The sequence below is a fragment of the Phasianus colchicus genome, chromosome 3 (assembly GCF_987193195.1).
Source record: "Phasianus colchicus chromosome 3, bPhaCol1.hap1.1, whole genome shotgun sequence".
Taxonomy (NCBI): Eukaryota; Metazoa; Chordata; class Aves; order Galliformes; family Phasianidae; genus Phasianus; species Phasianus colchicus.
This window is the reverse complement of record NC_143438.1, coordinates 78,064,141-78,136,229: the sequence shown is the minus strand read 5'-3', so window position 1 is coordinate 78,136,229 and position 72,089 is coordinate 78,064,141. Positions and strand designations below refer to the sequence as shown.

At 37.2% G+C, this 72,089-nt stretch overlaps 3 long non-coding RNA genes across 5 annotated transcripts in view; 1 reads left to right on the top strand and 2 right to left on the bottom strand.

Annotated features, from left to right (window-relative positions):
- The window catches only part of LOC149918692 (uncharacterized), a 9,373-nt gene extending 7,785 nt beyond the window's left edge, over window positions 1–1,588 (bottom strand). The window contains exon 1 of the long non-coding RNA XR_016465645.1: window positions 1,457–1,588. This is a non-coding gene — a long non-coding RNA (uncharacterized LOC149918692). The remainder of the gene's footprint in view (window positions 1–1,456) is intronic.
- Window positions 1,589–22,863: 21,275 nt separating this feature from the next.
- Window positions 22,864–41,114, bottom strand: LOC149918691 (uncharacterized). Of its 2 annotated transcripts, XR_016465644.1 has the most exons (5): window positions 41,015–41,114; window positions 26,226–26,471; window positions 24,725–24,829; window positions 23,028–23,249; window positions 22,864–22,886 (listed from the first exon to the last, which is right to left on the bottom strand). It is a non-coding gene; the product is annotated as an uncharacterized LOC149918691 (long non-coding RNA). The 2 variants fall into 2 exon arrangements; XR_016465643.1 differs by having other exon boundaries at window positions 22,870–23,249.
- Window positions 41,115–41,183: 69 nt separating this feature from the next.
- On the top strand, window positions 41,184–64,029 carry LOC149918690 (uncharacterized). 2 transcript variants are annotated; one of them, XR_016465641.1, is made up of 3 exons: window positions 41,184–41,398; window positions 44,426–44,473; window positions 63,756–64,029. It is a non-coding gene; the product is annotated as an uncharacterized LOC149918690 (long non-coding RNA). The 2 variants fall into 2 exon arrangements; XR_016465642.1 differs by lacking the exon at window positions 63,756–64,029 and adding an exon at window positions 56,362–56,585.
- Window positions 64,030–72,089: the final 8,060 nt, after the last annotated feature.

Sequence of the window (72,089 nt, the reverse complement as noted above, 5' to 3'; positions counted from 1 at the left end):
CCTTTAGTAACTATACCTACTTCTCTAATGACTGCGGATGGGCAGCCAAGCAGGGAGCAGATGTATCAGCATGTACAGATGAAGCATGTGAAATCACTCACAGGGTTGATTAGAGCATTTCCAACAATCATCTCAGTGGCAGAAAAAGAAGAAAAAATAAAAAAGGTTACACTTTTTTGTTCCAACTTTCCAAGGCCAAAAAAGTTAGCAACATATTCTTTATTTGCCCCTCTCTGCTCTCTGAACTTGTTGCTTGAAAGATTATTTCATTGCCTGGTATGCACTGGGCCAATCTCACAAGCAGAGAAGAGATACTGATTTATTTCAAAATTGCACAGATTTGGACACTAGGCGGTCTCCTGCAAAGGAGCGCACACAGGGATTTTCCACAATATTTTTAAGCATATTCTTATCACTTGACCACTACCCAGACACAGCCTCCAGCTCCATGATTTGTTACCTAATTTGCATATTATTACACAGCACTTCTTGAAATTGCACATGCTCAGGGGAAAGACCTCCAAAACAGCCCAAGTCTTCAAGCCAGTAGGTGAGATTTTTATTATTGTAATAAGGATAGTTCAATTAAGGACAAGATTAATCTTCCTTTCTGCTGACTACTCTAGTCATACTAATGAAATACATGTTTAATTTACATACTTCCAGGATGTTTCTGTCTTTAAGGGCAAGCTTACGATCCAAATTGTAATTAAGATTTCCTCCACATAAACGTTATAGACAGTTTCAATGATGACCCTAATCCAGGATCTTCAAATTGCACCCAGTAGTAGAAATTCAGGGCTAAGGAGAAAATTCTGTAGCATTATAATTTAAATTCCATGTATCTAAAAGCTGTTGTATTAAACACTTAACTATGGAAAAACAGTAGAAAATACAGACAGAAGTGTATAATATAAACGTAAGAAAAAGAAATACTAGGGAATCTCTGGAGAAAAATACAATTTTACTTTGAATTTTAACTAATTAGACACATGAGTTCTATGAAAAGGATAGCCTGTTAGTGAAGAAGAGAAAAGGCTAGTCTGAAAGGTCAAATAGAAACAGGAAATTAAGAAAGCCAAAGAAGAAATAGATGAACACCTTGAAACAGATACTGATTTGAGTAATAAGTTCTTTAAATATCTCAAAAACAAAAAGCTTGTTATAGACAATGCCCAACCTTTTAAAGGCTTGTTCAAGAGCAAAAAGGCTTTAGGATTTTTTTTTAGGCTTAAGGGCTTCTTTTTGCAAGTTTTTAACTAATGCTGGACAGGTTTCCATATGCAGAGAACTTTTTATTTTATTTTGGTAGCAGACAGGTTAGAGGGACTAAACTTCAAGAAGTTACATATGAATTCTAAAACAAAATACAAGGTCATAAATCATCGTAAGTACTTAAGAACTAAGGGACTCAAATATGAAATTGTAAATCTGATTGCAGAAGTGTGTAACCTACCATTACAGACTGATACTATGCCAGATTACTGTGAGATTCCTGTGCAATCTCATCTACGCTTGGGGCTGAAGGAGGGAAGGAGGGGCCTTGGGAACTTCAGCACAGTAAGTCTGGATTTCATCCCTGAGAAGAGAGCAGCAAAACATAGAGTTATCAAGGAAGGTACTGAGAACAAAAAAGACAAGATGTTTTCCCACTATGTAAAACCACATCTTTACTATTGCATATATACTCTGCCCTTCAAAAAACAAAAATAAAAATGGTAGTGATGTTAGAAGAGAACCAAAAAAAAAAAAAAAAGAGAGAGAGAGAGTAAAAGTGATTAAAAATTTAGAGCAGCCACTTGCAGGGAAAAACCAGAAAGGGCTGAGACAACTCATTTTGGAGAGGAAACAGCTATGGAGACAAATAGTTACTTCTTACAGTAGGCAAAAAATAAACTCAAGCAAAAAATGTATCAACCTCCACAGTATGGGAACTCGTTTAAGTTTAAATAAGAAGTTTAAATTGGTAAACAAAACACTTCTAAGTTAAGGTGAAAGCATGGACTATCACTAAGCAGGTGGGAATGTCTGGATCAGAGGTGTACTGACCAGCAACCCAGCTCCAGCACTGCTGGTAGCAGGGGGGCAGGAATGGCCAGACTTTTGTGCTAGTCCCAACCAAGGTTTTCTGCCACTATCAGAGACAGAATTGGAGCTTTCACACTTCTGCCCCAAAACATTTCTTCAGTTCTTATGTAGAGTTGTAAAATTCTGACTGCACAAAGTTTGAACATTAAAAAATGATGACTAGAGGAAAATTTCAGGAGGAAAGATAAGATAGCATCATGAGAAAATTAAATGGAATTGCTATTGTATATTTTTACTTTAGTTTTATAAACTTCTGGAAAATGACTATTCCTTCTCACTAGATGGTAATTCATGAGTTAATAAGGTACAGTTAAAATTAGCATCAGTTCAGCTCTCTGAGATATTCTTAAATTCCACAATATTCCAAAATTATGTATTCTGACTCTTGGACATAAATATTCTCTCATTCACAATCTTTGATTGGAGAACATTTATAAAAGTTATTCAATTGCATATTCTACCAAAAGTAGTCTTATTGTTGCTCTTAGGCTATTAAAAATGAAACAGTAGTCTGAAACTTTTTGTTGATACCTCATTTTTTAATTAGAAATCTGTTCAGTTTTGTTTTTGAAATTAATTTGATCCCTCAGAAACAGAAGACCCATGTTCTATCATTGAGCAGTCCCATCATACTTTAGGAAAACAAGAGGTGAAATTGTAATAAAATAGAACTTGTAACTCCGTACAGGAATGATTCTAAAATCACTGCTGCTTTTCTTCCTGCAATATAAATGCCATCTATTTATTTCTATTATACTCTGAGAACTAAATTTCTGATACTTTAAGGAATGTATGAAGTAATAAGAAATTATAAATCTTTGCATACAATAAGCGAGTAAATAGTTATAATAGTTATACAGTAAATAATTATTTCATTCTTATTTAGATGAAGAATTATTAATCAAAGATGAGCTTTCCATTTTTTCTTTAAATTTTGTTTTCCTCTACATAGTGGAGCAAAGTAACTGCAAGGTGAACTTTCCTATATATTTGGAGAATTAGATACTAATGTGTCCTATACACAGGCTGAAAAAATATCCGTTAATACTGTTAAACAACTACATTTAACAGTATTAGTGCTGCGTTATTAGCTTTTCTGTACCTGGGAAGAACAATATTTTTATTTCAGTAACATAGCGTCTACAACTACAGGCTTTGTATGTCCAAGATTAGAATGTCTTTTAGTGTCAATCATAAAAGGATTCATAAAGAGAACATTTCTGTCACTCAATTTAACCCTGTCTAGTTGTGTTTGTCCACAAGAATGTAGCAATCCGCACTTTAGCTAGTCCTGAAAACTATTATTTGCTTGAGTAGTTTCCTTGGGAAATAAATTCCTGTAATCCTCAGTATCACTGTTCACATCAGCAAAGTTTGGAAGGGTCTTATCTCTAGATTAGTAAAAGTCTTGCTGTGTCACCTTACTACATACAATACTGCCTAAAGCTCCATTTAAAAGATGTAGAGAGTTAGTAAATTTTCTACAGTCAGTGTGCTGGAACAAGTTGCTGTCCTTGTAGAACTTACTTCGCTTATCCTATCTCTAAAAATATTACACATTCTTGAAAAGCTAGATCATTTATAGATGTCTCAAAGATGTTCTAATGGAGAAGTAAAAATCTGTATATCTTGAACAAAAAATAGAATACAAAAGAGTTTATTTTCAGGCATTGCACTGGGTGCAGAGTGGGGAATCAATCAGTTCTGAAACCAGAATGGAGGCTTTCAAGGCCTTGCAAAATACCTTACACACAGAAAGAGACAACGTATGATGTCCAGTGCAGAGATAAGGCTGTTTTTCATGTTAAAAAAAAAATAAAAATAAAAAAAGAAAAAGAAAGAAAAAGAAGAAGGAAAAAGAAGAAGGAAAAAAGAAAAAGAAAAAGAAAAAGAAAAAGAAAAAGAAAAAGAAAAAGAAAAAGAAAAAGAAAAAGAAAAAGAAAAAGAAGAAGGAAAAAGAAAAAGAAAAAGAAAAAGAAAAAGAAAAAGAAAAAGAAAAAGAAAAGAAAAAGAAAAAGAAAGAAAAAGAAAAAGAAAAAGAAAAAGAAAAAGAAAAAGAAAAAGAAAAAAGGTCTCCTTATTTTTTAGATAAAAATATTAGAAGTTATATTCATAAAAATCTTTTTTTTTTTTTTTTTTTCACTCCAGGGGTTGCAGAACTTTTGTCCTTACAGGATTGTAGATTTTCTTTTCTGTTTCTCCATATTTATTCATTTTAATCTTTTTTTGTAAAAATATATTTACTTGTCAGTTCTAGAAAATGAAGTACTCTCAGCCTATGAAGCAGGTTGGGTGGAAGCTGTAACAGCCCCTTTATTACCACTATTCAAAGGTCAATTCTACTGAAAACAATCGGGCTCAATCCCTTTAAGAGATTGCAAGCAGTGTGATTTGATTAAACTGTCCTACAAGAGCATACACATAAGGTGATCTAACAGGAGCCATCTAACTTGAGCCACATATTAGACTGGATACTTAAGGCATATAAGTAAATCAGTATAGACTATTCCCATCTAATTTACTGCAGATTCAATGAAATGAGTCAAATTAATACAACTAGTCTATCTTGACAACAGTGTCTGTACTCACTATCACCAGCATATTTCAAATTAATAGTTATGCTGGTAAAGTACACACAAGCAGTAAATGCACTCTTTTATTATTATTTTTTATACCATAAAATATGAAAAAAAAATTATTTTCATCATGAAAAAAAGAATCAGCACCAAAGGTAAATATTATTTTGCCATTTTTTCCAAATAATTACTTTAATAAGTGAGTTTAAAGAGCTTCCACAAGCTTCCTTGGATGGAGCCTAAAATTCCAATGAACTTACACAGCAGTCCCCATGTCTATTGCCTTTTCCACTCATTAGGCTTGTGATAGGTCCCAGAGGCTAAGACTCAAATGTATTTCTTCAGAAGCCCTTACACTGAGTAATGTGGCTGGTGACCCAAGTGATAAAACAAAAGTTCTTGGCCTTTTGCCTAACCATTAAGTAAAGGAGAGAGAATGAGATTTAAAGATAGAGATAGGTAGAGATATTTAAAGAAGTTTGAATTTGAGTGCCAGGAGGGGTTGATTGCTAGGCAGCTACAACTGAGAGGGAAACAATATGGAACTTCATGGACAGATGGAGGAAAGAAAGATGGAATAAAATTATTTCTCAGAAGTAAGTATAGGCAATGAACACCGTCGTGGGCATGGTGTAAGCTTTGGGGTATAAAGAGCATTAGATATAATTAAAAAAAAATCCAAAAGCAACCTATTAAGAGACTTGATCAGGGAGTAAATACCAAAATAGACAGTGATCTGGTAGAAAGTCTATTTTCTGAAAGCAATCAGAAGGTCTGAGCAGGGAAGAAGAATGATACAGAAATGTGTCTTTTATTCTCACTGTGTATTATAGAGCTTGCTTAACTCATTCGCTTAACTCAGGGGAGAGCTACAAATAATACAAATAATTGCAATTTTTTTCTTAAAATTTATGTGATTTTTGCCTAAAGAATTTGCAAAAAGAAGAAATCAAAAACATTTTGCAGAACCCATAAATTAAAACAAAAAATATATGTTCACAGTTGAATTGGTACAGCCTCCAAAATGTGTCCATTGCTCCAGAGGATTCCGGTAGATTTCTGCCTCAGTGAGAAAAGATAGCTTCAAGGATGTAATACATCAGAGTTAAGGACAAACAGGCTGTGATTGCAGAAGTGAAAGATATTAACAGATCTACAGAGCTTTTGGCCTGCGGACTAAGAGTGGTTGTAGACTAAAGAGTCCCAAAGATCTGTTTGTTTCCTCAAAGTCAGCCTGAGAGTGGAAAAGAAAGAGCCAAGAGAAAGAGATGAGCTTTACTTTACAAAAAATATATATAGCATATTAAATATATATCGCATATGTTATTTTAAATCTTTTGCAGCAGATGCCTTAGAGTAGACCTTTAACTTGAGGTGAGCATTTAGAATTTTTTGAAAACCTATTAAGGAGTAAGTAAGGAGAACAGGAAACAATCAAAAGACAATTCAAGTCTGTTGTGATGCTGAAAACCCACTGACTTTCCAGTTTGATATTGTCTACAAAGAGTCCTGTGCCTGTTAGATACTCAATTTAACCTTCTCATGCCAAGTTACAAAAGTTAGGTTGAAATCCTGGGATCAGTCTGAGTTTTATTTCTCAGAGATCAAAAAATACTAATTTCATCAGAGTAAATGTTTTCTATACATAAAAAAATATAGATCTTCCATTAATATAAAATCATGATGATGATGATTTAAAAATTATTTTCCTTGCATCCTGCTCCTAGCAATACTTTCAAAATAATGATAGTGAAACTTTGAATTCAAACTTCCACATCACTTTAAGTTCTTTGACTTGGCAGGTATGGCAGATGATGGCTTTTCCTGAAAATTTCATTGGTGCTGAGTAAGATACCATGGGTGTATTTTTGCTTCATTTCTGTGGAGAAATCAAACAAACAGAAAGAAGCAGACAGCTTGCATATGGGAAGTTGTACTGAATGATAGTTCAAGTAACTTGACCAAAGTCAGAGTGAAGTTACGTATCAGACCTGGGACACAAAGCCAAAATATTCCTATATTACTCCTAAACCCCACAAAGCTTTTTAAGTCATATTTCCGAAATGGTTCCAGAAATTAGGGAAAGGATGCGAAGGCTTTAATAAAAATATTAATTATGTAAGTTATTATTTTTCAAGTGTTATTCTGTGACAAGAATTACAAAGCATTCCCATGCCCTGTTTGCAGCCAGTATGTGTAAATCATGTACTAGGGAAGTTATGCAGCTGTTTCACATTCATACATTACGTGTGTATTTACAGGCTTAGGTTATAATGAATTAGGAACACTTTATCTCTTATTGATATTTACAGCTTCAGGGTCCAAAAGGTCCACCAGGCCATATTGTTCAGTCTCCAGTAAAACAGGACAGTACTTTCCAGGTAATTGACGGATCGTTACCATTCATCATACCTACCTTTGTAGCTACAGGGAGCAACTTAAATATGGTTCTAATGATAAACCTCAGGAGAAAATGACACAAGCATATATTCCATCCTTGCAGGTTTTTGCTATATTTTTAGATTTATTATCTCTAAACATGAGATTTTTGAGCAAGTTAAATGCTTACAAAATGAAGGAAGAGTCTGGGGAGTTTTCTTACTAGCATATACTTCAACTTTGATTTCCTGGATATTGAACAAAGATTGTCAAATATTTGTAAAAGTTAATTAAATTTGGATAGGCCAAACACAGCATAATAATCTAATCTGCCATCCCGACACTGTATTAATTAGATTTAGTAGAATAACTGCAAAATTTAAATGCTTGGCAAAAAATACATTCTAGGTGTCACCAGATTTGACACAGATTTCAATCCATGTCTGTTCACATAAATTGACAACTCTTTGGACATCACTGCTCTAAAATCTATTTGAGCTGATAAATAAAATTGCTATAAAGGACACACCTACCAGCTGAGCTTTGCCGAAGTGCAAACTCTACCATTAGCAAAGGCAGTAAAACAAAGAAGGACCTCAGGGTTAAAATCTAGCTGAAAGCGTTTGCATCATAAGTACTCATTCTATGTTTTCAGTAGTGTGTATATTTTATGTACTAAAATCACTACTAAGTATGTGTTATTACAGAGTACAGTTATTACATATTGTATCTACAATATATCTTACCCATAATTAATATGAAAACTTACCGTCTTTGATTCCTTATGACAGCTGATTACTCAATATTGTATTGGTAGTATATATAACATTTAAAGATTAAAAAATAGAATAGTATGCTGTGCTAAGAAGAAGAGAGTGTGAGGGGAATGTCTCAGTTTTATTTTTTTCCATTTAGTACTTAGTATAATAATAGATTTAATAGCTATCGTATCACAGATTTGCTCCAAGGATTCAAAACATTGACAGCAACACAATGGGAGTTTTTGATTTCTGGTTGATTTTTTTAGTGGGAGTTTTGTTGTTATTGTTTTGGTCAAATTACTGAAAAAACAGGGTTACATCATTGAACTTGCAGCATACAACACCTGTAGCACAGTTATACTGCATACAAGGCAAAATTGTGTGACTTGCTAACTGTCCTTATACATTTTTCATTGGGCAGATGAGATAAAATTCACAGTTCCTTAGCTCACACTCTCAATGCTCTCAGTTGACACCACTAGTCAATATTGCTAGTCTCTGCAAAAGATGTTTCCCACAATTTCTACATCGCCTCCTATAGATGAAGATTGTTCCTGTTGTCTCTTTCAGTAGATCCGACCCACAGGACTCCAACCATAGATGTTTGAGTGGTTACATCTCAGCACAACATATGACTGGTATTTACAGGTGATCCATATATTTGTGCAGTATTGAAAGGTCAAAGAATTTATGGATACACAACTTTTGCCACTAGGACTTTGAAAGCAAGGATCAGTTTAGGTGAGACTGCAATATGATTTTCTTACTTCTAGGAAACTTACTTATTAAAGTTAATATTGACTGTGCATGTGCATTCACAACCTCCAGCAATATCACCTGAAGAAGCTAAGTGATCAAAAATGTAGCCTGTGCCTGACAAAAGCAGCAAACATTGAGTATATGAAATAAAATACAGTTCTACAACAAGCTGAAAGTGCCTGTAGCTCATGTGAGAACATGAATCTCTGATTTTCACAATTTTAACCCTGTAATAAGTGTATAAGGCTATAGAGGATAAAAAGAGTTGTTTTTACACCTCACACAACTCTAGTAGTCCCGGTATATTTTTTTCTCCTTCAGTATGTGCATCAGATGCAATTCTTTGGTAATTTATATCTTTTGCTGACTTTCCTCACATGAAAGAAATGGTTAAATGTGTGATATTAATAGTCACTCAAGAGATTTTATTTATAATTACAATTGACATATCCTCTATTTTTTTTTTCAACACCATTAGCTTATGATTTCATCATTACTGATTTAATTCAGGAGGGAGGCAAGTGTGAAAGGAATTGGGAAACAAATTCTGTAGAGTTATGAACTGAGAAGCAAGTTCCCTCTCACCGAGGGGCAATAAGACACGCCAGGAAAACAATGAGTAGTTAGGAGTTCCAGCTCTCCCAGTCTGATGCCCTGCCATTCCTTGTGATCAATATTGCCATCCCAATCAACGGCTGAGACACAGTTTTCTTTTTCTTTAGTGATGATGAGCCAAGAGGCAATGTACAATGACATCGTAACTACTTATCTCCAACCATGCTCCTAGTGGTCTCCATTTGCTCTCCCCCTGTTTTTAGTTGTTTTTGGTTGGTTGGTTGATTGGTTGTTTCATTTTTTTGTTTTTGTTTTTTTAATACAGCCAGACAGCCTCTATTATGGACCTTACTAGCTTTCAGAAATTAAGCTGGCATAAGTCAAGTATTCACATCTTGCCTTTGGCCATCTTTCAGCATAGCCCTACAGCTAAGATGCTGTTTTCTCTGCGGATCATTTTCTCAACCACACATTGTGACCTTCACCCCTTCCTCCAATCAGTGTTCAGAATCTCTTTATTAGTAGAAATCTCCTTTCAACATTTACCTATCTTGTTAGAACTTGGGCTGATTTTTCAAATATTTTTCTTTGTTTCAACAGTTTCTTAATTTTAAGCTTCTCAGTTAAGAATACTCTAAGCCTGACCCTACAATAACTGCTACAGGATTTAAGAAATATTTCAACATTATCAGAAGGGAAATAGTTAAATAAATAAAGCTCCCTAAATCCATCTTCGTTTTTAGGAAAGAAAAACTACATGAAACTTCCATTATTCTGCAAAAATTTCAATCTGTATTTCTATTACAAGAAAATTCTTCCAAGAAGAACCTTTTCACCAATTCTATGTCACAGAAATTAAGTAAACTTAAAAACAAACAAACAAAAAAGTGACATGAAATTGCTATTCCTGATAAATTGCTTTTGCCTTTCTTTTGTTTCAATATGAAAAATCATTATCTTTTTAAAGGCAAAAACTGAAACAGTGTTTGTAACCATAGAAACTACCTTTACTCACATGTAAAACAAATTTAAAACTATACTGCAAAAAGTACAAAAATATCACAAGATATTAGTATGCAGATACGACAAACATAATTCTCTCTTTAAATAAACTGAGCTGATACTAGAAACATAATCCTTAGAAGATTTGCCTCATGAAGTGCAGATGTTTAATATTTCTTCAGCAACGAATACACCTGTCTTTTCCTTTGCACCCTTCTCCCTGCCACGACAGAAACAGGACATCCCTTTTTCATAACTTCTGGTATTTGATAGGAGGCATCCTTCAGGTCCATCCTTGATGCTCAGTGACATTTTAAATTTAATACTTGATTTTTCTTCTCCTTTAGATTGTAATGAACAGTATTTGGACACTAATGGCAGTACATGCAAGCATTCTCTTCTGGAAAATAAGTATATAACAGATTTTAATAATTATCTAAGTGTCATGGAGCCAAAGTCTCCATGGAGCCAACATCTCTCACAAGCACAAATAAATATTTCAAATATTTCCTTTCTTTTATTTACTCCTATGCTCCCAAATTTAATTCTATTCATAATGGTTTCCTCCTTTTAAATCTTGAATAACTTGCACATTTCTCACTTCAGTGGTGTTACGTTTTCCTGAAGTCATTGTGGTTTTCTATACATTTGTTTTGTATCTCCTTAGTTCATTTGGTTTAGCTAGTAAAAGAGATGGCAATAAGAAAGCTAGAAAGCTTGGGAGTGAGTTTGCTGAAAGGGGACATCAAAATGAGGGAAGTATGGCTTCATCTGAGTTACTTCTAAGCAGCAGAGCTATGCAAAGAGAGGCATTCTATATACCTGCAAAGAGTACATCATCTATTTTCCTCAGCCCACTCATCCAAATGTCTTTGTAGGCCACTAAGCTTCAGATCATGCTTCTGATGGAGCGCTGTGCACTGCCCACTGGCAATGTGCTACGATATTAAAATTGAGAGAGCAGGAGTTGTGCTGTAGGCAACAAAAGATACCAATTCCTTAGTGTATTAGCATTACACAGAAATAAAATGCTGTTTTCTTTTCTCCTTGTGTTTTTTTTTTCTTTTCAAGTTTTGAGTCTGGATGAGCACAGAACTGCTGTAGGTTATACAGTCCTGCTCCAACCTTTCTTTGTATTTAGCGAAAATAAAAACCTAAGTGTTGATTTGCTATTATACAACTTTGTATTATAACGTCTTTTTTTTTGTTGTTCCATTACCCACAGAGGCTAAAAAAAAAATTAATGATCTTAAAGTGGTCAGCCTCATCATTCAGTAGCATGCCTAAGCAAAAAGCCATGTTCAAACGGTGGACCCATCTATGATCCTTATGATAGTCTAATTCCTAGGACACACTGGATTTAGGAAATTGCACTTACTTCTGTAATTAAGTACATTGTTAGTGTTCAAGATGCTGTTTTTGTTTGGCTTTAATTGTTGCCTTTTTTCCCCTACAAAATTTTGTTTCATAAGTTTCTGTAGGATCAAAACTGCTTAGTTTAAAGACAAACATAGTAAAACTGAACAGTCTTCAGCATAAATACAAGTTTGGATTGTTTTCTCCAGTTTTTTCGTTTTCTCCATCTTAAAAAAGTAACCACTCATCTTCTTGATTTGCACTACTGTAATCAACCACTACTATCAATATTAAATCACTTGAAAAATCAGAAGGGGGAGAGTAAATGTGATTATAGTTCGTAGACATCAGCACTGGTGTTGTCTGAGATTCCCTAGATCCTCCAAAATATTTGTATCAGGTAAGCAAACACAAGATGTAAAGGTAGGTAATATGCCTTCTACTACAGCCATACTTCTAGGCCAGGTGTGTGATTTGAGGGAACCTTGAGCAGCCTTAATTTTTATGTTTTTATAGAAGTTATTTGTTTCCGAAGTATCTGTCATTTATTTACAGTTGATGGAGTTGGAAAACTTAGTTCTACAGTGAAAACAGGACTGTGGTTATAGCTTCAGTTTAACAAGACCTTCTAAGATGCCAATGGACTTTGGCAAGATTAAATACATGAGAAATGATACTGCAGTTATCTTTAGAGAGTTTGTTTCTTTGGTCAGGATGGAAACATTACACAGGAATGGAAAGGATAAGGGCATATCCATTCTCAAAGATTTTAAGGTCTAGAAGATGTTTGGAGATTCAAGTCAGAACGGGACATTGTTTTCTGGCTGCAAAGAACAGATGTGTATTCCTACTGCTGGTTCTGAAAGTTGCACCCTCACTCACATTTCTCAGTGACAAAAATAAAACAAAACAAACAAGATCTAAAAATAAATTAAGCAGTCTAATTTCCTTGTGAGAAAGGAAGAATTATGACACATCTTGTTAAGCAGTGGTCAAATATCTCTCTAACCAGAAGAAGACATGACTGAATCCTATTCACAAGTTGAAATACTTCCAGCTTTACTGGAAGGAAACTGTGAGCTGACAATACTGAAAGATTAGTTTATGGTTAATGATTTTTTTTTTTTTTAGTGAGGAATGGTAAGATTATTTTTTTCTCTTCATTTCATACACAAAAACCTGAGTTAATAAAATATATGTAAGTATATATTTTAGGGTTGATCTTCCTAACCATATATCATTCAGGATTAAAACAATGGAAAGGACAGACTGGCTCTTTTTTTGCCCTGTTTCAGCATCTTGATGAATGTATATTGCACACCAAGGATCTCTGTTTTCAGATCGAATTCTTCCTGCTTGTATGGAACACATTAGCTTCTTGCTTCTATTTACATCCTGGGAAAAAAAAAAAAAAAACCACAAAAATTCTCCCAATTCACTTTAGTGCTGATCTACAGGCTTTTCTGCAAGCTCTTTTCCTTCATCAGCGGAAAGCACTCACGTCCAGAGCAGACATAGAGGGAGCACACAAAGCACCAACACACATATAGAGACTCTCAAGTTTGCAGGTGTTTATATCTTCCTAGTATTGGAGACTCTGATTTTAATGTGTGATTATTTCAACTCCCAGTAATCCTCTCTATTCACATCTCTAAGCAATCGAGCCCTTTTGTAAATTTTGGGATGGCTCAGTTTGGATTACTGCAAATCTTCTGCCTGTTTTCAGATGAAATTTGAAGCATCTACCACTCAGATAGAATTAGAATATGTGCTATGGAAATGCCAAATTAATCAATTAAATGCCACACCAAAAGTGCAATGAAAGTTCTAAGTGCTGTATGTAAATAACTGTTCCTATGAATTTACAGCTGTTAAATTAGCCACAACCTTTCTCTGCATTATACAGCCCTGATCTTCAGTTTTTAATTAAGCTTTTTCTTGTGAAATAATTTTCAATATGTTTCTGTTGAATTTGAGAATCTGTTGAAATACTGTACAAAGGAAAGTTGTAATTTAAATTAGAAGGCTGAGGCTACATAACTCACACAAAGGCTATTCTCTGGATAGTACAGAGAGCAAGATCTCTCAGTAACATGTGCTCTTTCAAACAAAATGGTTTTTAAATGCAAATTCACATACTTAGGAAAAAGAAGCGCCTACAAAATTGGCAACAACATCCTGGAAGCAATGAATGCTCAGAGCAGTCAGTATCTAAGTGAAAAACCATAAAGATATGAACTTACGGGTTTCTGTTCTGAAAAAAAAATTGTTAATGCCAACTCAGTCCTGAGATTCACCCCTAGTAGCATTGGGCCCTTTGCTTGTTGTTGCCAATATGTGAGATTTGTCTCTGAGTCTTCATATAAGCCATGCCAGGAGATGGATGTCTACAGAAAGTGATGCAGATATTCAAGATGAGTTATCCACAGATACTCTTCAACTTTTCCTATTAATTACTAATCTCCCAGCTTTAGCATATCAATTAAGTTTCTTAAAACAAATCAAAAATATCTGGTCCCACGTCTTTAACAGTGAGGTTGACCATCAGCTGAGGTGTCTGCCATAGAAAATGATTTTTAATCTGGTATCTTCAGAATAAAGTGAGATGCTTTCAGATGCACCAAGAAATAAGTTAGACATTGGTCAAAGACAAGAACACCTGGAGATGTTGAAGGCTAGGCTGGATGGGACTCTGGGCAGCCTGATCTAGTGATTGATCTAGCAGTCAGCAACCCTGGGATTGGAACTAGATGGTATTTGAAGTCCCTTCCAACCCAAGCTATCTATGATTCTAAGACATTGAATTCACAGCAGAGCTGAGGGAAGTGGTATAGCCTGTGGCATACATCAGATAAATTCTTGATCTATGAAGCACTAGAGTACAATCAAATGGTGTAGCTTTGTCAAAACCTTCCTTTGCTTGTGCTGACCAGAACTTTAGGCACCAGTCCAGTGCTGATCCTATGTCCTGCCTTAGAGATGTCCTTTCTCCCACGCACCAGTCAAAGTCACATATCACTTCCGAGCAATATTCAAACCTAAAAAATACTCACTAAAAAGCTGATGGTTTTGCAGTTTTATGTTTCCTTGAAAACAGGAATTTGGGTTAGAAATCTTCTGCTTTAGTGTGACTGGCTTCAGCCAACTCTCTGCTGCTGTGTGCCATCTCTATCAAGATGCATTGGCTGTGTGACAGTGTCCCAAAAGACTGGGAAACAAGAACAAATCTGTTAGTAGCCTTTTTTTTTTTTTCATCTCCTTTGGAAATACTGTCCTATTAACACTAGCCTTAATGTAGTGCTAAGAAATTTGACAAAGCACTTAGCTAGCTTATTACATTGTCATATCTTAAATTCACATGTTCAAACTCCATTTATCTTGGGGTATTAGTCAGATTGATAACTATCTCTCTGTCTACTTTGTGGATGACATTATTTTTCTATTTCACCATCTTGCCATGCAAGAAATCAGTCACCCTAACCTCATCCCAACACTCAAGCATCTATTCATGGTCAGAAACTACTAATGAGATACATACAGTATGTCATATCACCATATTGAGGGTGGTTTTTTGTTTTTTTTTTTGTTTGTTTTTTTCCAGTATGCTTTTAACATTCGGATAGAAGAAACAAGGTTCACTGAAAGACTGTATGATGAATCATGACAAACAGCAACTAAAGCATCTAGCAAAGTAGATACTACCTTTTAAAGAAAATAATTGTTTACTAGTCAGTTACCTTGGTATAAGGCTCTTGGTCTAAAGCAAAGTGAGGTCTGATGGTCTTTCAGCTCAGGAGGGAATAAATGGCTTCTGAGGAGAAAGGCTGATGCGGATTCTAAATCTGTCTGATGGTGTGATTGCAGAGCTCTAATGGAAGTTCTTGTACACAGATGAACTTCCTGGTGAAAAATCTCTCTTCAGTCTTTAGATGCATCTTGAAATATATGGCAAGCACAAAGTCATAGCTCTTTGTCAGAAAAGAGGAAGACAGCAGAATGAGGGTGAGGAGATTTGTGATGTAGCCTTATTACAAATATTCCTCTATATTTTTATAACTGTCTTTAACTGCTTTGAATGCTTCAAATTAAGAATTATATTTAGATTTTACCTGACTGTTATCACAAATAAAAAAAAAAAAAAAAAAAAGCATAAATTGTGAATACTAACAGGCAACAGATAATTGGATGTACTTCTGTCTGCAGGTCAGGGCTTGAAAATGAACTATTACACTCCCAAGCAGAAGCTTGCTACCTACTAGATGCAGTAGCAATTGTCTAGTTGTAAATTTAGTAAATGCTTGGACAAAACATAAGTAGAACAAGCTGAATCTTCCTATTAACAGAGGCATGAGACAGAAAGACCAATTAGAAGGTTGATCGTGCATTAAGCTTACGCCTTTACACTATGTAGACTGGGAGAATCAGGGCTGGAAGGAGATTTCCTAAAAGAAGATACAGTCTCAAAAAGAATTTCTGTATGATCATGCTGATTAAAGGAAAGATCTTGTAAGTTCAGGAAGGTCCTAGAAAGAGCAGAGACAGACCAAGACAAAAAGGAAGGAGATGTCCCAGGACCTTTCACTGTAGCACCAGAGGACAGCAGAGACACAGCACAGTCCAACACAACTTTGTCCTCAGTCAGCAGTCACTGACACTTGGCTGAAGAGCAGCCAAGAAATACCGAACGTAACGCTGGGGGAAAATGAGTGAGTGTGTTGTGGTTTATTCAACCCAACAGTAGCTCAGTACTGCACAACCATTCTCACACTCCCCAACTTAAACAGGATGGGAAAGAGCATTGGAAACAAAATAGAACTCATGGGTTGAGATTAAAACTATTTATTAAGACAGAAAGTGAAAACAGAAAAAATGTGATTATAACAGTATGTGTACGTGTATATATATCCACAGTGCTATTAGTTATCACTCACCAATTGAAGCCCAGCTAACACAACTGCCCACTGACTGATGCCCTGTCAGCAATGCTTTGTCTCACTGCCAACCAATGCTCAGTCAATCCCTGAGCTGCAGCTGCCCCTCAGCCAACTCCCCACAGCTTTACTGCCTTTCTGCAGGATGTCACGGGCTTGAGAGTAATGCCTTTCCTAATTCAGGCCAGCTGTCCTGGCTTCTCCCTGCCCCCTGTTACTGTATGCCTTCATGGTGGGCTCTTCCTACCAGAGGCTGGGCCTGGCCCCAGCTGCCGTACCATCCCTCAGCAACAACCAGAACATTGGTGTGGTATTAATACTGTCTCAGCTGAATGCAGGAGAGAGTGAGAGCGAATCACACAGAGTACTTGGGTCCACTATACTGTCAATTGTTTCTCTGTCTTGCCTGTGAAGTCACCTCAGCTTGAGTTAAGTGTAACTTCAATAACAGAATAACAGCCAACTAAGTACTTGGCAGATCTATAACCCAGGGCCAGGACACATAAGACACGCCACAGCTCCTCAGTACCACTTCCACTATATTCAAAGAGTAACAGAACATGTCTCCATCTGAGATGGCCTGGCCAGGCTGCACAGCTGGGAGATGCAGAGACACCTGCTGTGCCTCTGAAGGTGTTAACAGAGCACGTCTCAGCTCTGAAAGTCACTGGAAGTTTCAGAGCAATATAAGGTGCAAACTGTTCCTTTAATGAATTACTAATAACAGTGTATCTTCCACACAGCCCTGCATTTATGGGAGTACAATATTGCTGTTTTAGTTCCAAAAATATAGCACTAAAGCACATTAAGGAAAACTTTTTTTTCTTTTCTTTTTCTTTTTTTTTTTTTTACTGCTTAATGGATCCATTAGGAATCCATTTTTGTACCAGAGGTGGATGACAGGACTGCTGGTTGATGTCATTGCAACTCCTAACTTTTGGTCACATTTTGCCACAACCCACTGGTCAGTGCAAGTTCTGTGCTCCCCTGCTGTGAGCAGACTGTAGCTGGGGGTGGGTGCTCACAGGCTGACACTCAGCAGAGTGAATCTCTAGTGAACCACGGTGCTGCAAGCAGCCCTTGGGAGACCATTTTGATAACATCCCAAAGCTTCAGCTGTCCAAGTCCAGCACAGCAGCATGTTTTATAGCCTTGAACTCCGCAGTCTGCTGGTTCTACAAGCTTTGATATGCAGTGAGGTCATAATGTGTGTTTATGACAACAGCATTCACTGAGCTGAAGACTCTGATATCAAAGCTGAAATATTTTTACTTCACTGTATGATTAAATATCTTCAGGAAAAAAAAAATAGAACAGTAATACAGAACTATCATGAACCTTTAAAGCATATTTCTCTCATAAAGATAAAGGTTACCTCTACAATGTTGCCTCTGGAAATGTTCTGCCAGGTTGCTATAGCAACCTCTGCTATGTAAATTAGCAAGAGCCTTATCACAAGATTTTTAGATTGTTGGATTTAAAAAAAAGGGGGGGGGGGGATAAGAGCTGAAGTGAAAAATAAGCTGGAGGAGCATCTAAAGGGACCAATTAGTAGTTACTTGTAGTCCATTGGCAACAAGATACTAAATGATTTTTTAAACTACTGCCTGAAAATGTCCATCGTGTCTGGAAAATGACAGTTTTCAACATTATTCCATTTTCCTCTTCTACAGTATATACTGAAGAAGGTGATAGTGCTTTGGATGAAGAAATTCCCTTTGAGGCTTAAAGCTAGTTTAGATAATTCACTTAAGCCACAGAGAAAAGCACAGTGTCTGCAAACTTAAGACACTTAAGAAATTAAGAGACCAGATGAAGAGACACAGAAGAGGAATACCTAATTCTAAGAGTACCCCTAAGTTGTTGAATCTCCTGAACTTGTGAAAATCACTGGAAGGTCATTGTTAGCGCTCTGTTCTGCTTATAGATGGCTGATTAAAATAGCAATCGGAGTGTCAGGGGATTCATTTCCCAACCAGCCTCTCCATTTCAAAACGGACCATGAATTTCTGAATTTTCAGTGTCTAATCCAAAGTCTACTGAAAGGCATCCACTGAACTTTGTTGATTTTGAATTAATCTCTAGAGTATTTGGGACTGATCAGCTAGTTTACAGATAGTGGCAAACTACCGGGTCAAAGATCCCAAGCATGTTAGTTGTTAATTGCAATTGACACTATGATATCACACAGCAGTAAATGGAAAAGAATATGATTTTGGCCCTCATAAATGAGCTTGCAGGTAATGCGGGCACCATGAGTAAAAGATTAGATGATTCAAAGGACTATCTGTCTGATAATGTGTCCATGTTATGAAACGCATGAAAACTCCTATATTTAGATCATTTGAGTGAACGATACAACTTTTCCCAGTAGAAAACATTTCAGATGGAAACCTTATGCTGACCTAACTCTTTGACAAAAGTCTGATTTTCACAGAAAGAAACCCCCTTAAAGGTATGATTCAGTGTTTTTGCTGTGAATTAAAAAATATGATGAAAACAAAAGACATGAGGGAGAAGAAAAATGAAGTATAGCGATGACATTTCTAGTGAAATAATTTGAACAAAAACATGTCTTCAGTGATGACTGGGATAGAAAATAAAAGCTGTGATGTGTATATATTCATCTTAATGATGCATGAAAAACCATTCAGATATATTTTTGGGATAGGTCATGATAAATGCTTGGTTGCTTTTTTTCAGAGAATTTCATAATGAATGATTTTTTTTTTTTTTCAATTTGCTTTTTCCTTTACGTGCTCAGATTTTGCCTACATAATTTTTGTCCTGAAATATATTATGATTTAAACTATGCACGAAGTGATATTCAACATATAGTTTCAAAATATTTACTTTCTTTGTGTTTACTTTCTTTATCTTAAATGTTTAGATTGCTTAATAGAAAGATTCCTTCTATCAAAGATGTGCTAGGAAAGGAAAAACTGGTTATTCCTGATAATTTAATATTAAAAAACTATATTTCAAATTGATCACCAAAGTTTACACCTGAACCTTAGATTTTGTCTGTTTTTAAGTACTGAACTTAAATATAATTCTGCTTTTTTTTTCATTAGAAAGATGATCCAAAAACTACTTTTTTATCCTGACTGGAGAAGAGAGGATAAGAATGGATAGAAAAAAAAAAAAAAGAGATGAGACTTTTTTGTCTAGTATCTGATGAGATGTTCTAATTTTTCAGCCTACTGCTTTGTGTATCAGACCACCATAATAAGAATGAAGAGGGCGATAATCAAAAGGGAATGTTTTTAGGAAAAGGAAAGCAAAAGAAATTCTCATTTTCTATTAAACGTAATAAAGTGGAGAGAGCCAGTAGGCATCTGGATGCAAGGGCAGGCCAGGGAACACCACTGCTTCTGATCTTTGACAGTAACTTAAACTATTTACATAGCATCCCAACATGAAGGGCAGAAGAGGAGGAAGAACAACTGTTGATATCCAAATTAATGTTGCTAGACAGCAAGATGAGTAGGAGAATACAGCTTTGAGATTTAGTGTGGTTCTTTAGAAAAATACCAGCATACAGATGACTAGAAACATAAAACACAAAGTGGTTCATGACCACATAAAAAATAGATTTATGTTTTGGTCAGCAGCAAATCAAAGATGATCACATTGTTTGCCAACCATGTAATCCATGACATCATCCATGTCATATGATGATATTTGATATTAGTTTGGTAAGCCATAAGCCCACAAGCAAAAACCAGGTATCTGTTTGTGGTTCGGGATAATGACTTGTCAGTAAGAATCAGATAATATCCCAGGCTTTCAGTGACAGACTGCAACTTCCTGGAAATCCTAGATCTTAACAGTCATAGAGGTAGAAGCCAACAGGTGTTTGATATGACTGAGCTCATGAAACTTGGAGCATGCTCCACTGAGGATTCAGATGACACTGAAGTGAAATTTCCACGTAATTTGCACTGCTTCGAGGCTTCTAAAGCATCCCTTTTTTTTATGTTCACATAAGCTCTGTGGAACAGCTTTGGTGCCAATCACGATGGAGATCCTGGGGCAGGATCTTATTTAAACATCAAATGTTTCTACATTTTTCCTCTATTTCCATTTCTCTGTCTGTGCCACTGCATAAATAATCACCTCATAAATAATGCCATTATAAATTCAGGTAAAGAGGGAATAATGGCATACCCTAATATTAATATGCTAAAGAAGGTTCTTATTACACCTATATTCTCTTCGCTGATCAGGATATGTAACTATGAGATGTTCTCAGCTAATTATTGAAAAGACATACCTCAAGGACTCACTGAGCCAAAGCTCAGAGCTATCATATAAAGATAGTGTTAATAAATGTAACGCTAATTCCTGCTTCCTCACTTTGAAGAACACTTCTGTCAGCTTTATATCTTGCTTGTTGCCAGTCATAATCTCCTTCTGTTTATGGCTCCATAATTGATTTTGAATTAATGTGATCAGTGATCCTCTGCAGAATGGGCATCTCACGTGTGTGTGTCTGCTGCTTCTTAGCATAGGTCCTTATGCAGGACGGGAAGCTAAGAGAGGTCAGCGCTATGCTCAGTTGATTTGAATATTAAACATTCTTTTCTGACCGTTCATGACATCCTCTTCACTGACTGGAAATCAATGGAGCTTTACTGCTGTGAAATGGGAAGGCTATCTTGACAAATCAGGTCTTTTCAGTGTGCAATTCAATTAAAACAGTACAATGAATTATACATCAACAGTGAACAAGATGTTTGACATGGTTATAGAGCTGCAGATGAGATCTGGTAGGTGACCTGTGGGCTCTGATCCTCCCGCTCTAGCTGCAGGTTGTGATATCCAGCAGACCTCAAGGCTCTCCTTGGATTGGACCCCTGAAAGCCCTCCCTCTGTCTCTGTAATTAATGTGCTCTATGAAACAGAATAACATGTAGGATTAGCAGCTCTCTTTCTATATACATGATTGCTTAGTAATAATAGCTAACAACTAAACAAAGCACTTATTACACCCGTAAAAGGGCAAAGCTGATAGCAAGGTATTATTTTCTCTCCCTGTTTCAGCTTTGATACACAAATATGATTTCTTGGTTTGCATTCCAATCAAAAGAAATGTCCTATGATTTAACATACAAATCAAACGCTTCCATCTTTGTACTCATACAAGTAGGGCAGAGAGATCTTCCCCCAAAATCCACCCTGCTTATTTAAATATGAAAACAGAATAAGACACAGTTCTGGCACAAAGCACTAAATCTCAAAAGCAGGAGCACTACGGGAACCCAGGAGGCACAATTATTAACCCCTGATTAGTTTGAAATCTGAGACAGAAAGCATAGTCCAAGGATTTCAAAGGCATTGTTTTTACCTAGATAATGAAACCAGACAGAAGTCTCAGAATTACTGCATAAATGTCTTAATCACAGGGTACTTGTAGTTCTGTACTGCTGCCCGTTAAGTATTTTTTTATTCTTTTCTGGAAATGCAGTTTTATACTTAACTGAAACAATTCAAGGTTTATAAACGTATATTTTTCAGTTCAGGCAAAAAAAACGATTCAGTTGATTTTATTCTTACCTATTCAGGGGCAACTGTTTATGTGCATTGACTCAGATTTCACACAATTTGTGCTACTTTTTCAGTAAGTAGATGTATAAAAAAGCCAGAACCGATCTTTTGGATATATGCTTGTTCTGTACCCAAAAGAATAGGTCTCTGAAACAGATGAAATTGTAGACTTTTTACTATAGAACTAATATAATATTATCAGTACAAATTGAGGGATAGGAGAATGGAATCCCATAAAACATTACTTTTATATTTTCTTTTTCAGGAGGCTACCATTTCACCTTCTATTACACAGAATTCATAATATATATTACATAATTTTGCACATTCTCCAGCAGAATGCCTGGTTGTGTGCTTCAAACAAATTGTTTCATAGGGGAACACTGCTCTCCAGTGATCAAAGAAAGGAACTGTTTTAGTTCTAAAATTGGTAATTGTGGTGTCCTGTACTTTATGTGGCTTTTAGTAGGATTATCTGTAATATCACATTTTCACTTCAAATATTTTTGCTACTTCTTAATAAAATATGTCTTACAATGCTAATTGCTTTATACACATACTTCTACTTTAAATTCCAACATTATTTTTTTTTTCTTTTTTAAACTGGTACAGAAACACAGATTTAAGAAAACTGAAAGTGTTTCTTGGCTAAATCACATGAATACTAGCAAGGGTTTATTTGAAAAACTAGTGTACTTTATTTTCATGAAAGTTGTAAAGCTCTGACTCCAATTAATCATGAAAGTTATTGGAAGTATTCAGTGTAGTTTGTTTTACATTTTATTGAGAAATAGATTCCTGGATGACTTTCATTTAAAGAACTACACAAATTTTTAGACAAATTTTTATTAATTGTATACATGTAAGATGTAAGAGGTAGACAAAAAAAAAAAAAAGTAATCTTTGCTCTCATGTTAATTCTTGTCCCTCTGTAAGAAAAATATTAAGAATATATTAGCTCTTCATTGCTTTATGTCAGTATGCTTTTCTTCAAGCCAGCACAGATATAGTACAAGACTTGTGTTAACCAAATTGTTTCATTCTCTAAGCTAGATTTCTGGTAGACTCACATTCCTGCTTTAGTTAACGGAGAGAGATAGGTATGTCATCCTTTTCCAAGACAGGTGAAATGAGCTGACTTCAAGATAAACTGTTAACTCCAAGGAATACAGAATGAGCCTTGAGTACAAGCACAGATGTGCACCCTGTAGATTATGATGACTAGTTGATATGAGTCTACACCATGCTGATGGGGATGAATCAAGATTCTAAATCTGAACTAACAAAACAACCTGCGAAAGAGGAAAAACATTTTCATTAAGACCAGATACCAAAGGCCTATTTTGTAAAATATTCATACACTTAAACAGACCTGTTATGAAACACTTTTTAATCTCTGTTGAGATGCAGACATAAATCTCAATATGCATATACTAACATGCAGTACTAATAATGGCACAGCATTGCAGTCTACAAAAATAACAGAAAGCTAAAAAAAAATCTAAAGAGATTTTCCAGGACCTCTACAGAATGTCTGGAAATCTCCCTTCTTGATTCCAGTAAGAGATTAACTAAACCTTATGCATAGGATACTTTGCTTTTCAGTAAAAAATCAGAATTACTGTGGGGTTTCATTAGGGTTTAGCATCAGTCAATTTGATTTTGTTGCTAACATAGGAATGTAATTTTTTATCTAAAAATGTTATAGAACAATTTGTTTGCTTGTTTAATAGCAAGAGTGCTGACTTTGAAAATGTAATACAGATTTAGAGGTTAAAGTCTATAGCCAGGTTCCATGTCTACTTATATTCATAGCACCTTTAGTTCTACTTAACTGCATATTATGAAAATAATCCTTTAAAGTCAGTAAGTTGCAAGGCTGAGAATCTTTATTCCTCCTTAGTTACTTGTGTGGAAGATGGATGATCTAACCTTGGTAAATTTAGTTTCTTACTCAAAAAGTGGCATCTCCATTTAATGTGAGTTATTGCACTGCCCAGGAATATTTCTTAGTGCTTACTCTTCACTTTGGTGAGCTCACAGCTTGACTTGTAAGTCAGCATTGACCTCACGCTGCCCTCTGAGTCATGTTTAGGCAATCATTTGGTAAAATCGCAACTTCAGAATTTTTAATCACTTTTCTTTTTCCACATTTCTTTCTCAGAAAAAGTTATTCAGTCACCTGATACATCTCTCTAGGTGATCTTCTTTCCCCTGCCCAACATACACTGACATGTGATGCAGTCCCACATCACATTCTTATCTCTACACTGGAAAGATATGAAGAGTGGACTATACAGTGGATAAAGAATTGGTTAAATTATCATACTCAGGATTGTGGTCAGTGGCTCTATGTCCATGTGGAGTCCAGAGACAAGTAGTGTCACCAGTCTAGGGACCAGTTCTTCTCAACATCTTTGTCAGTAATTTCAATAGTGGGACTCAGTGCACCCTCAGCAAGTTTTCTTATGACCGTAAGCTGAGCATCCAGGCCTGGTGTCCCAGCGCAAGAAAGATGTGGAGCTGTTGGAGCAGGTTCAGAGGAGGACCACAAAGGTGATCAGAGGGCTGGAGTGCCTCTCCTATGGGGAGAAGCACTCCTAGAAGAAAGATTAAAGGAGCTGGACTTGTTCAGTCTGGAGAAGGCTCTGGGGAGATCTCACTGTGGCCTTCCAGTACTTAAAATGAGTCAGGAGGGAGACTGAATTTTTTACATGGGCAAATAGTGATAGGGCAATGGAGGATGATCTTGTAACCAACATCTCACCTCTGTCCTTTGCAATGTTCTTAGAGGGCCTGCAGATAATATTCACCCTTCTGCCTCTCTTCATGCTCTGTATCCGTATATGTAAGTGGCTCACTTGTCTTTAGTCTAATTCAAGTTAAAAATTCTTTCAGTCTTTACTTACACAATAGGTATCCTCCCACTCCTTTACTCTTCCTCAGTGTTACCCATTTCAATTCACTGTCTGTGCTGTAGCTGCGAGCTGTAGTTCTCTTAGCTTTCAAGTACTTGATAGCTATTGATAAATGTAAATTACACCAATTTTTTAAAGTTCTTAAGAATTTTTGCTTATGCTTCACGATGGCTGTAAATATAGAGAATTTTCCTATTTTTTTTTTCTCCCATTCACTCCCCATGATTGCAATACCACCAAAGTTCTCTGAAATGGGATTTTTTTTTTCCTAGGAATTTTCTGTCAATAGCTCCAAGATTGTTTAACAACAGTACTTTGAAAGTTCTGTTTCTAATCTTGTAGACTGAGCTCCTAAGAGTTTTAGCATATGAGCTGTATGAGCTGTACAGGTGTTAGAAGTTATTATTCCTTTATGTCTTCTTATGATAACTAATATCTTTACCTTTTTTTTTTTTTTTAAATGTGTATACTTTTTATAGTCTCTGTGTTTTGCATATTTTCATGCAGTCCTTATTCTGACAAGTTCAATTTCAGTTCTGTTTGGAGTTCCTTTGACTTTCAGCCATGATATTCATGTTCATATTCTTGTGCCAAAGGCTAAAAAACACTTTAAGTTAGAAAATTTTAACAGTAAGCCAAATCTATTAGAGAAAGTTTTACATTTTTAAGTCTTTTGAGGAGGCTTTTTTAAGGATAAATTTGAAATATGTATCAGATTGAGTTCTTAAAGTACTTCAGCACTTGCAATATCAAATCCCATTGTCTTGCAATTAGACTGAGTTGCTGAAGTGCCTTAAGCAAATTTAAAAATGCAGCACAAACTCCCAAGTCACTTAGTGAATATCTGTACTGCAGATGAACTATTCGGGACCCAAAAGCTGCATGGAGATTCAGTGAGGCTAATTTATTCCTCATCTGTTAAACTAGCTTTTGTAGGTGTGATGGTGCACTCCTTGCCGGGTCTCCACCCAGTCTGGTGGTTATGCCCAAGGCCTAGTGCATACAATGAGGTGCAAAGGACCTTATCCTTGGGACTAATAACAATCAGGATTTCACCATCGGTGCTCAGACACCTGATAACAGACACCTCGAAGTTCTATGAATCAATCATCCTACCCCATAAATAGCAAGCCTAAAAAGCAGCCTAAGATCCCATTGAAGAGTTCCTCTTGTAAGAAGCTGGCTGCTCACCAGAACATCTCCTTGAGTAGGGGTGCCTCAGAAGGTGCACAGAGATTATCCCTGGACAGGGTGATGCCTTGTTGACACATCCTCAGTAAGTGATTTATTGTTTTTAAACTATACTAGCTTCACTAAGATTTGATCTTAGATTCATTATACACTCCTTACCCCATACGTAGCAAATAGTCAAGGATATCTATCCATTTTGAATCTTGTTAAATTGCTGCTATCATTGTTCAAATTACCGTCTTATATTTATTTGTATCAATAAATCTTTTTCTGCCTTCCTCTTATGAGTGAAGCGTGCAGTGCTTTAGTCTCCTTCCATGACAACAGACCATATAGCTGCTGCTAGACTGTTTATACAGGTTCACGCTGATACTGCATTACAATCTGAAGGGCAAATGACTTCATCTGTAATAGATTGGAATAGATGCAGTGATCAAAGAAACTTAGAAGAGCATTCAGAACAAATTCTTTTCTTCTCACAGTTAAGGAGTGATGTTTTCAAAAAGATGGGAACTGTTCTCTTTGTGCAAACATAATTTTCATACAAAATGAAATTCACTGATGAACTGTGTTTGATTTCTGTAACACCTGAATCCCATAATTTGGAGATCACTCATGGCCATGCATACAATGTTGAGCTATGGTTTTAATGTTTTAAATATCCATTTATGTAGTTGGAAGGAGAAATACTCCTACTTGTTATAATCCTGAAAAGTATCACATTCTTCTAGAATCAGTGAAGGTATATTTTTATATATTGAAATTGTATTTCCTTTGTGTCACCCACATCACTCCAGTAAAATTACCTGTACTCCTCAATAGATGATCCCTTATGAAATACAGAAGAATAGGAAAATATGCACTAGTCCTGAACTACACGTGTATGAAACTGCTGTCTGCTACCAAAGAGAATGTGTAATGGCTGATCTCTCTCCCTGGCCTCAAGAGAGGCACTAATTTGGGTCTTTCCCCTTCAGTAAGTCACTTCCTCAATAAACTTGTAGGAACATAATTATCTTAAAGAATTTTACCCACATGACAAATTAGACTAAAATTACCAAGTGTATTTCAAAGTTTTCAAGAATGGACTGACATACAAATAAAGTGGATTGGTATTCAACCTCATTTCATTAGGGAAATACATTATGTTTTCCATTCATACTAATGGCTATCAGGAATTCTCCTGAACATAAATATCGTATAAAATGATGTATAAAATGCATCCATCATATACTCAGTTTATGAGAAATGAATGTGAAGTTTGTCTATTAAGTGGTAAATAAAGAAACAATAAAAAAAAAATCTGAGTCTATTCCAGTATGTGCACAACTTCCCTTCTCTATTTATTGAGCTCCTAAATAAGTTATTCATCTTCAGTTCCCAAAGTGCAATATTTTCCTGCCTACAAAACAACAAAATAATATAAGAGCAGGGGTTTTTTGTGTGTTTTTTTTTTCCCTCTTCCTTTACCTAAAAGCTCTTCATATGTTTTATTTATATTTTTGTCATCCTAAGCAACACAAAATCTAGCATTCATTATGTGCATTTCCAAACAGGAAACTGAAGAGACAGCTCCCAGAAGCCTCTATGTTAACATTTAAAAATTGAAAAGCTGTAGATATAACAGAGACTATTGGGAGCTTCCTCTTGTTTTGTTAAGAGAAATATGAGGAAACTTTGGCTGAAATTTCTCTGATAGAAAAAAAATCTCTCAAAAAAAGTCCTTCTTTCTCAGAAAGGGAGAAAAGAGAGAGAGAAAGAAAACATGCCATGTATTAATATGGTATACTTCACATTCACTATCTCCTTGTCACTGTTCCCTTTAGTGACTTCTCACTTAAAAGAGGGTGAGATTCCTGTAAGTCTCTGTGAAACATAGAATTCTGAATGGCATAGAAACATAGAATCATAGAATCAACAAGGTTGGAAAAGACCTCCAAGATCATCCAGTCCAGTCATCCGCCCATCACCAATGTTTCCAACTAAAACATGTCCCTTAATACAACATATAAATGTTTCTTGAACACCTCCAGGGACCATGACTCCACCACATCCCTGGGCAGCTCATTCCAGCACCTAACCACTGTTTTGGAAAACAAGTTTTTCCTAACTTCCAACCCTGGCACAACTTTAGGCAGAAGACACCAACCCCCACCTCACTACAACTTTCCTTCAGGTAGTGGTAGAGTGTGATACTGTTTTCCCTGAGTCTCCTCCAGACTAAAAAATCGTAGTTCCCTCACCTGCTCCTCATAAGACCTGTGCTCCAGACCCCCACCATCTTCAGTGCCCTTCTGTGAATACACTCCAGGGCCTCAATGTCTTTCTTGTAGAGAGGGTCCCAGAACTTAACACAGTACTCAAGATGTGGCCTAACCAGGGCTTAGTACAGAAGGATGATGACTTCCCTGCTCCTGTTGGCGACATTATCTGTGATACAGAGCCAGAATGCTGTTGGCCTTCTTGTTACTTGGGCACACTGCTGGCTCCTGTTCAGCTGAGCATCAACAAACACCTGCAGGTCCATTTCTTTTACACAGTCTTCCAACTACTCTGCCCCAGGTCTGTAGTGTTGCCTGGGGTTGTTGTGGTGAAGGATCTGGCATTTGGTCTTGTTGAACCTCATCCCATCGGCCTCAGCCCAGTCTGTCCAGCCTGTCCAGATCCCTCTGTAGGGCCTTCCTACCCCCAGGCAGATCATCACTACCTCCCAGCTTGGTGTCATTTGCAGACTTACTGAGGGTGCACTCTATGACTTCATCCCGATCATCAATAAAGATACTGAATAGGACAGGTCTCAGTACCAACTCCTGGGGAACACTGCTCATGACCAGTCCCCAGCTGGATTTAACTCCATTCACCACCACTCTGGGGGAATGTATCACATATATCACAGAGAGCCAGACGACGTTAATATGAAACCATGATTTTGCTACTAAACACAAAGTTTAATCAGGATTTTCTTCAGGATTTTAGCTGTTTTGGCAGCATTTGATAATGCTTTTTTTGACTAGTCATGTGGCTCTCACTCATTCAGAGCTGCTGCTTTGGAGTTGGCCCGGCCAGAACCAGAGCAACGGAGAAACCGACCTCAAGGTCTGATGGATTTGTGGGCTTCCTTTGCCAGGGAAGCACTGAGAGAGCAGAGTGACCCTCCAGCAATGGGCAGCTCTCATGAGGGACGCTGATGTGGGCATTTCCAGGGCAATGGAGGGCATACCTGCACCTTTAGAAGCCTCAGGAAGAGCACTGACTAGTCCACTTGCCCACCAAGTACAAAGTAGACAAACAGTGTGGGTGTGACCTGTACAGACCTTGTATATCCCACAGATTACTACCCTCTATTACTGTTTCACATAGGCACACAGCTGTCGGTTACCTGACTACAAGGAGAAGTAGTGAAGAACTCAGGAGGACAGGTAGTCTTCTCATCAACCCTCCAGGTTAAGGGGAAGGACCGTCCCTCCAGGGAGGGAAAGGACTAACAATTAAGAAAATCAGTAAATGGATAAGGGAGTGATGCTGTGAACAGAAGTTGGGCACTTATGTCATGGAACTAATTTTGAAAAATCTGGTCTTCTGGGGGAGAATGGGATTCATCTGTCAGCCAGGGGGAAGACCATCTTTGACAGAAAGCTTTCCAATTTAATTAGGAGTGCTTTAAACTAGAGTTGTAAAAGGCCGCAGACAGAGGGTGGTGATCAATGGCTCTATGTCCAGGTGGAGGCCGATAACAAGCAGCGTCCCCCAGGGGTCTGTCTTGGGGCCGGTGCTATTTAACATTTTTATCAATGACATCGATGACGGAATCGAGTGCACCCTCAGCAAGTTTGCTGACAACACCAAGCTGAGTGGTGCAGTTGACAAGGTGGAAGGAAGGGATGCCATTCAGAGGGACCTCAACAGGCCAGAAAGGTGGGCCCAGGTGAACCTGATGAGGTTCAACACAGCAAAGTGCAGAGTTTTGCACTTGGGCCAGAGGAATTCCAGGCATCCATACAGACTGGAAGGAGCGGTCCTTGAGAGCAGCCCTGCGAAGAAGGACCTGGGGGTCTTGATGGATGAAAAGCTAAACATGAGCCAGCAGTGTGGTCTTGCAGCTCAGAAAGCAAATGGTATTGTGGGCTCCATCAGAAGAGGGATGACCAGTAGGGACAGGGAGGTGGTTGTCCCCTTCTGCTCTGCTCTTGTGAGGCCCCATCTGGAGTACTGTGTCCAGGTCTAAGCCCCCAGTACAAGAGAGACAGGGAGCTGTTGGAGAGGGTCCAGAGGAGGATCACGGAGATGGTCAGGGGACTGGAGCACATCCCCTGTAGAAGACAGGCTGAGGGAGCTGAGCTTGTTCAGCCTGGAGAAAAGAAGACTGCAGGGTGACCCTCATTGCAGCCTTTCAATACCTAAAGGGAGCCTACAAACAGGAAAGGAATCAACTCTTTGAAAGGGTTGATAACAGCAGGACAAGAGGAAATGGTTTTAAGTTGAGGGAGGGAAGATTTAGATTGGATGTCGGGGGAAGTTCTTTACAGAGGGAATGGTGAGTGCTGGAACAGGCTGCCAGAGAGGTTGTGGATGCACCGTCTCTGGAGGTGTTCAGGGCTAGATTGGATGGGGGCCTTGGGCAGCCTGGTCTGGTATTAAATGTGTTGGTGGCCTTGCATGTGGCAGGGGGTTGGAGACTCATGATCCTTGAGGTCCCTTCCAACCCTGACCATTCTGTGATTCTGTGATTCTGTTACAATCCTCAAATCATTGCATTTTGAGGCTGACAATAGTAAAGAATGCCTTGGGCCTGGAGTAGGATCACAGGCCAGTCAGACAGCATCTAAGGTTCAGGATATAGGAACTCTAATTGGTAAATCAGACTCAATGGGAGCCCAACTCAAGTGCCCGTACACCAATGCATGGAGCGTGGGGAACAAGCAGGAGGAGTTGCAGGCATGTGTGTGCCTACAGGGCTATGATGTCATTCTCATCAGTGAGACATGGTGGGATGACTCTCTCAACTGGAATGTAGGAATAGATGGATATCTTTCAGCAACTTGGTTTTGGAATGTAAAAATTCTCACCATATGCAAATTTTGTGTTCTGACAAATTCTAAATCTGCGCAGCTGTGATTCTGTTCTAGAGGGAAGTGACAGGCAGGGACACCAACCAGGACATTACACTATCTTTATAAGGAGGAACAAGAACTATGAGTCCTTAAGGAGAAAAAAGGGTGCTAGCATGAATCTGAAAACTGCAGAACAAAAGAACATGGAGTAAGATGATGGGGAAAGAAGTGGATGGAGAGAAATGAAGACATTGGATTGTAAGAAGAAAGAAAAGAAGAAATTCATTTTCATCTGAGAAAACTGAAGCTGAGCCTAGAAAAATGCATAGATCAACTTGGCTGGCACAAGAAGAGAATATAATGTGAAAGGTGGCAACAAATAATTACCAGAAAAAAAAGTGGGGGGACAAAGAGCACTTTGAAATGCCAACTTACACACAGTGTAAAGCTAAACTCAGCACATGGTTTTATAAAAGCCTTATAGAGGATTGGTGGTGCTGCAACTGAAATGAAGGTTTTGCAATAGGCTTGGAGGTAGAGGTCAAGTAGTAATGTGCTTTTCTCCACTATCAGCATTTTTCACAAGTGAAGTTAGCTAATTTACTGGGAGTCTCATTCAAGCTGCCCTCATCACTATGAGTTCAAATAGCCAATATGCTGTAGGCATTTTATTTTACACACTTTCTGAAACTAACCTGAAAATAGCCATGTGCTGGACCACTAATTGTAAATGCTATAATGATAGCCATCACTCAAGGTCACAGTGTGTCCCTGAGCAAACTGACAGTGATATACTCATGATGAGGTAAAAGAAGATGACAAATTTTCCACTGATGTACTTATAATTACAATATGGCAATTCATTAGACTGGATTGTACATGAAAACCCTTTCAGCCCAGATTTACCCCATATAATTAGCATCTTAATAAAACCATCTGAGTTCAGAACATGTGTTCTTTAAATTCTTTATGCAACCAATGGAGATCAGTTGGCTTTTGTTCTTGTGGCGGTGCCTGTGTTTCTTCATTGCATTTGAAAGGTAACAAAATGCTCCTCAATTGGCAGTGCATTGCAATGCAAAATGGCTTCTGCATCCAACTTAGGTGAGCAGAAGCTCTGCCTTCCTCTCCAGTTTCTGTTGATTGTTCATATTTCCACAAGACTAATTCCTGTAAATACATGAGCAATCAAATGAACTTTATAAAAAATTTAAGATGATCACAGTTATTTCAGAACATAACTTGAAGCAGAGTCCATCAGAAGAGACATCTATTATCAATCTGATATATTACAAAGCTAGTTTCTTTTTAATCAATCACATGATTCGTGAAATGTCTTTTTTTCCCCTAGGAAGTACTTCCATTTTCAAGATGGCAGACAATTAAAGAAACATCTACTTCTGAGTATTCTCTACTTGATTTTGAGAAATACTTCAAAACTCAGTAATTTTATTCATTACTGACAAACACTGGAAAGTTTTTGATTCATTCTTTTTGATAAAAATCTCGTCTTTATCTCTGTAGATATGTAAATTTACGTATGTAACATTATGGTCAGAGTTATGTGAGATCTGTACTCCTTGTGCAAATTGATCTTATGTACTACATTTTCCTTTTTCCATTCAGTTTGACAAGAATTGTTTCCCTTAGAATCGTTCCAATTCATCCAACTCCAGACTTTTCCTTCATGTCACACAACTCCTTTGCATAAAGAATAAAGAATGAACAAATTCTCCCTAACAGAGAGCAACACTTAAGCTTTGAGAGATGCTTTCCCATTTGTCCTCCATTCTCATCTAGCATACATCTCAAAATATTCTGCCTATGTCTCCATCTTCTGTCATCTCCATAAGGAAAAAGTTCTATGAGAATTAAAGGCTTCCTAAGTATTCCTATAGAAACATTTTCCAATTAAATATCTAACACAGCTATGGAGAAATATGTACACGGTTATTTAAAGCAACTTAAAATATGGCAACATGCTTGAAAAGTTATCCAGCTTTTGAAGCTTGAACTCCATAAGACTAAGGAAAGGGTGCTGAAGGAGAAAACATTTTTTTTAACTTGCATGGCCTATAGAGTGGTTGTAGCTATGCTTGCCAACTTGTTTTTGGGTATTGCATTATCATAGCAGTACAGACATAGGGTTGCTTACAGCCCCATTTATCTTAATGCCAGTATTATTTTTCTCAGCTGAAAGAAAAAAAAAGTTAATTTAAAAATGTGGATTAAATTCTTTTTCATTTGAATAAATGATAGCTAAAACATATTTATCCAATACAGAACAGAAATTAAGTAGTGGTATAAAGCACTTGACAGCACTGCCTTCTTGAAGTTGAGAAGAAGCAGTAATTTTGCTACTTTCCATCTTGTCATCAGGCCAAAGCATGCATTCTGCATGCTGCTTACTTTACTTTGAAAATGCATTTTTCATTTTATCTGACACAGTCATCTCTCATAGATTGTCAAAGTCTGTGTGTCTCCTTTACCAAATAACAACCCGCTACCCCCTACTGTCAGCACTCTCTACTCCTACGAATGTCCAATTAAGATTATCCTGTCTGAATGCTTCCCTTCACCCCTACAAAAATTGAAATAATTCTAAACTAAAAGAAGAGTGTACAGAGAAAAATGTAATTATATTCTTTAATAATAAAATCTTTCTTTAAGTCAGTGCAATTTATTCTGAGGACAAGACCTACAGTTCACAATTTGAAGAGTCTTAGTAATTACTCTGTGCAAGAAAACCACTGTGTCCACACAAAGTCATCTACAAGGCAGAAGCATATGCAAAGATTTGGCCTGATCAGTACTCGGACAGGATATGTAGATTAACACTGCCAGCACTTGCGTCAGAAATTGAGTCATGGAATGTGTTTCTACATGAGTGAAGCCTTACAATGATTTTTGGGTTATAGTGTTCTTGAAGGTTCTGCATTCAGGCATGCAACTTTTATTAAAAGCAAGAAATATTAGCAAAAGGGACAAAATGAGATTTTATCTAACTTTTGTCAACCTTAACAACCTCAGGATCTTTTGAGTAACTCTTACTTGCATACACTCTCTGCAGTTTCCCTTGCACGTAGGATTACTCGTTGGCCCAAGTCCTACTCAGATCTGCAATGTTACTTTCACCTGTAAATAGTTCTCACATTCCACTCCAGAAGATACTACCTCACTTTGATGGACACTATGATATTTCTGTATGAAGTTTGCTAGCTGTTGTGTGATACTCTTGGGTGAAATGAGATATGTGGACATAAAACATCAAACAGAATTTTTGTACCTGAAAACAGCTTTGATAATTTTCCATGCTGAATGCCCTAACTTCTGTTGCCAAAATCTTTTTCATGAGACATGCTTATATATTTCATATAGCATTTCCAATGTTCTTCTTAATACTTCAGAGACATCTGCACAATTGTAAGGCAGAGCTGGACTCTGAAAGCCTACATCATCAGTAATACTGTTGTTGCAATGCTTTCTGGCACATCTTTAGCTTTAGCAAATTCTCTCTCTAAACAATTTGCAGGCACAGTTTGTGAATTAGTCCATTCAAAATCCACTTTGAATACACAGTTTGCATGTGGCCACCCTGAATTTGAGGTTAAGAGAGATGCATGACTGGAGTGTGGCTATCTATGGCTACAGATTGTTCAAAGGGGACATATAAGAAGGGGTGGAGGAGGCATTGCCCTCTTACATCAAGGAAAGAATAGATTGTGAAGAGTTGTTCCTGAAGAATGGCCACAAGCAAATCAAAAGCTTATGGGTAGAAGTTAGAGACTGAGACAACAAGGGGAGTCTTGTAGCTGCAGGCCACCTGATTAAGTGGATTCTGCTGATGAAGTCTTCCTCCAGCTGCAGGAGGCATGGTGATCTCAGGTTCTCAACCTGCTGGCAAATTTCAACCACCCTGACATCTGCTGGAAAAGTAGCATGGCAAGCAAGCTCCTGGAATGCATCAAGGATAATTTCTTGAGCTAAGTAATAGAAGAGACAAAGGAAGGGAAGAGCCACTGATGCACTCTATCTGGACTTCAGTAAGGCCTTTGACATGGTCTCCCATAATATCCTTCTCTCCAAATTGGAAAGATATGGATTTGATGAGTGGACTGTTCAGTGGATGAGGAACGGGTTGCAAAATCATACCTAGAGAATAGTGGTCAATGGCTCACCATCCTGTAGGAGGTCAGTGACAAGGGATATCCCTCAGGGTCAGTACTGGGATCTATGTTTTTTAATATCTTCATCAATGAAGAATTCAACAATGGGAATGAGTGCACCCTTAGCAAGGTTGTGGACGACACCAAGCTGTGTGCTGTAGACAACACAGAACAGGATGAGTTGCCAACCAGAGAGACCTAGATAAGCTCAAGCAGTGGGCCCAGGTGAACTTCATGAGATTCAACAAATACCAACTCAAGGTCTTGCACCTGGCTCATAGCAACCCTCTGCTATCAATACAATATGAGGAACAAAAGGATTGAGTACAGCCCTGCCAAAAAGAACTTGGAGGTATTGGTGGATGGCAACATGGCCATGAGCCAGCAGTATGTCATCATAGCCCAGCAAGGCAACTTTACCCTGGGCTGAATCAAAAGAATTGTGGCCAGCAAGTCGAGAGAGGTGATCTTGCCCCCCTACTCTGCACTGGTGAGATGTCAGCTGGAGTACTGCATCCAGCTGTGGAGTCCTCAGTATAGAAGAAATGTGGACTTGTTGTAGCATGTTCATAGGAAGGCCACAAAAATGATCCAAGGGATAGAACTTCTCCCTACAAGGACAGGTTGAGAGAGCTGTTCAGCCTGGATAAGAGGAGGTTCCAGAGAGACCTGAAAGCAGCTTTTCGGTATCGAAAGCAGGACTATAAAAAATGAAGGGGGTAGACTCTGTAGGATCTATTGTGATAAGAAAAGGGGAAATGTTTTCAAACTAAAAGAGGGAATATTTATATTGAATGTTAGAAAAAATGTTTTTTACAATAAGGGTAGTGAGGCACAGAAACAAGCTATCCAGGGAGTTGGTGGATGCCCCCTCCTTGGAGACATTTAAGGTCAGGCTGGACCAGGCTCTGAGCAATCCAATTTAGCTGCAGATGTTCCTGTTCATTGCAAGGGAGTTAGTCTAGATGACTTGTTGGGGTTCTTTATAACTCAAACATTCTATCCTTCTATCACTCTAATAGGGAGGAGGTAGGCAGATTTTGCCAGCTGGTCTCAAAATCAGTACTTGTGCTCTGGCTTTGTGTGTATCCCAGCACAAACAGCATTTGAACACCAAGAGACCATTTTAGTCCATAGCTAAGCATCCTGCAAAATGGTCATACAAATTCACTGTCTTTTCCAAGGAAACGATAACAATTATTTAGTTATGGATGCCTATAGATATCCCAGACCAATATGATTTATGCATACTTCGATTAGATTTTATTGGCCATATATATCATACACAGATATGCCTTCCAGGATGCCTAAGTTATCAAGTAAGGCGGGGGCACCTTCAAATTGGGACAGTATGTATTTGCCATCCATTTCAAGGACTAGGTAGAAACATTTGCAAGTTTCTACTCTTCAGCTACATGCCAGTAAGATAAAATGAGGCTTTCTGTAGTACAGTAGGAAAAAAGAGACCTGTCGAATGATCTAGAAGAATCTGTAAGTAGAGGAGTTTCAGCTCTAGATTAAGACAAATGCAATTAAGTGTCCATATAGGAGTATAAGAACTGATGCTCCCGGTACCATCAGTAAACATCTAAGTTCAATGCATGCCTTATTTGTCTGCAACTGGGAATCAGAAAGAATTGTTAAGCAAGTAGGCATCTATGCTCAGGCAAATGCATCAGAATCTACTAATTTATTCACATGTACTGCTTTCTATGATCATCAAATAAATTAGGTTAAACATATGAGCAAAGAATAACTGGTCTGTGTTCTTTCATTTTCCATATAGTTTCCAAATATCCATCCAGGACATGCTTTTCTTCAGTAGGCTACAGAGCAAACAAGAGAACAGATATGACCCCTAGAGGGATGGTTTATACTAATCAGATTATATAAATGTATTATATGGCCTATGGAAAAAATGTTCTATATATTTGATCTCCAGCACAGAGCCCAAGATAGAGGCAAAATTATGTTTTACAGTTCCAAAGAAGTTTTTCTCCCCTTTCTTCTAGCTTCAAATCTCAGTTAGAAAATATGGTAACCTATATCAAAGGCACTGAACAATGAACAGAGAGAATTTCAAAAGAGTTTTCTTACTATTTTCTTAAATGTTTAATGTTCAAACACCTATTTTAGTAATGGTGGAGAGAAAGTGCGCGTGTGAGACAAAGCAACAAAGGCAGATATTTGCTGTTGAAAATAACTTATTTTTGCAAAAAAAAAAAAAAAAAAAAGAATTTAGCAGTCACTGAATTCTAATTATTCTCCAGATGTAAATGAATAGAATAACAAAAGTTGTTAGTATAATTTCCTGTTCTTCAAGAATATCTTGTAGGAAGGATCACTTACTATTTACGTATTGTTGAACTGAATGCCACTTTAAAGTTTTCTTAATACAATAAAAAGTTAAACAAAAAAGATCATTGAAGATATAATTAAAAATGTATTAGCAGTTTTTTTCATCATGCTTTAATGTCAGAAAGGCTTAGAACAAGACATCTTAATTGCAGTGTTTTTGATAGTCAAGTCCTTTCCAAGACAAATGCAACTGCTGTCCACACTCATTCCACAGACAGGGGTTCAGATGACCCATAGCAATGTTTGTTTCACTTTCAATTCACCTTGTGCTATCTGATAATATGGAATAATGGTTTAATCTACATCACTATGAATGGAAAAGTTTAACCTTAGACTATCCCAAGTGGCTTCTGATACTTTGAATATCTGTATTGACCTTAGTGGAATTCTGGTGGTGAAAATAAACAAAAAACTGTTGTCAGATTGTGATGGTAAGGAGATGGGGCAGCATCGCTTCTAATGCAGGACCAGCTCCACGGCACCCAAACAAGAAGGGCAGAGCAGGCCAGTAATAAAAACTAGAGATAAACAGCAGCTCAGTGTACTCCATACACATCCACAGCTCACAGCATCCCCCAGCAGTATGATTTGTTTCCATGGATTGATCCAGTGAGATTACTCCCTACATTGCTCCAATGAAACACTTCTACAATTACAAATAATTATAAGCACCATACAGCAGGAACTTCTCAAAAACACTTTTCTTCCTCCTAGCCTTCTCTCCCCAAGGACAGAGAGTCACTTCCTCCTCCTAAATGGGCTGAATACTGATCACCAATTTTTGGAGCACTGTGTATGTCAGACTACTCTATGAGAAGAGGGAAAAGTACATGGAAGCAGTTTTAATAAGCCATCTAGACGTTTCTTTACTGATGAAGTCAAGGAAGTTTACAGCTCATAACCTAGAGCTGCAGGGTACCTTGCAGCTGTTTTCGCTCCAGCACAATTTCATATGATGAACGGTTTTGTGCAATGTTAATTTACATCACAATTGCATTGAAAGGAAAGTGGTCCCTTAGTATCTTTGATTGAATGTAATTGTTCGAGAAAGGGATGTAGAAGCTATGATACAGCTGTAATGGCCTAAATGTTCTGCAGGGCACCGTTGACAAATACAGCACTCAAAAGTTTGAATTAAACTATTTCTATGATTTAAATACCAAATTATGAAAATGCCAAGTTGCATTGCTGGGTTCTGCCAAATTAACTGATGGAAAAAGGCAAAGAAAGGAAATGCTTCAGATCAGAGTCTCCTGACAGAAACTTAAAATGAAAGCCTTAATAAGTATGACAGGATAAAATCAGCAGTTTTAAAACTGATAGTAAGAAAGCTGGAAAAAATCTCTAGGGGAATACAATTTATTCTCACAGACACAACAAATTTAGGCTGAGGAGTTCTGTTAATGGAGAGTGGTTACAAAGTGGAAATCACTTCATTCCCATGAGGGGAAAAAAATGCTGCACAATAAAAACTGCCTTTAGAAGTGAAAAGGGCTAAGCAAGTACAGAAGCCTAGAGTTATTTAATAACAGAGAGGATGTTGCAAAACTCTTTGAAAGCTAGTTCTTTCCAAAATTATCTGCTCAGGAGTTTAAATTTCCTTCTAAATTATTTAAGAAATGAGAGAGCTATCTTACCCCGCTGCAAAAACAAAAACTATCACAGATAGGAAAACAAAAGGACTCTCATCTGTAATAAGTTTCATTTTCACAAGAAAATAGTCCTAAAAGCCAAAACAGTTGGCTTTGAAAATTCTTTTCCACTTAGCCATCATACATTCAGCTTTCTTTATCCAGAGAGAAAAGAGAACCAATTTGAGTCCTAATTCAAGGAGATTTATCTTTGAAGTTATGTTCACAATACTTATTGTTCAGTTCAGACCCTGTCTCTTAAAGTGGAGGTTCCTCTTAGAACCACTGGAGATAGAAAAATTGAATATAAAAACAAACTATCGTTGAAAAGTTCTATAAAGTATTCCAGTGAAAATTGGTGATTGTTTGATAGATCTGTATGCCTACAGTAATTTACACCATGCCTGTCTAGAGAATTCTGAATACCTGATGTAGGGAACCTGATTTTGCAGGGAGGTTGGACTCTATGAGCTCTGGAGGTCCCTTCCAATCCCTACGATTCTGTGATTCTGTGAGTCAGTTTTCCATAGTCTGTTCTGCTGGCCAGTCTGCAGAAATTCACATTCCAGTAACTTGGAGTAATCGATAGTACTAAGGAGTCCCAAAATGTTAAGTAGACTCATGATGTTTGTGCCATTTCTTTGACATAATTCCCCATATTAAATCCATTCTAAAATTTACCTCTAACATTAAACTTTTTGAGATTTTGTAAAAGAATGAGAGGAATGATGAGAAGCTGCAACAGAGTGAAATTTTTCAATCCAAATGTTATTAAAAATACATACAAATCATTGGTCATGCTCCCCCACTGCAAATGCAGTGCAAGAAACATTACTTAAAGTTGTTCATCCTCTAAGATAAAGCCATGGTAATAACAAAAGCCTTTCGTTATGACTAATCTTCCAGTGGATTTTGAATCCCAGAACATGTATTGGGAGCTTTGTCTTCATGGTTCAATGGTAACAGTAATGGAAAAAATCATGAGTACCTTGCTGGAAGGACAAATCCCTATGAGTAATAAGGCGCTTACAAACTCCTCTCCCCAGCCTCCAGCCTCTATACTTTGGTACAGAGATATAGAAAACTGAGGCTCTGAGAAATTTCAAGAGATCATTCAATCCACAGGCAGTACAATCGATATAGATTGGTCACCAAGATAATTTTTTAATTATTTTACTTTACTTCCTAATCCATTCTAAAGAGCTAGGAAGTTTTCCTCAGGATGAAAGGTTTTTGTTTTGTCTCCAGTGATCACAAAAAATAGATAATCGTTATAATTTTAGTAATTGTGCTTAATGCATCGGACTATTATACTTTCATTTCTTCAACATTTTTCTCTTATCTAGATTAAACTACTGAATTGCACCAATATTTCTTCACAGTTCATATTTTCTATGGCAATTTTTTGTTGTTGCTGTCTTTCAGACTGTCAAAGTTGTTCTTTAGAAGTTAAAGCACTGTACATAGAAACTAGACGCAGCGTTTCAACTGATATTATACTAGTTCTTCTTTTCTCAAGTATCAGCACTCCTGTCAATATTTACGAGAAGATAAACTATATTTTACAGGAACACTGCTGCCATATTTAGTTGGTTTTTCACTGCAACTTTGGAATTCTTCAGAGCTTCAATCTCACCAGTCATTTCTCTTTCCTAAACCTACAGCATAAATACAGTATGTTTTACCCTCCTTCTGAGCTGATCTATCTTATATAGTATGTTTATGGCTATGGCATTACAAACCTTTCACTCTTTACTTCATACGCATATACTCAGGCTGTAATTAAAATGTTAGCCTTGTACTCTAAACCACACATGTCCAACCCACAGCCTGCAGGTGACCCGTGGCCTGGAACAAGTCATAATGCAGCCTGGAACAACTCATTATGCAGTCCATGCCCTGCCCCACACCATCATGATAGCAGCTCTGCCCCTGCTATAAGGCCCAGCCAGGCACATACCCATCATTCAGCAACAACCAAACACGGGTGTGCTATTAACAATGTCCCAGCTGAAGCTGGGACCAGAGGAGAATGTGGTGTAGTGTTTACCTCTCACACCTGCCAGATGCACTCAGTTGAATTGAAGCCCATATGCATTACATATTGTATGCACTTGTGCCGCTTGGTGAGTAAAACACAGTGATTCCAATAATATTTCATTCTGCCTGAAGTCATCTCAAAAGAAAACAGAACCTCCAAGAAATAACTGTGGATGAAGGAAGAGTGCTCAACAAAGAACGGACAGATGAGTACTTCTCTGTTGATTCAAATAATATAACACTATGCTTAATTTGTAAGGAAATTGCATCAGTTTTTTCACACAATTTGAAAAGATATTACAAGTAAAAGCATGCTACCAAATTCCATGCATATTAAGGAATGTTTTGTAAATACAAAATGGCAGAATTGAAAATGTCCATCATTTCAACAGTTTTTATTTTAAGTTACAACTCAAATGGACTGTATTATAAAAGCTAGCTGTGTAATAGCAAATCTGATTGAAAAAAAAAAAAATCATTTACTGATGGTGAGTTTATTAATCAATTTATGGAAATCATGGCAAATATCATTCGTCCTGTTTAAAATAAATATTTTTTCTAAAATCAGTTTGTCTCATCAGAGTATTAGCAGACAAACTGGATAAATAGGAAAATCTATCAAGAGAAATTTGGAGAGTAAAATTGATGTAATGTAAAGAGTTGCAATCAGATATTCAACTCAAAAATTTGATCATGTCTCTTCACCGGACTTCTTACTGCCTACTCTACACCAGACTAAGTCCTGTCTTACTTAAGAATAATGTTTCTTCACAATCATGTTCACATCATCAGTTTTTGATAGTATTTGCATTTGTGAGCAAGTATTTTCAAGGATGAAGTACAGGAAGAGTAAAATTTCATCAGAAATCTCTGATGAACACCTAGAGAGCTTGCTATGGATGTTAACCACAGCCATCAAACCAGACTGATGCATTAGAGTCACAAAAACAATGTCAAATATCTCACTAGTTTTGTGGTTTCATTGCTCTCTTTTTTTTTTTTTTTTTTTTTCATGTTCTAATAAAAATATTAACAGTTAAAATAAGTTACTTACATACTTCTGTTACTTATGTACATTAATTATATGACATATTTTACGAGAACTGCTCTGAAAGTAATCCCTCCTATTTTATTATGTTGATCCACAATGTCAGAGGCAGATGTTGATGGTATGGGTAGAGGTTGAACTATCCCACCAATATCCTGCTATTGATGTTGTTGCAACAGTTGGCAGCAGAGGGGCAGTCTGACAAAATGTCGTCTGACATGGAAGTGCATATGAAACAAAGATGTGTAATTGAATTCTGTCATGCAGAAAAAGTTGCACCAATTGACACTAGTTTATGAACATTTGTGGAGACCAAACAGAGGATGCAAGCACAGTGAGTGGTAAGTGGTGTGCTTCAGCAGTGGCAACAGGAACCGTGGGTCATGTCCACAGGTGTAGGTTTTGATAAGCACAGCATGCAGGCTCTTGCTCATTACTGGTGAAAATGCATAGCTAATGGTGGTTACTAAGCTGAAAAACACTGTTTTTTAGCTTAGAATTTGCTCTATCAAATGTTACTGTTTTCCTTGTATATATTGTAGTTTCCATGAAACTAAAACAGTGGAGTGGCCCACATATATTGCCCAAGACAATTCCTCTTCACTGCGTATGGCTCAGGCAAACCAAAAGATTGGACACTCCTGCTCTAGGCAATTCCTTCCATCTTGGAGTACTAGATGCTACTGACAGTTTCGGACACAGAAGTAGGTAGGTTGCAGGTGTCACTAAGTACTGCATGTCTTAGTCTCCTGTGTCCAGTGTTTAGTCGCTAATCCATTTTCACGTTAAGAAAATTCTTAGCTTCAATTGATTGATTTTTTATATTCTCCTGTAGAACTACAGAGTACATCCATTTCTATAGGTATTTTATTAGCAGGCATACCTGCATTGAAAAAATATCTTTTGAGACTTCTGCCCAGACTACCACTTTATGCAGATTGCCACTGTCCAGACTACTGGTAATCTGAGAAGATATTTATAATCCCAAGTGGTGAATGCCTGCTATGCTAATTACGCAACAGTATATTATGCATGATCCCTTCAGGCTGCTGCTGTAGAGACTAAATTTGATATTGTGTTGGTAACAGCCTCATGGAGAGGAGTGATCAGCAAGGAGTCTATTCATCATAGCTTAGAATCAAACTAGGAATAGTGTTTGCTATTAGGGTAAAAAGTACCCACAAACCAGCAGTGACAACAAAAGCTGACAGTATGAGCATTTCTGGCATGTGTGCACTGAGCTTTAGCTAAGGAGAAGAGATTTACAATTTTGTGCTGAATTTCCACATTCTGATTATACAGCATTCCTGCTTCCCCACTGGGGAAGGAACAGGAAGTTGAATCCAATTGTTTCCTAGTCTGGATCCACTCTAGATGGAGCAGTTCATCCAATCCAATTACGTGCAACTTTCTAAAACACTACAAAGCATTTCAGTTTATTTAGGAATAAAACCCTTTTATTACTTTCATAAGAGTTTTTCGTTCTTCTTTCCTCTCCCTTGAGTTAAATTTTATCCATTAAATAAACAGTTAAACAAACAAAAACAACAACAGAAGTGTAAGGAAAAAAGCATTTAGCAGTATTTGTTCAGGGAAATTGTTCTAGCTCTTACTGTTATGAGGTGCAATTACAATGTAAAAGTTTCTTTACACTAAAATTACTGCTTTGTTTGTAAGTACACAAAATAGACTTTAAAACTGTTGGATTTTATAGCTATTCATAAGATTTTAGTGCTGTTTTTACAAAATCAAGCACAAAAGAGTTGTTCTCACTACGTTTCTCCTTTTTTTCATTCTCCATAATTCCTAGAAAAATTCAAGGTCATACTGAGAATTAAATAAGAGAAATGGGCAGTAATATATATATTCCTATTTATTTGGAAAGTAGCTAAGCAATTTTTGCTTCAAAGGAATTTCTTAAAGTAATTGGGCAGTGCCTCATTAATAATTTTACTCATGTTACTGGCAAGATCGTCTACATTTAAATTAGAGACTATGTTAGTGAAATCTATCCCCTTTTGATTTGAAACTAATGCCAAATGCTTCACTTAATGCTATCCCATAGGAAATGAATCAGATGACTAGCAAATTCCAACACTGACAGTTCAAAAAGGTAAGAAGAGAAATATTTTAAAATTATATGGATTAAGAATGGGCTAACTAGAGAAAATATATGTTTTGTAGGTGAATAATCACTATCATTATTTTTCTATATAAATTTCCAATAAAATGGTTGTAGGCCACAATCTAGAATAACATTGAACAAAATAAATTCATTTAAAAATAAATATATTTCAAAAAGTCAGAGGATATCAAAGATATATCTACACAGCAGAATGAAATATCATCAGGAAACAGCAGCTCAAAACCTCAGGTGTGTCTGGATTCCTATATATTGTTCCAAAGCTAATTACCATGCTTCTCACTGAGCTTATCAAATTGGCCATAGGGTCAGTCTGCAAATGGTTGTTTAGCTTCTGATTTTAAAGCAGTTCATCTGATGGCAGCTTGGAAATCTCTGCAACATACTACATAACGAGGGATAAGTATGTCTGAGGAATAATTAGTTGCAGATAAGAGTGAGAACGAAGCAGCCACACAGCTGGATCTCAATTTCATTGTAGGGTTGGCCCAATTAAACTGCTTTAATACAACAAGTTCAAGATTATACAAGGTGTGACTAAAAAGCAGATATTATAAAGGTTATTGACTTTGAGAAGATGTATACATTGCTTTGAACAAGTGAACTAACATGATACAGTGCCTTGCAGAAGCCAAACAAAATCTTTGAACTTAAACACAGATGAATAATTGAAAAAGAATATTGTTTCATCTTCATAAAAGGTGGCAATTGATGAAGCTGGTATTACAGTTGTGCTCACAGTGTTTTAACAAAAAAAAAAAAAAAAGGAAAACAATGAGAAAGATAAAAAGAAGCCATAAAAGAGAAAATGCATTACAATTAAAAACAAACAAACAAAACAAATAAACAAACAACAAAACCTGTAACTTAATCTCTTTATTCTGTTTGAGTACTGCTTCCAGGTCTGGTGCCCCCAATACAGGAAAGATGTGGAGCTGTTGGAGAAGGTCCAGAGGAGGGTCATAAATATGATCAGAGGGCTGGAGCACCTTCCCTAAGAAGACAGGCTGAGGGAGCTGGGCTTGTTCAGCTTGAAGAAGAGAAGTCTGTGAGGAGAACCTCACTGCAGCCTTCCAGTATTTAAAGGGGATTATAAAAAGGAGGGAAATAAACTTTTTACTAAGGTAGATAGTGATAGGACAAGGGGGAATGGTTTTAAGCTCAGTGGGGGAGGGTTTAGGTTGGATGTCAGAAAGCAGTGAGGTTCTGGAACAGGCTGCCCAGACAGGCTGTGGATGCTGCACCTCTGGAGATGTTCAAGACCAGGTTGAATGAGACACTGGGCAACCTGGTCTAGAAATAGATCTGGAGGTTGATGGCCATCCCTGTGGCAGAGGGGCTGGCACTTGATGATGCTTGGGGTCCCTTCCAACCCAGGCCATTCTGTGATTCAGTAAAGAGGTGATTTCTTAGAAAGTAAATACTATATTTGAAAAGATGGTTGAGCAAGTGGAAAAAGGCTTACTATCTGAAGCCTAAGAAATTTGGGTGAAAATTTTCTCACACCTTTACAGGTAAGGGAAGTGGTTTGATTCTCCATGTTTGGTTTCTGGAAACTAATGACAAAGTCTTTTCCAGAAGGTATTCTTCAGTCAGTAATGAGATATTGGTCTCATCAAAAGAAAAAAGAGTTCTACCATGGTGACAAATGAAGGATCAAACTAAGTGAATTCATCACGTCTTCTGGCTTTAAAAAAAAAAAAAAAAAAAAAAAAAAAAAAAAAAATTCATAAAAAATAGTAAATAAATGAGCTAGTAGATTACATTATAATAGTTTATTTTCCTAATTCCAGTGCTTCAGTAAAATAATTATCATAAACTCGTAGGGACCACTGTGGTTCAAACAATACATGTTACCCAATACATTGCTGAACGCCAGACAAACATTCTTGGTTATTTGTGCCAACCATATGCAGTTCTGTGTTACTCAGTACCACCCACACAAACTGTAGGGTATTTGGAGGATAAGGGAGCAACAGAACTTACTGTGTGTATTCCCTTGGCTCACATAACATTTCAAACATCATGGGAAGATATTTGCTATAGCTGTTAGAAGTTCTTAAGTGAGTTTAGAGGCTCATCTTTGGGGAAATTATTGTGCAGACAGATATCTTCCAGCTGGTGAATGGCTTTCTCCCAAAAAGATAGTATGGGGAAAGGGAGTTTTCCTTTTGGGATGATGATGATTCCAGCTCTGCTCTGCTCTGCTAGCCTGCTAGGAGACTACAAAGACAGGGCTGCATAGTAAGAAATGGAGAAAAGCAAAGGCAGAAGAGACTGAATCCTAGTACTGAGAGGTCAGGAAAATTGCAGCTCCATTCAGGATGGCTAGCCAAAAGAACTTACAGCTGCTAGACAGCGCTGCAGGAGTGGTAGTCATGATCAATCAGCTAACCTGTTTTCCTCTCCTTTCCCTACAATACAATACAGGGATGTCTGTCCCTTAGCAGATCCTCACTCTTGACCCATGGTACTGCATGGAAGCTGAATCTGTCAGAACTGGGGTTAAGAGGATGAGGAATCAGAAAATTATAGGAAAAGAACTGCTGATCTAGCAAGTAAATTTATAGTGCAAAAGCTATTTAGAACACAGAAGTGAATGCCAAGTGCCATCATGTCATATATATATATATAAATGAAGAATGTCACAGGTTAGCTAACCAATCATCAGCCTGAGACCTGCATTACTCTGATATTTTGGAAAAGACTAGCGATGGGGCAATGGCATTTGACAATACTTGCAATATATTCATGAAGTTTAAAAAACAGTCTTGGTAATATAAAATACTCATATTTTAATTGTAAGCATAAGGCTAAGTTCAGTTAGAATCTGTTTATTAGCATAACATGTGATATGGGCATGTTGTACAGTTATGGAAGCCACTTAGTTTTCCTAGAATTACATGCATGACCTAGACAAAAGAATACAGAAGTCAATTAGTATCCTACAGATAGGGGACACCTCCCTCTCAACGAGGTTGCTCAAAGCCCCATCCAGCCTGGCCTGGAATGCTTCCATGGAGGGGGCTTCCACAGTCTTGCCAAGCATCTGGTTCCAGTGTTTCACCACTCTCACAGTAAAGAATTTCTTCCTAATATCTAGTCTAAATTCTTCCAGTTTAAAATCATTTTCCCTCATCCTGTCATTCCATGTCCTTATTAAAAGTCTCTCCCCAGCTTTCCTGTAGGCATGCCTACAGGTACTGGAAGGCTGCTATCATGTCCCCCCAGAGCCTTTTCCAGGCTGAAGAACCCCAATTCTCTCAGCCTCTTCCCATAGGCAAGGTACTCCAGCCTTCTGACCATTTTTGTGGCCCTTCTCTGGACCTTCTCTAACAGTTCCATTCCCTTCTTGTGCCAGGGCGCTAGAACTGGATGCAGTACTCCAGGTGGGGTCTCGTGAGAGCAGAGTAGAGGGGCAGAATCACCTCCCTCGACCTGCTGGCCACACTTCTCTTGATGCAAGTCAGGATATGGTTGGCCTTCTGGGCTGCAAGTGCACATTGCTGGCTCATGTTGAGTACTTCATCAACCACCACCCCCAAATCCTCCTGAGCTACTCTCTACCCAACCTATATTTCTTCTTGGGATTACCTCCACACAGGTGCAGAACCTTGCACTTGGCCTTGTTGTATTTCATGAGGTTGGCATGAACTGACCTCTCAAGCCTGTCCATGTCCATATGTATGATTGTATGGAAGTAGTGGGGACTACCCAGAATAGAAGGAATGGGAAGCAACAGTTAGTTTTGTAGATCAGTATAACTGGATTAATCAAATATGCAAAATAGCTGTGACAATAGTTCAGTATCTCCAAAGAAATAAAACTGTACTTCAACTCTTTGATGTGATCTGCATGCTGTTTGGTCCTCAATTACGACATAATTCCAACACTAAAACCTGTTGAGCCATAGTTTTGATACTGCACCCAGAAAAAGAAGTGTTTTGTCTTTACCTTGTCTTCATCATCATATTGTGGTCTCTCCCCTCTTCACACTAGGCCAATATTTATGAAGCCATGCAGTTACACAGCTCAAGTGATGGCCCTTCTGAAAAATAACTAAGTGTAATGTTGTGTTATCATAAAATATGTTGTAAGAGGGAGAATAAATAGTTGGGGACATAAAGGAGGTAGTAATGTGTATCTATTTCCAGTGAATATGCTGATTTACATGCATGTCAAACTACACCCTCAGAAACTAATTACAGGCAATAATTTTTCCTCTGTCTCTATGTAAAAACTCATCTTTTTCACTTTCTATTAGTACAGCTTTAGACATCATGGATTGCTTTACATTGCTTTACAAAGCATGCTTTTCATTTGTTTTTGCTAGTTTTTTTCAACTATTTAGATAAGAGTGAAAATTATAACAAACAGAAGACAGATGGCTCACTGAAAAGAACCATGGCTACTCCTGGGGCTCATCTGGCAGATTTCTGGACTCTAGAAACAATTTGTTGCTGGGAAGAAACAGTGTTTACTTTCAACTGAGTACTCACTTGTTATTTGATGTATGGCACCTGTTGCATTGCCATGGAAATTTTTAGAGCTGTGCAAAACACAATCCCTTATTTTTATCCACTGCTAGCAGAACAATTTGCATGTAAACACCTATCATAGATAGGATCTGCCCCTTAATTCTGTCTAGAAAGGGAAGATGAGAGTCATACATGGTCTCGTATTTATAACTGTACTAGTGTTTCGATTTAATTTGTTAGTTTTTCTCTTTTATCATCCATACAAATGTTGTCAACTTTACTTTCAGGATAAGTACAGGACATCTCACCTATTCCACCTTCCAGAGTTTAGTTACAGGACAAAAATGAAAATATTTTTTTTAATTGTTTTTTCCTGCAGTTAACTTCTTGCTCATAGAAATTTTCAATTCTGTCGCAATTTTTTTACTCACTTGAAATAGAGAAACAAAACTCTGCATCAAACTGTCTTTTTCACTGAACAACATGACTCTTTTTTTTTTTTTCAAATTCCAATCTCCCTTTCAATAGTTAAATAATTTTTTTGGGGGGAGGAGGGGGGTTGTTTCTTTGGTTTGTTGGTTTTGGGGTTTGGTCTTTTTTTTTTTATTATTTTTTTTATTTTTTTACACCCTCTTACAGAAGTTGAAAACAAGCACAAAGAATCTATGTGTTAAACCTCCAACATTGTCCTTCAGCAAAATTACATTTCTCACAGTGCCAAAATTGACACAAGATAAGGACCACTCTGATTGTTTGCTGTCTAGCACAGTATAAACTCTTACCCTGACTAGTGTCTAGGAATTACACTACTATGCAAAATATAATTAACATCATCATTAATGCACCGTTATGTCAACATACTTTTCTCTATTAGAGAATGTTTGCTTGTTTTGATTCATTTATTGAGCTTTATGTAAGTACAATTAAATATAATAGTTAACTAGGATACTGAAATCACTTGCTAGCTGTCTGTCATGAGACTTTAAGCATGAAGACGCTGAACTAGAAATACAAAATTAAATATTTTGATAACGTATAATAGCAATGTAAAAACTTCCTAAGAATGTTATTTTTTATTAGTTTGACCACTTTAATTCATGAGCTGCTTTATAGATTTCAGGAGGGTACTCTGCACCCTTCTTAATGAATTGAGTGGCAAATCACGCTCGTTGACAATATGCATGGTTTTCAGGGAAAATATATTTTCAGTGAGTAGCAGTATATTGTGTATTGCCTCTACTTATAGAATAGTTTACAGTCTCTCATCCAGCCGCTTGCAAGTAGGATGAGCAGTGAGATCAATCCAGGTTCATCAGGGTTTTAGTCGGTCAAATCTTGAAAATCTCTATCAATTGAGACCACGCTACTTCTCCAGGAATCTGTTCCAATGACTGAATGTCCTCAGAGCTTCTCATTCCTGTTTGGAGCCTATTCTGCATGAATTTATGTCCACTGTATTTCTTCCTCCCACTAGGTGATGCTGTAAAAGATTGTGACTCCATCTTTGTCTTCTCACAGACACTGATTTGTGAGACTAGCCAACCCTCCTTTAGATAAACAACACCAGCTCCCTTAGACTCCCATTAAATGGCAAGTGCTCCAGCATTAACTAGCTCAGTGATCCTCTGATAAACTTGCTCCACTTCAATATCTTTTCTTTACTGGGGGGACCCACTACTGGATACTGTGTGGTCTAGACAGTACTGACTAGAACGCAGTACAGCCCAGGACAGTGTTGACTTAGTTTCAAGGACTGACTACTGGCTTCTATTAAGTTTACTGTCCCCCAGCTCCCCACGGTCTCCAGCCTTTCCTACTGCAATGAGCTCTTCTTTCCAAAGTGCAGAGCTTGGAATTTGACCTTGTTGAATTTCAAAGGACTGGCCCAATCCTACAGGCTGTCTAAATGGCAACCTAGCATATTTATCAGTCCTCCTTCTTTTGGCATCATCTGCAAACTTGATGAAGGCACACACCCTCATCTATTCCCAGCCATTGACAAAGACACTAAGTGAGATGTGTCCCTCACAGAACCTTATAGTACTCCATTTGTCTGTTCCCTACCAGCTTCCCTACTCAGACTGTGAAATCCCAACTTGGTTATGAAACCACTATAGGAGACAGTGCTGAAATAAAAAAAAAAAATTAAATCCACTGCTCTCCTGTAATCTATAAATCCAGGCATTTTATCACAGAAAATAGTCAGGTTGGTCAGACCTGATCTACACGTGGTAAACCTCAGCTGACTGTTCCCAACTGTCAAACATTCTGCAGAATTTTATACAAAACAAACAACACCACCAAAAAGACACTCTTCCTATTAGCCACCCCTTTCATCTGGTGTAATGTTTGCCCTTCCAATGACCCTTGGGCCCTAACATTGGCAGTTTCAGCCTTCCTCAAGTGGATGGGGTATGGGGATGGGGAAGAAAGAGGGAGAACTGAGGAAAGTACAAGTCAGCAGCATCTTGAGTTTTTTGCTGGAAAGATAATGATGTTCATGAAGGGTTTCTTTCTCCCTAGTCTTAGGGTCCATTTGGAAATTTCCTTTCTATATTTTCCTGTACCAGCCTGCTTCCTTCTCACTCTTTTCTAACTATCTTGAAAACTGCACAGTAACCTCCTCCAACCCTCAGTGGAGTAGAGTTGTTATTTGTTGGACATTGGCTATTTAGTTTTGTTAGGCCAGCACAGTACCATATTTGCAGAGGTTAAGAATAAGGCAGAAATTACATTCATTGGGCTATCTAAACTGCATGAAGCAAATAGTAGAAGGGCAGGCAGTAACACAGACAGCCTTTAATAAAAAGCAACAATCTGGTCATCACATCAGGATGGAAAATTGGCTGTTGAAAGGAAAAGCACAAAAAACATGTCTCCATCAAAATTTTTTTAACTGAGGCATAGAGTTCACAAAATAGCCAGGACAAGTGAACATTTCAACTAAGAACAGGCAACTAACCATACAAAGAGACATAAAGTATTGTTGCATTAAGGATAAAATTTTATCATTCTCCAACATTCTATTAAAATTGAAATGGAAAACTTAAATTTTGAAAAGAAGGGTTTCTTCTCATGGTCATTTTTTTTAGAGATCCTCATTTAACCTCAAAAACTGATAATTATCCCTAAATCATAATATCTATGGAAAAGTGGAATCATGAAAATGAATAATTTTTACCTTCTAAATTTAATATTCTAATCATTCTGTTTTGCAACATAAATGCACTTTTATGTATTTATGCTTTTATCATCTTTTCTTCTGTTTAAGCCTTTTAATGGTAGAAAACTTTTAGGTCCCTCTTCTGATCTTTCAAATCTGTACTGTGTCTTAGTGACTAAAGTTAGCAGACTGCATGATATCCATCTTGTAATGCACTGTCATTACATTTCAGTAGCCTTTGTAATACAGTTCTTGTTGTCTTTACAAAAAAAAAAAACAAAACGTGGCAGCAACAAAAAACAACCACCTGCCACTTGATATTGATCTATTGTCTTCACTGGTTTAACTGCAAAGGCTTCTCCCTTCCTTTTCAGGGGCTCTTGCCAAACACTGACCCCTCAGTACGCTTAAAACAATTTCAGATTGCATTAACACTAAACTTATCTGAATGTGCTCCAGTTTTCAAGCAAACTCTTTTGATAACAATAGCACAGGTATTTCATTGCTTCTGAAGCATTAATATCATCAATTAAGCATTCAAACTACCAGGCATTTGCATGATTTAAACTTATCTTCACAGATAAGGGTTTTTTTTTATTTTTTCTCCCCATTTTCTTGAGAAAAGTCAATGATTAAAGCAAATTGTACTGTCCTTGACCTATATAATGCAGTACAAAGATTCATTGGAAGCTCAAGAATTTTTTATCAGATGAATTCATTAAAAAAAAATATCTGGAGTTAACTGCAAGGAAGAAAATATCCCTTTGTTGTGATATCACACAAATATGATTATTTTGCTTTGGCATTTTCTAAGTTGAAAATTATAATTTAGAGCATTATTGCTACTCTGTTGATATGTAGTCTAGACATTGTGCAGTGTAATGATTATTATGTCAAATGATATAATTAATTCCATAAACCATAGATTTTTTAACCTCCTAACTCCAAGTGTACATTAAAATAAATTCAAATTATTTGTAATCTTAGGCTAAAAGACATGAATTAATTCCTTAATGGAACTACAATAAGTTGCAATGGATATTCAAACAATTTTAGTCTTTAATGCTTTGTTTAGTGATTCTCATCATTTTTGCACTGCCAGGAATTTTCCAGGCACATTCTCATCTGAACAGCATGGTTTAACTCAAGAATTTCCAAGTATTTTAGATCACAAATGAGAATAGCGACGGTTGGACGTCGTTTCCAACCTTGCGATTTTATGATTCTGTAATTCTATGATAACAGAATTCTGATTTTACACTGAAGGCAAAAAACTGTACTTTGACTTGCAACTGTGTTGTGGACTTTGACACAGGACAGAATCTTTCATCTCTAGCTGCCACTGTTATCCTTTTCTGTAACTGGGACAAAAACATTTTTCACTCTCTTCTACTTTCTCCTTCTTACAAGATACATATTTATACTATCAGCTTTTTTGGAAACTGCCTTTAGTCTTACTGGTATTTGTCCAAAGCATCAGGAATATAACTCGTAATACACATTAAGTAAAAATAATGCACATAGAAGTTCTCTATCAAATCTAATCTAAGGAGTATATCTAGGTGACAACATCATCCCTTTATTTTAGGAAATGCATAACATAGCCTTCATTAGCAAAGTAATGGTTATTAAAATATTTGCTAAAAGATCTATCCTTCACTCTATAGAATAGAATGGACAAGGAAGTGAGATGCTAACAGAGCAAAGACTGCACTAAACATTTTTATTCTGAAGTGGTATCCAAGTCCAGAAAGAGGTACTGAAGCTTTCTAGGGAGTGCTGGAGAAGGCTACTCACCTGGGAATAGAACAAAATAAGGGAGTGCACTCAATCAATTTTCTTGAAATAATAGAAAATGCTTAGTATGGGTGTCTACTCCTCCAGGATTTATTTTTTTCTCATAGGAGTATGCCTTTACCCATTCATCATCACTTTTCCTGTATTTTTCCCTGACAGCAGCTGCACAAATCCAGTTTTGAGAGGATTCATTGAATTTGCTTTATGGGCCTTAGAAGGCCTTTGAATCAAGGCCTTTTCCTTCTCTTTTTTTAAATTCTTAATGTATTTTGGCTATTGATAACAAATTGACTCTGCTGTTCATCTCAAATATTTGATGCAACTTCAGTGCTATCCACAAATAACTGTGAAGGAGAGTCTTGGGGGCCATGGGCCACAGCTTAACCCTTCATTAAGTTGCTGCCTGGTAGTTTTTTACATCAACTTTCATTTGCAGTATCAAATAGCTGGAATACGTTTATCAGATAGCTTTTTACTCATGTCCTGATGGCATGTCCTAGTGGTGCAGACTTGGAAAAGGAAGGGTCTGAGGAGATATGGAACTATGTTACCTGCAGGAAATGATACACCAAGGAAATCCATCACTTCTGCCATCATTTAAGTTTCTTGATTTTAGAGAAGGAGAAATGATCATATATATGGTAAAGGTAATGTAAGTATATTTCTATAAATACTAGTCATTATAGGGATTTGAAGACAGGTCCCAAATCTTGAATCTATAAAAGAGGCATATTTTGCTTTTTGTGATAAGCTACATATTCACAACTGCTTGCATCCCAACTGCTTACAGGAACTCAGGCACCTGCAAATTAGATGTTTCACTATGGCATATTGCCACATAAAACAAGCATTCAATGTCACAGCACAGTTTTTCAGGATACTATTTTCCATGCTTAGGAGCATTTGATACCATTACATTCCTTTCCCTTAGTTATTCACATAAAAGAATGCATATTATTTAACTAACAGCATGAACATCTTTTTTAGTTTGATTATTATAATTACCCTCCACTAGTACTTATTGGTATCTGCAGTAATTTCTACTAAAAACTACCCCTTTTGTTATTCTCACAGATGTCTTTTTTTGTGAATGCTGATAGACAAATGTAGCTTGAATTAGAAGAGATCATTCCAATCGCTTGATACTGACACAGACTACAATTTGTCCTCTACAGAGGTTTCACACAGTTCTAATGAGAATTACAGTTGGATCCTAACAGGATTTTCTCTTAATGTTGATGTATTAAACTTCTTTTCCAAGAAACTTAGTAAATGTACAGAGGAGTCTGATTGTAATAAGTGACACTACAGCACCACTGTACATTAGCAAACATGTTCTTGATTCTATGTAGAAAAAAAGGACACATTCATTCTTATGGGGATTTTATTTGAGCTCACATGTACTGGTTACTGCAACTAGCTTTAGGATTTGCTTTGTCATTGTTTGGTTGCATGACAATGGTAAAAACAACAACTTGAACATATTTTATATACTGTTCAAATCCCTGTGTGAGAATCCAATAATAATTGCTTCCTAAATTATGCCTCCATTCAGTAACACCATCTCTGGATCCCTTCAGTTAGAAGCTGAAATGTGGCACACTGAAGACAATCTCAGATATGTAATTAAAGCACAGTCAGGATTTTGCTTGAGCAATTCAATCATTTTTCCATGAAAACATTATCAGGAAGAATTAAATCTTAGAATTGAAATCTTCTGACTAATGTTTGCACACTTCCTTGCACTGAAGAGGTCATGTTAATACATGTGAAAGCAAAATGCATGTTTATACAGCAATAGGTTCACATCAACTATGCTCAGATCTAGCACTGTTCACCATTTAGTGAATTATCTTAGAAAATGTGTTAGCAAAAAATGCATGCTCTTGAACACAAGAAGTGTTAAGAGCTCATAAGATCAAGTTCATAACTAATGTTCAAGAACTAATATTAATTTGCTGTGAGAATACATTTAAAACTGTTTTCATGGAGTTCATTTAGGCACATGTTTGCATCCAGAATAAACTGAGGTAGCCACTGTTTAACTGTTCTCTGAGTGAAATTTCATGGTAGCCCAATGTTAGAATTTTCCTTCCTTGTATTTCTGATAGATGTGTGTGTTTCACAACAGTGTCCATGATATAGCTATGGAAACTAAATGAAGAAGGCATCGAAGAAAGTGATCAGCATAGGGTTGATACAACAGCAGAAACTATGTTTGGATAGGTAATTTCTTCTCACATTAGATAATATTCTTGATAGAAGACAGCAGAAAGAGGAAGTAATGTGTCTACATGTCTAAAAACAACATTTATTTAATTATCATAACAGAAGAGTTTAAGTTATTCATTTAGAAAATAGTTTCATTACAAGTTCTCACATCACTTATATACATTCACATTTTCTTTTTTTTTTTTTAGCTTCCCCATCCACCATTACATGTCAGCAGAGTATTCTACAAACACTTCTTAACCACACATGTGGGCGCTTATCCAATCAGAGCCGTGAGCCATTCCTTCTTCTTCTAGAGGTGTCCTTGGTTCTCATGCTGTTTATCTGGCTCCACAGCTGCTACTCTGAACAGTTTTTTCTTGTATTCCCACAATGGTGTTCTTGCAGCTGGATTTTAAGCACAAATAAAAGATACAAGGTGGTTATCATCAATCTCCGCTATTAGAGCAGTCAACCTCTTCAGTGGTTTGGAATGCTGCTCACGGATTGTGAGTTATTTGTACTCTTTCATATAAAAACATATTTAGAATATTTAGAAGGTATATCTGAGACTATCCAAATTGAAGGCTGTCTTTTTAGACAGATGAGAAATTCTTGCTAATATCTTAAATTGTAGGAATGCATCTGGCTTGAGTCTAATTTGAGTCTCTGACTTAGAGGTCCCATTATTCCTTGTTAATACATGTTCTAAACTTATTTACCAAACAGTGTTCTACTTTGTCCTTTAAGAGGCACTATATCCATAGAGCTTCTCAATTAACTGCATCCTCACATTCAGTAAGTTTGGAGAATTTTTCATTTCAGGTGATTTCAGTTGTTACACAGAAACTTGTTAAATTAGGTGAGAGAATTTCTTTCAGCTGCACTCAAAATGAACTGACAGCTGAGACAGATCAAACCTCAAACCAAAGCTGAAATATTTAATCAATCATAAAGTAGATTTATGTGAATCTGGGAGAAAGTAGAAGTGACTACATTCTACAATGTGTTTGTGTGTTTTTATAACACCCTTCAACCAATGATCCTAGAGAACCTCCTGACAACTTTCAGGGAGCTTTTAGAATATAAAAGAAGCAGTGGAGTCAAAGAAAAAAAATCCTTTTCTTTCCGCTCAATGCAGATTTCCTAGAATGTGGTACTTGTTATTTTCTAACCCAGACACATCAGAGATACAGATAATGAATTATTTAGTAGAAAAGAAAATAATTTTTAACTGGAACTAGGCAAAATCTTCAGAAAGGAGTAATCTTCTCAGAATATATGTCACAGATCAACAGTTAGCAAAATAAAATTAATGTCAGTGTCACTGGTGAAAGAATAACAATAGAATTTCCTAAGGAGATGTTAATAACAAATGCGATCCCATCAGTCTACATCCAGTTTTAAGATTGGATTTATATATCCAAAATCCACTTATTATTTGAAGCAGCAGAGTAGTCTGCCCACTTCCCAGGACAATTTGTTCTTATGCAAGTAAGTATCTTATTAAACCCTTCATTTCATAGTTTGGTAATTCCTGGTGTCTGTCTGTCACACACCACCCAGCATCCTTAGGGATACCTTTTCTGGTAGGGTAAGAACACTGGTCACAAACCAGACTTAGGAGGAAAAGCACAGAAGCTTCTTTTATATTCCTGGAAGAACATGTAAGTTTAGATGTGTCAGGGCTACTGCTAATTTCATTTGACATGGTAGTGATTATTTCCCCTTCATGCAATTATTTTCCTGTTACAAAATTTATTCAGAAGTCATTTAGTCAGTTCTTATTGGAGAAGAACTTGAAAGACACAGGTTAGCTGGGGGATGACTTGAGTTTGCCATTAATTACTGTCCAGTCCTGACTTATTTAGTTATTACTTTTTGGAGAGACAAAGATTAACAGGGCAGCCCAGACACTTGTACCTGGATAATATTGTAGACTATTGTGCAAAAACTCAGAAACTGTATTTTGTATTATCAGAAGAAAATTAAGTATAATGAATTCCAAGCGGATGGAGTTATTTGACTTGTTCCTTATGTTATCAATGAAGGTTACAAAAACTCAGAAAAAGTAGTTTGGTTGATTTTATGGAGACATTCACATTTTCTCTACAGCTAATGAAGTAAAAAAGAAAAAAGATAGAAAAAAAGCTGCCTAAATTAATCTGAGTGTCCTCTCCAGAACTTGTGAAGCATTAACCTCTTTCCTCTTCCATACTCCTGGAACAGTGTGTATTACCACAATGCTGTGTGCCATCGTGTCATCACATGATCTATTCATCCAAAATACCAAAAGCGAATATATAATTTATTTTCAGCTTTCTGTAGGAAAGAGTGAAAATATGCTCCATGCCATTCTACAGTGTTATTTATCCTACTTGTTGAAGCAATCATTTATTCCAACACTAGAATCATCCCATATGCATCAGTTATCTTAACCAGCTGGAAGCCTATCTCTCCAATGAGAGGTCATGCCTGTGGGCTCATGGATGGAGGAGGAAGCTGAGAAACTGGAAAGGAAGTGAGAAAACTGTGATGCCTCATGTGGAAGTGTGTACGTCCAATGCTGCTTCAGTGTACTCTTCTAGCCAAGTCCCTGCACCTCTGAGTGCTTTAACTTCTCATTAAGCAATGTGACCTGGGTCCTGCTGTGTGAGAAGGGATGGTTCACTACTGAAATTCAGCCTGGACTGTCTGCATCAGAAAGAGCCAAGTTCAAGGCTGGAAGCTGGAAAACCAGCACAAGGGCCTGGACAAGAATTCTGGACAGATATGAATCTGGAAAGATGGGCATCGTGTTTGAGGGACCCACAGCTGTGTTTGTGTGTTAGTGAACCGAGACGAGGTTGTGGGAAGGGCACTTTGTGTGGATCCATGCAGCCAGATGCATTTTTTGTGCACATGTGTGAATCTGCATTTGACAGTTTAAAAACACTCCTGAGTCTTCAAGTCAACCAGATTTGGCTTCCTTTAACTTCTCCTTTGGGCAGTGACTCCACTAATACCACAGTTTCCTTGCTTGTATCTCAATTGCCTGCTCACTGTTAAGAACATGAGCAGTTCACCACTGTATAGTTACACCACTACAAGTGCTTATTGTATATATATTACACTGTCATATATCTCCATTCCCACATGTACTTGAGAAAATTACACCTTCATTGTATTAGGTCACCAATTTCAAGCTCATTGATGCTGTTACACCAAGGGGAAAATTGTTTGGAACAGTGCTTGGCTGTGAAGAATCAGTTCCTTAAATTACTGAAAGATTTAATTTGCTCGTCTTTATAATATTAGCTCTGGCTCTCTATGGAGTGCAGTATCTCTCCTCTCACTGAGGAGAGATGCAGAAAAAGATGCATGATCTGAATATACACTTTCATCAGATCATTGTGTAGCAGTCTGGAAACCCATCTGAATTGTTAATTGTCTTTTTTTTTATGTGCTGGGCATGTCATGCATTAAATATCTGGCACAGTGTAACTAACAGATGTGGCTTTTAGGTTGCCCACTCCTTCATTATTTGACTAAGATTAGTTAGAATTATTAATAGGGTTTTTTTAATGCCTATGTATTTTTAGCAGAGAACAAAAAAATATTTCTTTCAACTGAATGCACTTTAATTCTGGATTTATACACTAGTTGTGAAAAAGGTCAGCTTCACTCTGCCTATACAAAGGAATATCTCCTGAATTTTCAATGTATCTATATGGGAACTCCAATTTCTATTAGGTCTACATGAGAAATAATACATTCCTACAAATCAGGATGAGACATGCAAACAAACCTTTTTTTCCTACTATTTTAAAATCTCTCAGAAAACATTACTTTTCTACATATATAGATCTGGAATCTCACCAAATAATGGAATATAGATTCTGCTTTGTAGGAAGACTATTTACTGAAACAGGTAACTACTGTTTTGCACCTTGGTCAGCACTGGAAAATTACAGAGTGTATTTTGTCACATTGATATCCGAACGTAAGGCTTCTGTCTAAGAAGAGAAGATGCAATCACAATGCTTCCTCAAGCAAGACAGAGAGCACTGCAGGATGGTAGAGAGAAGGAAGGAGTTGCTGCTGTGTGCTATAACCCATTTTTCCCCATCTGAAAAGCAGCCAGCCTGTCACTCCTCTGCTGTGTTGTCCAGCATCATGGCCAGCACTAAAATGAGGTGCGGTGGCTGAGCCTGCTGCGAGTGCCAGGGTGCTCCCCTAGCAACTGAGGAACCAGAATAAAAACGTTTTTGAATCTTCTCCTGCCATGAAAAAAATTATGTTTACCTGTCTCTCTGAAGTATGTGATGCTGATCTCACTAATGTTTGCAGGGTGCTTTGATATCCCCCCAAAAGCTGGTTTAATTGAGCTATAAAGTATAATCATTATCATCACCATCATCATTATTTGCCTAAGATGAAGACCTAGTGTTAAATGTGTGTAAATAGGAAATATTAGTCCTGTTCTTTATGGATAAAATGTTGAACTATATATAGTGTCACCTTCATTTCGCCTTTCTAACTGCAAATATTAGTGGCTAGGCAGAGAGATGAATTTTTTTAGCATATGTGCACAGTGCCACCCACTGTTCTACAGAAATTTCTCTCTGCTTTGTGCTGTAACTCTTATGCTGCAGTTGTCAGGCATTTCTGTGCTCTTTTCTTTATTTGCTGTACCATAGGTATATATCACAAAATGGTAATTTACTTCCAATAAGTTTTCACCTTTCTTGAGCTATCAGATTAGAGCTTGATAGCATCTATGACATTAATAAGTGTTGCAGCTATTGTATCCATACAGAAATCCACAAATGAGTTGCAGACAGCTTATGGAAAAGACATTTCAAATGGTAGCAGCTGCTTATATTCCAAATATATAAAGTCTGTTTAATTTCCCCTTTTTCTTACTGAAAGCCCAAGACCTTCCTTCAGTCTGCAGAGGAATGTGGAATGATGCAGGATGTTTCAGGTTTGTGAGAAATAATCAGTTCTATTAGGTATATTCCAAAAATTTTGAAAGGTAACAGGATCTTCTATAACCTTGAATCTATGCTTTAAAGTGATAGTGCAATTTTACATATATACTCTTTTTACCTCCTTGTACACCAAACAAGAGCTATTCGGTGTTCAGCATGTAGACATCTATCACATTTTCTCTTTTTATTACTGCATGAAACCAAAAAACTTCTATTCTGTGGAGAGAAACCTGACATATGTTTATGAACAAATGAATTACTATGTTAAAGAGAACTGTTGCTTGGCATCCTTTTCATGTTCTTTGGACACTATCAGAAAAGTCTACCCATTTAAACTTGCCAAACAGTGATTTATTCTGCATCAAGTCTTCTTCCAGATTAAGTTTGGTAAAAACAGCAAATTACATGATTAAAGGAAAATGAAAATGTTCTCCCACAACCTTGCACCCATGCAATTAGCTAAAGGTTGTCTAGGCAAACATTTCAGTTTTCTTACAATTTGTCTTTCTCACTCTCATCTCTACGTAGGGAAATGACTCAGTTAAGGGTGAATCTTCTAAACTGGAGACAAAGAACAAGTAGAAATTTTAGAAGGCAATAGATTATTGGATAATTAATTTCTATTTCCAAAAATATCCCTAGCTCCGAAATTGTGGGGTACCTCAAATTAAATGAGTAAGTCTAACAAGACCCTAGCATACTGTGATTTTACAAAAACTATTGTTATATGCTGTGAACAGAATGCATATAAGAAGATTTAATTTAAAAAATCTCAGATACTCTATGTATTCTAGTGTGAGAATTTTGTGTGAGAATTTTACCCAAAGCGTTCCACAACTGCTAAGAATTAAAATTCTCTAATGAAATTTCTGTAGTAGAAAATCTGAGAGGACTGAGGCTAAGGTAGGTGTGCATAAATCCTATTAGTCTGAGAATTTTTAATCTCATCAGCAACATAGTCACATCAACAAGAAGAATGAGGAATTCTCAAGGTTTTACAAACAAATAACTGGGAAGACAAGAGTTTGTCTTGAGAGTCCTGAGAATAAAGACGGATAGATATAAGATAGGGCAGCACTTTTCATTTGAAAGCACAGGCAGTGAAAATGAGGGAAATCAACTAATTTATTCTTGGAGATGTTCACTATTAAGGAAAAAATCTCAAGGAAATGGAACATATGAAGTTCCCTGAAGTCTTCCCAATATGTATCATTAATTCTGTAAGAAACATCACGTCTATTGGACTAACAGTGCTTTAATAAAACATTTCATTGTCAGTGAATGGTTTGAATAACAGTAAGCTTGATTATGACTACCAGAATCTTTATTTGATTAGGTACAAAAACGTTTTTCTTGCATCTGCAATATGGAATGTCTCAAAATAGGTGCCTGCAGCAATTTGTAAAATATTGTCTAGTGTCAAAACCAATTAATGAACTGGCAATATAAGCTTGTAAAAACAATTACCTATTACAGGAAACAACGTCACTATAGTACGAGTGCATGACCAGAACAACATTAGATGCCATGCTGTGACATGCTGAGAAAGGTCTAAAAAGCTGCAAAAGTAAGAGGTAGACTATGTGGGACTTGCTCACACATAATTATGAGGCATCACACCAGGAGGCAATTCTAAGACTACATTTTTAGACACTGTAAATGGAGCAGCTAGGCTCAGAAGACAGCAAAGACAAGTGATACAATTTCCCACAAGTTCTAAAGGAAATCAATTCACTGCTGTGTGTAACCATGCTCTTAAAACTGTCTCAATATCAAGCACAGAAAGTGGTAAACGTGATGACAATTTTTAAGAAAGGTTTGTGGGAAATCCAGAGAAGTAAATCTAAAATTATACAAAATTAATTCTTAGAAAGTATAATGAACAGTATAATTCAATAGTTGATATGTGGATAGAAATATATCAAGGAAGAATCAACATAGCTTTGTAAGGAGAAGCCATACCTCACAAATAAATCAGACAAATTCTATTTAATATAATCTGTTGGATCCCCAGAAAACATTCAATATGTTTATTCACAAAAGCCAGTTACAGACAAAAAGCTGCCTTGAAGTAAGATTGAAAGTCCTCATATGAATAAAGATCAAACAAAATCAAACAAAAATAAGAATTACTTGTTTTCTCAGGTTTAGACTACTTAACACTTGGAAAACTGAAAAAATAGTTAAGTAACACTGTTATCTTATGTCACCAGGTTTTTCATGTCATAAATGGAACGGCCCAGTGGGTCGGGCTGGGGAAATAAAGGAAGGTTCTCACAGTAGTAAGCAACACAATAGCACATGAAAGTATAGATAAAATACACTAATGCAAACAGAAAAAAAAAAAAAAATCAACAATAAAGCAACAGTCTTACCTTTAAAATTACATTGTAGGGTTCTGAATTAGTTCTGAATAGGTTCTGAATTACCATCTAAAAAAAAGATCTTGGTATTTTAGCAGCATTTATGAAAATATGAGCTCAGTAAAGATCAAAACCGATACGGAAAATTAAAAAGTGTAAAAACTGAAATAAAATAAAGTAGATCATTAAAAATCCAAGATGAATCCAAATCCCAATTTTCAGATGGGATGCATAGTGTCTGGTATGAGGCTATGTTTTGCCTTTCAGAGAAAAATAATGTTGACAACACACTGATGCTTCAGTTGTTGCTGAGCAATGGCTGCACAGAACCAAGGACATTTCAACTCACTTGCTCTGCCAGTGAGAGAGATGGAGTGAAGATAAGAACGAGGACAGCTGACCCACACTGGCCTAAGGGAAATTCCATGCCATATGACATCATGTGAAAAAAAATCTTCAAAAACTGTGAGGAGTTGGCTGGGGGGGCAGCTGCTGCTCGGGAACTGACTGGGCATTGGGTGCTGTGGCAGGTGGAGAGCAATTACATTGTACATCACTAGTTCTGTAACTATATACTATATTATTTTCATTACTAGTATTATTTTCTTTTCTCTTCCTTTTCTGTCTTAGTAAATAATGTTTTATCTCAGTCCATGAGTTCTACCTTTTTTTTTTCTTTCTGATTCTCTCTCCCATTCCACTGGGAGATGGGGAGTGAGCAAACAGCTGCTTTCAGGATTAAACTACAACAGTTCACAATGTGGAATCCTCTGCTGCTTGTGGCCCTCCCAGTTCTACAATTCTAAATGGATAGTGCAGAATTAGAGAAAATTGAAAAGGATGATGGAGAGTGGAGAAAGAGATTCAGCTTTTCATGCACATGATTTAATCCTAACTAATTTCTTAATGTTCCCTACAAAGGTCTATGTCTTAACCTGTAACAGCACCCCAATTACCTATAAATCTGCTACTGGTCTGTCCAGCTCTGCCACGTGGTACAAAGCAAGTCTTACCTCCACCAGGAGCCATAATCATGCTTCTGCAGACTTTGCACACATGCCAAGTTCTAAGGACACTCAGAGAGCACATGCATAAATGAAATCCTAAATCAAATGTAAAAGAAATGGCATGGCTTTCATAATTCAATAATAAGATGGAAGCCATCTTCAACAGGTGTTGAAGAGATATGAGTACTCATCAGTGAACTCCCAGAGAAATATGTGCCCTTCAGTCCCTTAATACAAAGTTACTCCATCTCCCAAATTAAATGTGAGAATGAATCATGCCAACATAACTTCAAATACGAACCTGAACGTACCACTTCAGCACCACAGCTCCTAACTTTTCCTGTGTGTCCATCTTTCCAAACCAAGTGTAATCCTTTAGGTTACTCAGAAAATTCTATACAAGTCACATAATGTAACAGCAGGTGGCACTGCCATGTCAAAACTGGTACGATCAACTCATGTTCCTACTTAATCAGGTTTTATTCATTGATAATGAAATGAAAAATGTGAGTGACAAGTAAATTTGCATAGAATAATTAAATATGATTTGCTAAATCGTCTTTTCTTTATCTGATTAACCATTTGAGTCTTGCAATGTTTTAATCCTGGATTTGAACTATTACATTTGCAAGTACGTTTGTCCTGATTTCTTCCACTGTGTTCCACCACCACAGGTTTACATTCCCTGTACAAATAAGCTGGAGCATACATAACTATTTCTTCTAAAACTACTTATTCTAACTTTGCTAAGATGACAACAAAACTGAAATTTCCTTTACATCCAGATACAACATGAAAGCATTATGACAAAGGAAAAATAGCTTTTACTCTTTCTTAAATGCAATAGCTTCTTACTAAAAGATTTACCAAGTGGCTGAAAATAATCAGAAACAAAGAATGAGAGAAGGAATAGTCTGGCCTTACTGAAGCACCAGTAGCTATAATTTATCTCCCCAGCCTGTTTCTAGTGAGGCCAGACATGGGTAAACTATTAACCTAAAATATTCAAATCCTATGATTTCATTTAATTCTTTGCCTCTCACTTCTGTGATTGGTAAAACTAATGAGAAAATCATTCTGAGAGTTACTGAAAAATGCATTAAAGACAATGCAATCATCAGTCAAGCCAACATAGGTTTATGAAGACAAAGTCATGTCTTACTAACTTAATATCCTAGTGAACCTAGTGGACAAAGGGAAGGTAATGGATATGGGTTTTTTGGATTTTGGAAAAACTTGATACTGTCTCTCACAGAATCCTTTTGGACAAAATGTTCATCATTCAGCTAGATGTACACACTATATAACAGGGAAACAACTGGCTGAACGTATGGCTCAGAAAGTTGCAAATATCCTAATATCAACCTGGTGATATTAGGTTACTTATGGTGTTCTTTAGGGCCCAATTTCAGGGCCAGTTATCCTCAAAGTTTTTATCAATGATCTACACACAGGAGTACACACACTAATTTTGCAGATGATACTAAGTAGGGAGGAGCCATTGATTCCCTTGGGGTAGAGAGACCTCAATAAATTAAAGCACTAGACAATCACTGTAAGAAATTTAAGAACAAATGCTGTGATTTGCACCTGGAATGGTGTAATCCTGGATGCATGTATAGACAGGGGGACAAATGGCTGGAGAGTAAGATCGGGGGGTTTGGCTGATGATAAGACAAATATGAGTCAACAGTGTGCCCTGGTGGCCAAAAGGGTCAACCATATCCAACTGTGCATTATGTGCTATACAGCTAACTGGTTGAAAGGAGTAATTGTCCCTTAGGGATCATCATCAGTGTGGCCTCACTTCAAGTACTGTGTACAGTTTTGAACTCCACAATATAAGATGGATAGAGAACTATTAGAATGGATCCAAAGAATTGCAAAAAAGATGGTGAAAGGATGTCTGTAGTTGGACTCAATGATTCTCAATGATTCCCACCCAACAAGGGATATTAACAAGTATGTGTCAGGATACTAAATAGTTTATTTTATTCTTTTAGGTTTGGACTATGAACAAATAAACACTTTCTAAATAAACATGAAAGCCAGGACTTTTTATTGTATTGAATTTATCAAATGTAGTATTTAAAAAAAAAAATAAGATTAGTGTCTAAACTCACATGAGTCTTGAAGACTATAGCAAACAAGAAAATTTGTAGATAAAATCAGATTATTCTCCTTTTTTTTTGTAGTCTTAGCTACATTTTAGCCAGACTAGTTAGGCTAGCTAGATTTTCAAGAGAACTGCAGGTTCACAAGTAATAAATGGGTATTGGCGGTCACCTCCCTTGACCTGCTTGTCACACTTCTCTTGATGCAACCCCAGATATGGTTGGCCTTTTGGGCTGCAAGCACACACTGCCAGGTTATGTTGAATCTTTCTTCAATCAAGGTTGATCCTTCTCCTCTGGGCTGCTTTTAAGACATTCTCTTCCCAACCTGTATCTGTGCTAAGGATTGATCCAAATCAGGTGCAGAACCTTGCACTTGGCCTTGAAGTTCATGAAGTTGGCATGGGCACACCTCTCAAACCTGTCTGGGTCCCTCTGGAAAGCATCTCTTCTCTCTAGCGTGTCATTTGTCAACTCAGCTTGGTGTTATCTGCAAACTTGCTGAGGGTGCACTCAATCCCGGCATCCATGTCATCTACAAAGATGTTAAACAACACCAGTCTGAGAACCAATCCCTGAGGAGCGCCACTCGTCACCAGTCTCCACTTGGACACTGAGCTGTTGTCTGCAATTCTCTGAGTGCAACCATCCAGCCAATTCCTTGTGCTTTAGTCGGGCCTTCAGGAGGATCTGCTCCATGATCTTGCCAGGCACAGAGGTGAAACATCCTGAACATCCTGTAGTTCCCTGGATCTTATTTTTTTCTCTTCTTTAAAATGGGGGTTATGTTTCCCTTTTCCAATCAGTAGGAACTTCACCATACTGCCATGACCTTTCAAATATGATGGATAGCAGCTTGGCAACCTCATCCACCAGTTCCCTCAGAATCTGTGGATGGATCTCATCGGGTCTCATGGACTTGTGAACTTTCAGGTTGTTTGGATAGTCTTGAATCTGATCTTCACTTACAGCAGGCAGATCTACCTTTTCTAAGTTCTTACCAGTGCTTTCTCCAACTTGAGTGTTGTGACTAGAGTCCTTGCTGGTGAAGATGGAGGCAAAGAAGTCATTCAGCATCTCAGCTTTTTCCATATTCCTCATGATTAGGTCTCCAGTTTCCTTCTGGAGAGGGCCCACATCTTCCCTGACCTTTTTATCACTGATATACCTGTAGAATTTCTTCCTGTTTCCTTTATGCCCCTATCTAGATATAATTCTATCTGGTTTATAGCTTTCTTAATTTGATCCCTGGCTGCTTGGACTATTTCTCTGTAGTCCACCGAGTAACCTGTTGCTGCTCCTTGTAGACTTTCTTTTTGATCTTGAATGAATGTACCCATTAAATAAAAGCAGTTCAGCAAGACCCTTTCTGTTTAAGATACAAAGTGTATAAGCCACTTGGTGCACATGTTGGTGCACAAGCTGATACATAAATGGAGTATGTTTCACTGCATCTTCCAGAGAAAGGCCAAATCTCACTTACGCTGCTAAGATCTGCAGCCCACAGCTGTTTACTCTTGTTGTTCATCCTTTTTAAGTGATTGTCAGTACGGTAATTCTAACCTCCTGTTAGAAGGAGAGGGTGAATGACTACATAGAAAATCCAGGGGAAAAAAAACCTTTCTAATTGAAGTAATTAAATCTGTAAAGCTATATCTCTAAATGATGTGTCATGACATTTCAGGAGTTCAATGTTTAGAATATGTTCCCAGGTATTCTGATGCCATAGAAAGTTAAAGCAAAGTGTAAAAATAAATAAATGAACAAACAAACAAACAAACAAAAACAAGCAAACAACGTTTTCTTTAATTTATTTAAAATTAAGTTAAATTAAAGTTGACCTCATGCTGTTTTAAATTCTCTAAAGGCCACATAAACTGAGTGGAACAGCAGGAACAATTTGTTTCTATCAGCAAAACCTTTCCTTTCAGTATTAGGAAGCCATGTTTCCAGATGTATAAAAACCACGCCTCAAGCCAAAGAAATGTATACCCATTTATTACAACTTGTTCCAATTTATTCCAATCAAGAACCATGCCCAGTACCTTCAAACTTGCTCATATTTCTTTGTCTCCCAATGATCTTTCACTGCTTAAGTAAGTACAACTACTTACTTAGGTGATGTATTTAACATTATAATATATTTTTCTCTTTGACAGCTCTGGAAAATACAGGAATATTCTTTCTAACTTCTGTACTCCAAAACTTGTACAGCTCCATTTACTCTCACTTGTACCCCAGTGCTGAAACTTCTGAGGCTTCTAACTAGTCTTGTAATGTCACCACAAGCCATTGGGCCTGATTCTGATTTCACTACCACCAGTAAATTTTACATATCACATTCATAAAGTGAAGAGTTACTCCGCTTTTTGATAGTAGAAACAGAATATATAGACAAAAACAAACCAAAAAAAAAAAAAAAAGAGCATTTGCTTTCAACTCTTCTGGTGTACATTATTTTAAGAATTCATTAATCATTCACTAGGTGGGGCTGCTACCTCATGACCAAAAAAAAAAAGACTGAAAAAAGCTGGAAATGAATTGCTTTAGTACAAGGCATGTTTTCATTTCAAATAAAATCTTTGGGAAGATTAGAATTAATAATTATCCTTATATGATGTATTTTTTTTTTTAGTTTGTCTTTATATATTTGAAATTTTATCCATTTAATTATAAATTATTTGAGCTATTTCAACATGGATATTTTAGGCTTAGCTCCGTTGGTTAAGCTAAGGTACCTACTGCTACTTGATGTTCCTTACGGTGCCTGTGAGATCTGCTCAGGACCAGCACATGTGATACAAAACCCCAGGAAACAAGTGGAGGCCAAGAAGTAGATAAATGTTTGCATATATAATGTGGTATGAAATTAATCATACAATCATAGAATCATTAAGGTTGGAAAAAAACCTCCAAGGTCACCAAATCTAACAATCTACCCATCCCTACCTCACCCAATAGATCTATCTTCAGAGTTTGTCTTGCTTGGGATGAGTAAAACTTCCAGGCAGAACAGTTGTGCAGCTCCTGTGGATGTGCATTTTGTAATTAATAGGAAGAAGCATCTCAAAAACTAATTAAAAATTATACGTGTTGCTCATGGCAAGATTTTACAGCTCCCATTTTAGGAGGATAAATGCCTGCAGTTCATCAAACCACTTGGTCCTGATGACAGAAAAAGAGACAACATCAACCCATTTTTGAGAAAGGTAGGAAGGATAACTGAGGGAACTACCGACCTGTGAGCCCCACCTCTGTGCCAAGAAAGATCATGAAACAAATCCTCCTGTATGCTACACAAAGGCACGTGGAAGAATGGGAAGTGGTGTGAGACAACCAGTGTGACTTGATCAACGGCATCAAAAGAAGAGTAGTCTGCAGGGCAAGGGAGGTGATCCTGCCCCTCTACCCTGCACTGATGAGGCCACACCTGGAGTAATGTGTCCAGATGTGGAGTCCTCAGTATAGGGGAGATGTCAACCTGTTGGAGCACATCCAGATGAGGGCCTCAAAAATGATCCAAGGGATGGAACACCTCCACTAAAAGGACAGGTTGAAGCTGGAGCTCTTCAGCCTGAAGAAGAGAAGATTCTGGGGTGACCTGATAGTGGTCAGTATCTAAAGCAGGGCTATAAGAAGGGGACAAATGATTCTTTAGCAGGGACTGTTATGACAGGGTAAGAGGAAATGGTTCCAAACTAAAAGAGGGGAGATTTAGATTGGATGTGAGAAAAAAAGTTTTTTACATTAAGGGAAGTGAGGCACTGGAACAGGTTGCCCAGAGCTGTGGATGCCCCATCCCTGGAGACATTCAAGATCAGGCTGGACCAAGATCTGTGGATGCTATGGATGTCCCCGTTCATCACAGGAGAGTATGACTTGATGGCCTTTTAAGGTCCCTTCCAACTAAAATTATTCTGTGATTCCATGATTACATATTCCATATGTGATTCTAAGATTTGATATTCCTTCCAGATCAAACTCCATCAGTTGTCTATCCTGTCTGTTACCCCTTATATAATAAGAATCGATACCAACCCACAGCACAGGAATATTCCTTAAGTGGGATCAATCGTTATGACATCAAGGAACTGAGGGGGGGGGAAAATGAACACAAGCCTATATTTCAGGAGACCCTAAATATGTTACTGCTCCAAGCAGACAATCTGTGACATTTGACTTTTCTATTCCTTGCTCATGGTATGTTCCTGACTCTAATAAGGTAAGTAAAACTCTCCTACTGAAATAAATAATGCTAAATTTTACCTTTTTCTTTAAGGAGATAAGTTGCTTACTTCCCTCTCTCTATTCCACTCAAAGGCAGCTATAGAGAACTCCAGCTCAGCAGGTGTCAGGACAAGACATCTAACAAATGCCACCTTCAGCAGCTCATTTATTATTAATGCAAGAGGTCTCCAGAAAGAGATCTAAGCATGACTTCCTTCTGAGACTGCCAAAATGTGTGTTCAGCGTGTATGTTACAGCAGGGTATCTATTGTACATACAGATTTCCCCAAAGTTCTTCTCCTTTTCTAATTTCTTGTCTTAATCTTTACTTTGAGGTTAAGGGCTAGATTGTCATCTCCTTCAAATCTATTTTCAAGAGCAATTGTGGCTAGAACCCCATAGATACCTCCTTCAGCTGGTATAAAACAGAAATAGGCTTGTAGTCTTCTTATAACAATGAGGGTTTTTTTACTTGTTTCATTTTTATATCTGTTTAACTTCCAGTCTGTTACACACAGAGATAAGCAACATTATGACAAACAGCAGCTAACCGGATGTGTCAAGTGCTTGAAAACAGCCATAGGCAAAATTAATTTGAGAATGATCCTTTTCCTACCTGTCCAGAAAGTAAAACCTCACATAAATCATTTAAAAGTTAGTTTGGAAAACAGAGAAAGTGGACCTTTAATATAAAAAAAAAAAAAAAAAAAAATTAAAATAAATCAAAAAGAGCACGACAAGCACAGACCAGAGGAAAAAAAAAAAATTGCTATAAATCACTTTCCAGAAAAAAAAAGTCTTGTCTCAGATTTAGTTAATGATGTTCAATCTAAATAATCCAGCCTTGCAGCTACAATTTAGCTACGTGTCCCAACTGGAGAAATGAGAAAGCGATGGTTTTGAAGTAAATAAGCAACAGAAGTTTCTCTCACTCAAAGGCAGACTCCATTCCAGAGCAGCTTAAAAGGGTTGGCAGTTATATGCTGTTGTTGAAGCAGCTCAAAGCAGTAGGCTCAGATGAATGAATTTAAACTTGAGTCACCGAGGTTCTGGAAATCATTAAAAATAGCAGCAATAAAGGAGTAGGAAAGAACTGATTCATATTGTTCAAAAAAAATTATTAAATCTGATGATCCCAGAACAAAAAGTGGGAATAAAGGGAAGGGAAAGGAAAAAGGGAAAGGAAAAAGGGAAGGGAAGGGAAGGGAAGGGAAGGGAAGGGAAGGGAAGGGAAGGGAAGGGAAGGGAAGGGA